A 72,089-nucleotide genomic window follows, 5' to 3' on the forward strand; every position below is an offset into this window, starting at 1 on the left:
AACTTTGAGTAATGTGTGTCTACTTACTATCCCCAACTTGGGGAAATTGAGCACTAGGAAAGATAGGAAATACACTTGTAGTCTATTGCTCAGGCGAGGATCAGCTGTAGCTGAGAGGCCAAAGTTAAGTGACATGGCTATGCCCTGCCCTTCGTTCCCCCTAACTTCCTAATTGGAGGAAGGAGGTTTGGAGATAAGGGTATATATATATGCAGGATGGAGTTGGTTTACAGCTAGACTGGAAAAGCTCTGTCTCTGGGGACATAATGGTATCTTTTTCGACTCTTGGCCAAACTAAGGGCAGTGGGATTTATGATGTGCTGTTTAAAGTTTGAAATTACCCCGGGGATCCCCAGGGTTAATTTCTTTAATGATGGTTTCCAACTGGCCTAATAGATTACGAAAACCTGACTGATTACCTGGCTAGAGAGGCCATGAAAAGCCTGGGAAATTCTACTTTGAGCTCTCCCAAAGTCAAGATTCCTCCCACAGATCTTGGTAGCTCCAGCTGGAGACAGTGGAGACAGTGCGGTCTCTGTGTAATAAGGACCCTGGGGAGCTCAGGCTTCGGCTCTCTTGGAACCCCAGTGTTTACACTCTCCTTTTCTTGCGGCACCATGTCCTTCGCCTTAAATAAAAGTCTTACGTGAGTGTCCTCCGTGGAGTCTGGTGAGTCCTTTCAAATATATGAACGTGGGAAATCTTTGCAGCAGGGCAGTGTGTATAAATTTTACATAAAAAACCTTACAGAATATGAAATGTTAAAATATTTTATACAATATGTTAAGTGTCTATAACATATTAAATGTAAGAATATATACAAATATTATATAATTATATATAAGTATACAATAGAAACATTCTAGAAGCAAATTTCACAGCTGTAGAGAAAGTGTGTGCTGCTTTCAAGGCACTTCACTTAGCCTGACTTCTTATCAAAGCAGGGGGCTCAGTCTCAAACAGAGGAACAAACTAAAAGTCAAGTGATACCCTCTCCTCACAACAGGAGACAGTACTACCCCTATCTCTATGGAACTGGCACTTAAAGCAGGCATTTCAACAGAGATAGAGGAAAAGTACACACCCAGAAAGTTACCTCGTTGCAATTTTCTATGGTCCTGCTTCCCTTCCACCTTCTTAAAACACCTTCTAGCTTTAACACAACTTCAAAGATGCCATTCAGGGTCCAGGTAAAGAGCAATTGGGTAAGGGAGATTGCACCTACACCATTTTGTGGGAAATACTGGGACTGATTAAAATTTTGTTTAAAGATGAGTACACAGAAATCTTAAAGAAAAGATCTGTACGGAGGCATCCACGCACCCAGGCTTAGAAATCAGCTCACCTACAAAAATGGGGAAAAAAAACCTATATATATATATATATATATATATATATATATACACATATATGTGCATATACGCATACACACACACCTAGACATACATATACACATACATACGTACATATGTAATAGAGCAGGGAAACAACTTTTTGGCAACACTAAATGATAAAAAAGGAGATTTCTAAATGGAAAAAAAAGGTGACTTAAGAATTATTTTTCAGACAATCCATTATTTATATTATATTAAATAGCTATAGAAAGTAATAAAAATGCAAAACCTCTGAACAATAATATGACTCGAAAAAACCTGCAGTTAGTAGTTATTAGACACCAAAAAATATTAAAACCTCAGGAAGTGTATCAGTCGAAAACACTTCCGGAAGAGAAAAATCTATTTTAAGACAGCTCCCAGCTGAGAGATGAACTGGCATTTAAAGTTATGAATAAACAAATTATGTCATGAACGAATAAAGTTTAATTCGCTGTGATAATTGGGATTACAAACTAAAAGGCAAACTATTAATTCTTGAAGGAAAAGGTGCATAATAAAACATTTTAAAAAGAACTTCCAGGGCTTCCCTGGTGGCGCAGTGGTTGAGAGTCCGCCTGCCGATGCAGGGTACACGGGTTCGTGCCCCAGTCCAGGAAGATCCCACATGCTGCGGAGCGGCTGAGCCATGGCCACTGAGCCTGCGCGTCCGGAGCCTGTGCTCCGCAACGGGAGAGACCACAGCAGTGAGAGGTCCGATTACCGAAAAAAAAAGAACTTCCAAATTATGATGAAACTTCCAAATTTCATCATATCCATGACAACATCAAATCTAAGAGACACCACTATTTCATGTCCTGCTAAGAAACAGTCAATTAAACATATTACTTTCTTGTCATTTAGAATTTTCATTTTATATCTCTTTTTAAAGAGCTTTTAAAGACTTTGCATTTATCATGTAGCATTTTCTGATTACATAAAAAGGGAAACTATAAGTTAAATAAATTAAGCTATTTTTAGAATATCTTCACATTTTGAGCCAGAATCTCTTGAATCACTTTTTGATGCAGAGTCGTAGATGTCTGAGGTTTTCCAGGCAGATAGTTCCCTGCACCACTGGGAGACGTGATGATGATGAAGCATTTTAAGAGAGTTTCTCTGCTGTCTCCAGGGTCTTCTTCCAAGCTATTGACACTTATTCTGTAAAATTTGATGCTGGCATGCTCTTGATCTTACCAGGAGGTACCAATGAAAGATTTTCAGACAACAACCAGAACTCTTATCCTCTCCTCAAATGGTCTTTAAGTGGCTTGTTGACTGAAACATCAAGAAGTTGTATGCCCGTGCCAAATGCCTGCATGTGCAAGCAAAGACAACTTCATTACTGCCAGGAGGCAGCAGCTATATTAACATGCCATTGCTTAACACACCCCAATTTCAGAGATGGTAATGTGAAAACATATGAGTCCTAGAAGAGATGAAATACAGCATAGCAGACCTAGATAAAATTCTCAGAGCTTATTAAGAAAAACGAGGAGTTGGCAGGAAATATAATAACCTAAGTTCCTCATCTTTCAATGAAAGAAGTCAATGACCATATTTTAATTTTTGAGGTTTAAACATTTATAAATAAGGTTCTAAGTTTGCTTTTAAAAATGTAGAAGTAACTACTAGCAGTGAAACAGACTAGACATGAAAGTTGAATAAATCTAAAATATGACAAGAAACTTTCAAACTGGTTCAAAATATCAAACCAACATCAACTTTCTCAAAAAAGTTTTTACACAAAGGATGAGCCAAACTACAATAATAAATTCAATAAAAATATGCAAATAACAACAGGAAGAGCACAGATCTCATTTTCCAACCAAGTGTATAAAAACTAGAAATTAACAAAAGTATGAATAAAATCCTCAATGACACTACTCTTGACTCGAAACAGAATTAGAAAAAATAACAATGATAATGCTATATTTTAAAGTCTTTGGGGACTGGCCTGGAGTCTACTTACTTTAAGGAATTTTTCTACTAGTTATAAACATGTTCATTAACAAACAAGGAAGAAAACAAATACATTTGAAGAAGATGGAAAAAGAACAAAACAAACTTTAGAAAAACAGAACATAATAAATTTTAATAAAGTAAAAATTAGAAGCTGCTCATTAACCTATTTTTTAAAAAACCAGGAGACACCATTCATACACAAAATCAAAAATGAGAAAGAAAACAACTATAGTAAAAGAGGAAATAAGTAAAAGGATTATGAGCATGATTCACGAATTCCTGTGCAAATAAATTTGAAAATCTGGATGGTTAATTTTTTAGCAAAATATTGAATATAAATGATCAAGAGTGAATCAAGAAGAAGAGGAGAGGAGGAAGAAACAAAGACTGTTGTAGGGAAAAAAGTACTCCTCAAAAAAGTGCCAAGCCTAGGCAATTTTATTTGTGAGTTCTTTCAAAGCTTCAGGGAACACATAAAGCTGACGTTTTTAAAATCTTTCCGGGGCATCGCGGCCAATGGGAGCTGGCAGCTTGACGCACACCACATCCGTATGGGATTGTTAGGGACATGGGTTGATAAATCCCAGCAGGATTAAATGCATTACCAGCATTGTCAGCAGGTTTCAGTTATCTTTCTTGGCAGAGACAGGATGGTGCTTGAAGCAAGTAAAATAGCAAGTGAGGACAGAAGTTCTGCAGATCTGTTAGGAAGTTTACTGTGATTCCATTTGAGCAAAATATCACCTTCTCACTAAATTCGTATTTGAATTGAAAATGTACTGCTTTTATAGCTTTATACTTTCATTGTAAATTTGTTTTGGTTTTCATATAAAAACTATAAGAAGTTTATACTTTATGTTCATATGCATTTAAATTACAGTAAAGTGAAAAAAAGGTCAACACTGATCTGTGAGAGGTTTTTTTTGCCTTTAAAGGAGGGATATATATTACTCAGTATTAGAAAGTCTGCTCTCGGCTTTAGAGAAGGAAAACCACTCTCTTTCCTTTGGGTTTGACTTTCTCTGCCCCTTCACCATACTAGAATGGTAAGAGTTCGCAGGAAAAATCAGGACTTAAGTAAAAGGAGAAGTTGCCAAGGAGGACCTGGGCTGTGTCTGGTCAAGGTTGGGCCTGTACAAGAGCAAAAAGGTTTCCCTGCAGCCCCACATAGTCTAACCCAGGTCACCAGCAACAGGGCTTCCACATGTGGATTCAGATGCAAAAAGCCTTAGAGTTATAAACAAAGTAACTCTGCGCTGAGTCTCCTCTGCATATAGACCTTGAAAACCTATGGCAGCAGGACACAGTTGGCCAAGCATTTGGGATCTGGGTCTAAGCCATCTTTCCCTCTATAACCAACAGCCACATCCTGCTTCCCCTCAGGATTAGGCACATTGCTGGATAGAAGTTTGACCCTAGGATCAGTGACAGAGCTGGAATCAGGTCACTGTAGGCCAACTTGTGGTCCAACCAAAGGCTAGTCAGCTCATTAGTTGTAGGTCAAAACTGCTTAGAAGAGAATCTAAAAATAGGAAGGGACTTTAGAAATCACTTAGTCCAACTTCTATACCAATGATGGAATCTCTTCTAAAACATACTGCTGATACAATCTCTCCTTAACACTTCAGTGATTGAGAATTTACTACTACTCTCTACTACTCTTCAGGAAGGCCTTCTCCATTATTGGAAAGTATCATTTGTTAGGAGAGTCTTCCTTATAAGGAAAGAATAACCATCACCCTATAACTTGTTCTTTAGAACAGGAAAGAAGTCTACTTCTTTTTCCACATGACACTTGTTCTCCCCAGATTACACACTTGATCCAAGAGCACCTAAGATGATAGGATATGGTTTCTAGACCTCTCACCTTCCAGTTACTCTCCTATTAAAATAGCAGCGCCCACAAAATACAGTTGTCCCTTGGTATCTGCGGGGGATTTGTTCCAGGACCCACTGCGGACCAAAATCTGAGGATGCTCATGTCCCAGAGCCGGCCCTCCATATCTGCAGTTATGCATCCGAGGATTCAACCAACCGGTGATTGTACAGGACTGTATTTATTGAAAAAAAATATGCACATAAGTGGACCCGTACAGGTCAAACCCGTGTTGAGGGGTCAACTGTAGTCCAGTGCATCCACATCAGAACTTCACATTTCAGTCCCAGCTCCTTCCCTCTCTCTACTTAATTTGTAAATTAAGATGAGTAAACCTTCCTTTGGGCAATAAATGCTTTCCTGAAAAGGAGGGTGAAAAAGCAACTGTAAATGAGAAAATCAATCTCCATGAATTAGTGGGATCTGCTATTTAATATATCCCGTAGGCAATACCTTCACAAGTAATACTGTTGCAATTTTATGTGTTTAATAAGTATGTTTTATATGCTATATTTCCTAAAAGTGAGGTCTTCCTATAGCTGATTTTCTTTACCTTAAAATGAATTGCCATAATAAAGTAATCTTTCTGTTTCACATTACTCTGATGGAACGCCTATGATAAGGTAAAGTTTTGCTATTCTCAGAAGTCAAGATCTACTGAAAAAGAGACAGTTTTAAAAGTTCTTTTGAAATTACGTTTTGAAATTAAAAATACTCTGCATTCCATCTCATATAACAAAGTGGCAACACAAGGTAAGTGTTTAATAGTTATTTTATTTATAAATTTCCACCAACTCTTGCCATTCATATTGTTCTGGATATCACAGATGGATTATGTAATAGTATTATCTTATATTTATCTGTATGAAATTTAGGGGAAAGAAGAGATGTACAGACTGCATGAAAACGACAACTTAAAGCTCACATTTACAGTGTAGTGCTCTATAAACACACAGGTCTATTAGCTGAAGCCAACACTTGTCCCATCACCATCCACCATATGGCCTTGGGCAAGTCATTTCTGTTTTCTCATTTTTAAATTATCTATCACCTGACTTCCTACCTCATAGACTCAACTGGATGCATGCAAAAATACCTCAAAAAATACCATGCAGTTTAAGGGTGCAATATGGTTACTATAAAGTGCTTTATTTATTACTGGCCTTCCTCTTTTTAGAGTAATACTATTCATATTTCAGTAAAAGTCATTTGTTTGCAAAGTGACTCTTTTAAAAGAACTCTTCGGCAATAGTCTTACTGACAACCTGGCATGATTCTGAAGCCAGTGTCTCAACCTTTAGGAACAGAGTATGATATAAAGATATAAAATAGTCATAAGTTCTATTTAATAACTAATAAAAGTGGCTTATTAGTTCTCCAAAATAGAGTAATTCAAGAGTCATGTGGTCAAACTGAGGAGAAAAAACCCACCATAGCTCGTTTAAGTGATGTAAAATACAAGTGATAACTGTGGGGACTGGAAACCCACTTTCACCTAAATGGAAGCTTATTTGTGTAGAAAAACATCAAAAGACAACCACTAAAAATAAGATTTCCCACAAATTCCTAAAAATTAAAATTCTGAGATTTTTCTTGAAAGATTTGCTTCTTTGGCAAAACATTTAGCACAGACTACACTACTCTCAAATCAATGTTGTGGCCAGTTATTAAGGTCCTTCAACCACATTTTTAGAGTCTCATTGCTTTTTAATTACAAAATGACTATCTCCATGGTCTCAAAATTCAAGGGTCAACCTAGGTGATATTTATAACGATAAAAAAGGGAAGACTATGGCATGCAGAGCAGAACTACACAATTCTGAAAATCTGGCAAACTGATCTCTATTTGTATATTTATAGGGTACAGCTAACATGATTATTACAAGTTTTCTGGAATGGAGGAACAAGGAAAATAATCTGCAAATATATCTTGACCTACTAAGTACCAGGCCATTAATGCAGTCTCCATACTATTATTCTTACGTCAGTTCCTTAGAACTTTTTAGCCTTTGGGTACTCTAAGCTTTGGTTGGAATTATTTAGGGAGCGGTTAGATATATGCAAAGAGTTTTATGCTTTAGAAATGTTCTTGGTTTATCAAAGTGGAAAGATAAATATCACACATGCTGAAAATGTGAAGATAAGGTTTATGAGAGCTGCCAACTATTTGGGTACCAGTTAGAAAGCATCTTCATCTGATTCAATATCACTCTTGGGTTTGGTAAGTCTCTCCAGTTCTTCTCCATCCTAAAAGGAAACATGAAATCAGTAATTAATTAGGACAAAACTAGAAATGTCCCATTTTTAATGATTACTAAGGAGAAACCTTACTAACAAATCATGGATTTTATTTAATTAAACTATAATCTTGTTAAATGAAATTAAATAAATAAGTTCTTGGAAAGTTAACCGCAGGCATACAATGAGATAAAAAATTGGAATGCACTTCAGTACTTTTGAATTTCAAAGTTAACAAGAGCAAAGTAAGGAGCGGCCTCTGCTGGTCTTGGAGGGAAATGACTAAAGGCTGCAGAAATAGGTATAAACTAGGCCTTGTTACCTACATTGATTTTCTTCTACCTAAAAAAGTAGGGCAAGCAGTGTTATTAGACTGTTGGAAAAGAATACAGGATTTCTAAATCTATATTCTAACTGATATCAGAGCAGGCTTCTAATTTTTTCATCTTAAGAATCTGTTGTAAATATCATCACTTCAGAGGCATTACTGAGGGAAGCTTTGCCATGAACTGTATCTAATAAGAAATAGGTTAACTTTCCCGAAGAGTAAAATGTTCATTGTGTGAACTATCTCATACTTTGTGTTGTCATGAAAACTGTAAATTTAAACCTAGATAGAGGACTCCATTTCATGTTTTATTTAAATATATATCTCGTAACTTGAGCCTCCAAGAGATCACTATGCATTTGCAGCGATCCTTTTGGGAACCTTGGGAACCACCGTCTGAGCGAGATAAACAAGGTTGCCCTTCTGGCACACTCTGGTTGACGAAAAGCTACAGCGAAAAGAAAGAAGCCAGGCTTTTGACTTATATTTAACAAGACTTACTAATGTCAAAGATCAACTTTTCTTACGAATGAGGCTTGTTTCCCCAACTACAGTGGGGTGGAAAGAGTAATGAATGGGTTTGGTACCAGTTCTTTCACTTACTATCTGTAACCCAGTTAGCCTCTCTGAGTCTGTTTCCTCACTTGTGAAACTAGGAGACTAGACAAGATAACCTGTGATGCATCTTCTGGTTCTGTGACTGTAATAGTCTATGAAACAACTAATGCAGAAGGTCCTTGAGACTGTGATTTATACTTTTTCTCAACCCCTGACAGCATTATCATGAGCCCTTATACATAAGGAGTCCAACAAATGTTTGTTGAACGGTAAGTCACAGAGAGATCCAATACGCCCTGTGCCAAATCAGCACTGATCTATTTCTTTTCTTGTATAACTACACTTTGAATTTGGGAAGAACAGGCAAAAATGCGGCATCGTCACAAACTTACCCCACTGGAGCGCTCCCAAAGACTGCCGCTTAGATCTCGGATCCTTTCTTGCCTAGGTGCGTATTCCAGACCTTGAGGCTTGCTGGCATTATAAATAAATATGGAGAGAAGAACTGACGGGGCTTCTATGAAAAACTCCAGGGAGGGCCTGAAGTCAAAGACCAAGACAGACACCGTTGTGATGACGACAGTGGTGACCTGGGCCATCAAGACATGGAACATGTTATCCAGGAACTTCAGAATAAAGGCCACCGAGAGGCCCTGGAATGCAGTTACAAAAATAAGGGCTACTGAAAATGCATTGTGGCCATAAAAAAACCCACAGTTCTTAACCTGATCACGGTTACTGCTCTGAAGGCCCAGGGTCAGCCCATTAAAAAGAATGCCAAAGAAATAGAGTTTGCTGTTCTGTACAAAGATGCTTTCAGTGAGCTGGTTCCCTTCCTTCAGTATCTTTTCATTATAGATATTGGCCATCGAAGAAATAAAACACTGGACTATAATAAGAACATGGCCCAAGCCAAGACGGATATGACTGAAAACCCTGGCCGTGGTGTTCCACTGAGCTTCAGAAAAAGTCCACTCCTTTGCCGTGCAATTGTCTTTTCCGGAGCACTCACTTCTGAAGAGAAGACAGGAATTGGATGGGCTGAAGAAGGCATCGTGATGAAATCCATGTCCTGCCAGGTTATGCTGTGAGGTCTCAGTCCCAGAAGTGAGGGCCACAATAGACAAAAACAAAATCAGGAGGGAAGCCCACTGTATCCAGTTTAGATGCCTCCTGTTCAAAGATGAAAAAAGAGATTTTAATACTGGTCTTTTTTCCTCCTCCCCTATCAACTGTGTCTACTGAAAACTCAAATCACTTGAGTACTTGGTTGCATGAACCATACTGTTTTTGCCTGCATTCCCCACAATTCAAGTTCAAAGGAAACCCGTCAGGGTGTGTCTGCTTCTTGAACTTATTATTATTATTTTTTTTGGTACGCGGGCCTCTCACTGTTGTGGCCTCTCCCGTTGCGGAGCACAGGCTCCGGACGCGCAGGCTCAGCGGCCATGGCTCACGGGCCCAGCTGCTCTGCGGCATATGGGATCTTCCCGGACTGGGGCACGAACCCGCGTCCCCTGCATTGGCAGGTGGACTCTCAACCACTGCGCCACCAGGGAAGCCCTTGAACTTATTTATTTATTTATTTTTTGCAGTACGCGGGCCTCTCACCGCTGTGGCCTCTCCCGTTGCGGAGCACAGGCTCCGGACGCGCAGGCTCAGCGGCCATGGCTCACGGGCCCAGCCGCTCCGTGGCATGTGGGATCTTCCCGGACCGGGGCATGAACCCGCATCCCCTGCATCGGCAGGCGGACGCTCAACCACAGCGCCACCAGGGAAGCCCCTTGAACTTATTTTTTATCTGCTTTTATAGTAGCTGTCCCTTAAGGCCATTCAGTCATTTCTCCTCATTTTAAGTCTCCTGTTAACCTATAGGTTTAACTAAGCCTCCTTCCTACCTTGGGAACTGATCTTAGTTGTTTGGTACGATCACTTTTTAATCTCGCGATAAAATAAGTTATAGCAGGGATTCTCAATCTAGTTTCCATGAACCAGAAAAAATGTGACGAGCTTAGCATATCTGTGAATTCTTGCAGTGTGTGCCAAATCTTCTACATAGGTGACTTCCTGGTCTTCCCCACCCCCACCAGGTGATCCTTCAAAGATCCGTCAAATTTTCAAAGGTATTCATGACCCAGAAATGATTTAAGGAGGAAGCTAGTTCCCAGATTCATGGCCTGATCATAAAATATTATACAGCAAACTGTTTGATAAGGCAAGGAAAAAATATTTTCAGTGTTTCAGTTGATGAAGTCCTAACAATGCTTTATTTATTTCTTTATTTTTCCTAACAACAAACTTTTCAGATATGGAGGATGTGATGATTATTATTCCATTTTGCAAATTCATTCAGCTCAACAGACATTTAATAAGCAGCAACTATGTGCCAGGCATGCTGGGAAGAGAAAAAAGACTTGGTCTCCATCCTCAAAGAATTTACACTTTAATACGGAGTGAGCCATGGAACTAAATAATGACAATATAATGTGTGACATGTGATATACAGGACAATTGGGGTACACTGAGGAACAACACCTGAGTCTGGAAATAGAGTCAGGTAGTGCTTCGAAGAGGAAATGACACTTAGGCTGAAAGATGAGAAATAAATTGAAGTTTCTCATGTGAAAAGGGAGTTGGCAATATACCCAGGAAGAGGCAAGAGTCTATACAAAGGCTACAAGAAGGTACATTGACTAAGGAAAGAGGGGTATGGGACTCAGGTGGGGGCATCCAGGGAGGCTTTTGGGGGGAACACCTTCAAGTTTGAAGATCGATTAGTCAGGTGGAGAAGAGGCACACCAAGAACAGAGAGTAACATCAGCAAAGGCAGACATGTAAAGCAACAGGTGAGAACTGAAGTTGCAAGAATTTTGGAGCCTTTGTTGAGCACCTACTATGGGTCAGGCAGTTTCCGTTCTAGAGGAGGAAATGGTTCTCAGAGTTTAACTGACTTCTCTAAGGTCATGTATTTATGAAAGAGCAAGGAAGGAGTCTGAGCCATGGTTTTGTAAGTTCTCCTTCTGGACCAATGCACCTCTTAAGTATAATTCTGAGTTCCCAGGATGCCTGTACAGGATTATGTGTCTGATTTCACCAATGCTTCCATAGAGCTTCATGCTGTGAAACTGCTAACTGCACAGATAGCACAGGCAGCAGCACACCTGTGCTCCCTATATGTCTTCTTGTGTATACACTTTCATATAACCAGATCTAGCATGCAGTGATGAGACCAACATAGCCTTATAGTCCATGAGGTCAGAAACTGTCAGCTAGTCACATACATTTCTGAAGGTGCAGGTGGTACACGTTTAGTAGTAGAAAGCAAATGGAACAGAAACCGAAAAGACAGAGATGAAAAATGGGTGCTCAATTTATAAAAATCATTATATAACCAAGTACTGTAAGTCAAGATAAATGAGGCAATGATATACTCTACAGGTCCTTTAGAAGTTTTCAATTCTGATGGCTATAGATCTTCCACTAATATTGACATGGAGAAAAAAGAATCCAAGGAAATAAAGCCTTAAATAAGCTAACCGGTACCTACTGCAAATAATTACTCATTCAAGATAATGTTCTAGGAAGGTAAAAATTATTAAGGATTAGGGTGAAAATAGATTTTTAGCAAAGAAAATAAAACAATAAATCATCCTATAAAGTCAGCTGAGGATCTGCACTCTTATAAATGATGACTGATTAGGCACGAAAGAGTTTGAAAAAGTTTGCTCCTTACGGCTTAGGTGATTCAACAGTAGAAACTCACTTAACCGACCTCTCCACTGCCCCAGTAAAACATTCAGATTGATGCGCAGAGCTGAATGCCTCTGGCTGGAACGCTGCTGAACCTGAAGGCCTCTGCTCCCAAGTGAACTGTTTGCTCACAAAGAGTCTCTGTTCCAAAACGTGTTTTTGCCAGGTGACCTCATTATTGTAATTATATATTTTAATGATTACAGAAATCATAAATTATGAGTGAATGAAAAGGATTGCTGTTTTCATGAAAACTAAGTTGAATGCTTTGGGAGGACAAAAGGCAAATCTCAAGACAAAAAACCTGCCTTTGAATTAGGTACAGGTAAGTTAGTTTAAGCTTAGGGAATGAATAATAAAAATCCAGAAGAATCTACTTTAAAAATATACTTAAGGCTTGCTCCACTATAATGAAATTGAAACCAGAAACTACAGATGATGTGTAATGAATGTAGGTTCAAGCAAGAAAGAAGCCAAAGAACTCCAATCAGCAAACCCCACACGTATGCAAAGAAAAGGTTCCACTTTGAACCATGGTTCCACTTTGAACCATCAAAAGAATGATGAATCGACACTTACATACCTTAATTGTCTAAAGTATATATATATATTTTAAATGACATCCCTACTTTGAGTTTTCCTAGTAACTCAACAATTAGGTCCAAATTGTGTCAGATATGAGCATTTCTACCATATCTGGTGGTAAACCAAAGCAGAGCAAGAAAATATTTAAGTGGAAAGACATAACTTTTTACAAGAAACCATGCATCATAACTTTCTAAATAGCACAAAGAGTGACCAAGGGCAGATTTATCAAGGGAAATTATAAATATTTATCAAGTGAATGAATGGTTTTGGAGAAATGCTTGTTATTACTGAGTGGCACTTTTATTTTTTCTGCTGGTTCAGAAAGTAAAGTTCACCGTAACTTCTAAGACATCCAACATATGTTTCAAAATGTGTTTTTTAATAATTTTTTCCCTTCCCTTTGAAGAAATCACAGAAACTTATATACATTCTTTAGGTAAAAATAAGTGCTGGTCTTGATTTCGCTCTCTAATCTCCCAAATCTCGACGTTCAGGCTGACATTATTATTCCCTAAAGCCTAGCAAACAAGATTATACAACTTTGCCAAGCCTTAAGAGCAAACCAATAGGGCTTTGAGGCATGCCTGCCACATTTCCACTTTGAACCAGTAACTATACTTCAAGGAGAAAATCTATGCATTCACATGGGGTTTAGAATAAGACATTTGAATGATGATACTTTTCACTTTTTCTCACTTTCAAATTCTTACAAGTAAGTTTTACATTAGTCACTGGACTTATTTTTTTCTACCTGTATGGGAGAGGTTATTTGATAGCTCTGCTTGAGTCAAGTATAAGACAAGAGCTTTGATATCCTAAATGAGTTATTTATGGCAAACAAATTAAGAACTTGTGATAGAACTCAAGCTATTCTTAGGTCAAAATTTTATTGCCACGGGCAAAAGACCATCAAATGACTCATGAAGAGTAGATTAAATAGGGAAAAACTAACAAACAACATACACTATCACCAACAAAAAGATCAAAATAGAACAAAGTTGATTTTAAAATATAATAATAGGTAATACTTAAAAGGCATTCCCATAAAAGACATTATTAATTACCACATTTTAGCTTCACTATTTAGAGTAGCTTCAAGTGCTGATTTGTGAATTAGTCAAACTAAGACCCATTCTGGGAACTAAGCGCTTGTGGAAATAATAAAAATGGAGTGCTTTTATCGTTTCTTTAATCTAAAGAACTTCTAAGGATTCAGAACAGAGTGGTATTAACAACAAAGCAAACACATGCCTAAGAATCCATATTACTGCTTTGAATATTAAGAGGTAAAATATGTAAAAAAAAAAAGTTTGAACTGTAGTTCATAACATTGTTTGCCCCTCTGCCCTCAGCCTATCCACCTACACTCCCTCTTCTACAGCCAAAGGGAGCTGCCTGAGGGCTGCAAAATGCTTAGTGGCTCTGGGTTCCAGGCACAGACTCAGCCTAACTGCACCTATCTCATGGGGTCATTGTGGGGTTAAGTCGAAATAGGGTAGAAAGGCCCTGAGGAGACCTTAGTGTTTTCTAGTCACTGGTGGAGAGCATCCCCGCGCAGCTGCCCACATGGCAGTCGGGCCACCCTGGGCAGGGCTTTTCCAAGTGCCCCTCACCTTGGCCCACAGCCCTGCTCATGCTCTGGGGTCATTAAAAAAAACAAACAACTCTGGGCATAGCTAGAGCTACTAGCCAATTTCAAGTCAGGAAATACCTTTAAACTTCTCTTTGGTAAATTCAGTTACTAATTTAATTTTGACATAATACTTATGTATTATATAATAACTTAAGTATAATACCATGTGTACTCATAAACTGTCACTTCACAGGAAAAAAAAATTTTTTTACTTGAAAAAAAAGTGAAAAAAAAAGCCCCAAACAAAACAAAAAAAATACATGTTTTTGAGACCATCGCTCCCCTATTAATAGTATTTTATTGTGTGTCAGAGCCAACAATTATTCCTTTATGGAAGTGCATCCCTAATTTTATCACAGGAATCAATATAAAAATATGATTGCTTACATATGTTTTCTCAGAAGCCAACTTTTATCCTACAAAGTGACTTTCGTGCTGATTTTAAAGACTTTAAAACGTTTTTTTGGATTAGCATTCTTTAACTTGCTAGTTGAATTGAATTATTCTCACAATTCATAAATAAAATGAAGAAAGTGATAGCAAAAGCAAATTTCAGTGACTCTAACATTTAAATTGGATGAAATGCTATGTTCATTTTTTTCCCATCTCTTACATTAACTATTAAATTGAATGTTTCCTCAGGGTAAAAGAAAACCTTTCAAGAATTTCATATAATTTATGTACTGGATGCATCATGGGATTCAACAAATAACTACTGAGTGCCTATGGACCAAGCCCTTCATCCTTCTGTACACATCAATTATGAAAACACACTATGACACAGCACATTGAGAAACAAATTAAGAAGAGAATGTGAATGTAAAATTAAAATAAAAACAATCACAACAAATATAACAGAGAGTTAATTTTATTTTCATCATCATCATCATTAAATAACAAATTAAACTGGAGTTAAGTACCCAGATCCTGTATCACCTTAGGACATTCTGGCCTTTGCTTTGCAGCAGAGCCTATCTAAACTAAAAATGTTTATTTTATTCAAACGTTCTCCTGGAGATGAATTAGTGATAGCACTTGGAAAGTTTAATAAGTTCACTCTTATTAATTGGAATTTTAACTAGATTCCTCATGCAAATCCTCTGCCAGTTAGAGCTTAAATCACGTAGTCACCTCAAGGAGTTTAATAAGGAATTTGCCACTTTTTATCACCTCCAAACTCCAAATAACAAATATATTAATCTTAGGAACTTGCTGGTTCCCTATTAGTGTACAGAGAATCTGCAAAAAAAAAAAAGCTATTGAATTCTTTGTTGAAAACCTGGCACTAAAAATTAAAATAATTAAAACCCAATCATCTCTTGTCTTTTGAGATGCTAAGAAAATACATTTCAAACATTGAATCGCAGAGGATTTAGACAGGCTAACACTGCAGCTGCTTTCCAGATGGGTTAAACAACTTGCCCAACACACAAAGCAAATTAGGAATAAAATCCCGGCCTTGGGATTCAGAGGGTATATCATCTGAAACAAGGCGGTACCATTTTAAAGTATGATATATGCTTTCACAACAAGTTACTTACTTCAGCACTATCCTGAATAGAAGAGCTGTTGTTATAATGCTAAAATTTGAGAAGATAACAGCCATGGCCTAGAAAGAAAGAGAAGATAGAGTTACAATCCAAGCAAAGCACTGACCTCAGAAATCTCCCAGCTTGGTGCAAGTTCACCTGACAAAAAAAGCTTTTTGGTCAAAATCCAGAGGGGTTATTAGGGCAGCTACTTCACTAGAGGATTAAATTCTATTTTTATTGCTTGTTAAACTTACATAGATATGATCAAATTATTGTACAGGCTTTGAAAATGTGCTGAAATTCAGCAAATGCCTGTGTAATAATCTTTATGTGCAGATCTGGAAATACGTATAAACTCTATAAGTTTAGGTCCAGAAATAATGGTTACAATGATTATAAAGCATACTTTTTCAAGCTCTCAGAGACTTTTAACACTGATTCTGTGGGTAGAGAGAAAGCAAGTACTGTTAGGCCCATTTATACATTAAGAAGATGGAGGTATAGGTTTTTAAGCGTTTTTAATGCTCTAGGAATTAAATCAATTTATACCTGGTTGAACTGTAGTGATTCAATACCAGTGATTCACTACCAAACTTATATTTGACAGTCCTTTGGATTTATTCACATTGTTCTAAACACTTAGAAAGGTGTTAGCCAGATTTTATTAAGGTTTGTTTTTGTGAATTTAGTCAAATTTCACATATGAAAATATTAATCTGAACATATATACATTTTGGCCCAGAAAATATGAAATTTATCACTGCCCCCATAATTGGATCTGACAATATTAATAATTTCTAAAAACAAATCCTACTGCCTTCCCCCTTGCTGTCACTTTAAATTGACCAAGCCTAAAGAGTATCCACAATCTTATGCAACCAGCAAACACGACTAATATGCAGCTGAATTAAAGAAATAAGAGTAAAATCCAATAACAACTAGCAAAAATTCCAAGAATACAATATTGCTCTTTTCCTACTGACTTTTATGGGAACCATTATTTTAAGGTTTTCTTTGCAGATGAATGCTTGTGAACCCCTGGTTAGGAGACAAGTAAGAGGAGATAAGAAAAGTACGTGGCTGGTTAAGAGTGGGGAAGTGGCGGCTCTGATCAATCACTTACAGCGCTGCTGCTGGCCTGGGGAATTGTGTCCACTTTGTCCAGGCAATAGTATAGAACAAATAAAATATCACAGCTCTTTGCCCCCAAACTTCCATGCATCTCTATTTAATTCTTTCCAACGAGGTGTGGACATAGCACTACACAGAATATGTATGCCAAGTAATTTATTTTGTAATATCTGTGGTTGTACACAATCAGGAAGGAAGAGCAAAGCAAGAAGCTGTAAGAACAGGAAGTTGCACTCCTGCTTTGGTACTAGGGGTTTAGCAAAGGGATATAAATTTAGAGATAGTCTGTTGGATGCAAATAAAACACAACAAATATACACTTCTTGAATGTGAATAATTATGTTGTCGGGAGGAATTCTCAGATCTGAAAAACAAAGTGAAAGAATTTAGGAGAGGACACATTTTAAATGGAATGAACTTTTACTAATAAAATGGATCACAGAGCTGAAAGCAACTTCATGTGATCCCCTGGCCTAGGCCCTTACCTTTGGGCCGGTATGGTAACACTATTCTATTTTACAGAGCGGTTTGGCCTTGCCTGGTTCTAATCTTTTAAATTGTGCAAAAGAATCAAACTCCTGTTTTCTACCTCAGTGCCCTCTCGACCCCTCCTTTTCACCCCACTTTCATACTGATTTGGATATACTTAAGAGGCTTCAAATAGAGGACTAGTGTCAACAGAAATTCTATTTATGATCAAAATGCCTGAACTTGCTCTTTAAAGAAAATTAAAACACATTTTCTTAAATGTGGCAATAGAAACCTTCGTTTTATAAAATGAAAATATAGAGGGGAAAATATACACGTGATCCAAACTGAGTAACAGGTAAAAGCAGAAGAGACCAAACTTTAATTCTGATTACTAACAGCTCTCTAAACTGGCGTAGGGGATGCCAGGGGAGATGAGAAGTATACCTAGTATTATCAGTTATGGATAGCAGTTAGATTGGGAGGATATAATCTCTACCCTTAAAGAACTTGGTTAAATGACAGGACTAACAGAAAACGAAAATCATACCAAAAGAATACATATACACCACATTAAAACAAGTGTAAGAAAGAGCGGTACACTGAGTGTATAATTTTCTGAGTTAATCATGGGAGTCTGCTTGGAGGTCCTGGATGTTGAGATTAATATTAGAGGTGGGTGACCACAGGATGGCTCAGAAAATAGGCAGACTGGTTAAGGTTACACAGAGAGAGATGGCTCTAGATTCAGTGGTCAGGAAGCAGCTCCCACAGATCAGTCAGCACAGTTTAATAGTTATCTTTCACAGCGGAAGAGTCTTGCAAGTGGATTGGTAAGTCAGTGCTCAGATGATTCTGCTAAAACCTCAGGAAGGCCAGTGAGGCAATGAGAAACTAACAGTGCCAAGGAAAACGATTAAAAAAAAAAAAGAGAAAGGTTAGTTCCAGGATTCATTTCTCTGTCTTTTCAATGCTGTCTTCTTTGTCATTATTTACTTACAGGCTGAAGATAGGAAAGGACATAGAAGACAATCAAATTATCCAGGAAATAAAGAAAGGCAGGAATGGACCACTTCATGAAATTAGAGAATTCCTTCCAGGAACCACATCTCAAGTTTCTATTTTGATGATCTTCTAAAGAAAGAAATACAGCAATAAATATATGAGCTTGGTGAGAATGCACATATTTTTAGAGAAAGTAAATTGTATTTAATTTCTGATATAATTCTTTAAACGAGACTTAATGAACATGCTTTCATAAGTGACTATTAGCCTTGAGAAATCAAGGACTACACAGGATTCCATTATGGTCTTTCTTCACCCCACCACCGTGCTCATCTCTGACAACAGCAACACTTTAGGAATACTGATTTTCTTAGTTCCTGCTAACTTGAGACAGACGTATTACTGAAGAAGGCAACTCAGGACACACTTATGTTTTCTCTTACTACTCTGAGCATAAAGCCAAGAGAGATCAACAAGTTAAAATAAGTGGAACAAAAAATGTAGCGTTCATGCTGGGATTTTTTTTCCTGGGGCCGGGACGGCGGTGCTGTGGTGGGTGAGGGAATCAGGAAAGGGAGATAACTAAGTGAAAGTTTATATACAGGGGAGTAGAGAAAATTAACCTTTGCTCATCCTAGTATGAGTTATTCTCCTATCTCTAGGTTTACAAAAACTTAAGAAGGTACTATAACGGAGAATGTAAAATAAAATGAAAAGATAGAAAACAATTTAAGTCTAACCCCTGTAAATACTTCATGAATTTCATGAGATTAAGAAATGTATTCCACTAACTAGAAACTCTGCAAAGACTGAAACCTCTGAGAATGAAAAGACAACTTCTTGGGCAAGCCCTTTAATAGTGTAAATTCTATGTCTACCTCATGTGGGAAGGTGGATCAAAGTAGTAGAGAGAGCTAAGGTTCAATAACTGGAGAATTAATAGCCACAAAAGGGTACATACTTTTGATCTGAGGAAGGATTAGTACCCTTATTTGATACTATTTGCACCCTTATTTGATACTTATTTGATAGCTGATGAAACTGGAGCTCAGAAAAGTAAAATAATCTGCCCTAGAATACAGTCTCTCTGACTCCAAAGCGCTATGCTGTCCCCCTAAAGGCAATGGGGATTGTTTTGCAGTATGCTACATATCACGTCAGACAGTAGTGATTTAGATAATCCTGAATTTGAACAAAAACTAACTCGCTGTGTGACCCACCACAGGAACAAGTCAAGAGGCAGCACAGTGGACGGGACGCTAGGACATGTGGGTTGGAGTCCAGGCTTTGCCCCCTCCTACCCAGCACCACATTAACACTTACTACTTACTCTCTGAGTCTGCTCCTCACCTGCAAAACATGAGTAATCATATTTCTATTTGTATCTTAGTATCCTCATATATAAAATTAATGGGCTAGACTAACTGATATGAAATGTTCCTTTCAGTTCTAAAATTTTTTGATTCTGTGATTTTTAACCAGTATATAATACCATTTCAAGACTCACCTTTCTTTAGAACCCAGAATGACACAAGCACACAGAAAACCAGCTTCACCAGTTCTGAGCACACATTCACAGTAGTTGGAAGATAATCATATTTGTTCTCTGAAATGTAACAGAAATGTTTTTTAATTATAAATTTTGCTCTATATAATGCTTACATACAGTAAATAATTTAGAGCTGTTTCTAAACTTAAAAGTTGGACTTTAAGACTGGTTATATTGGGCTTCCCTGTTGGCACAGTGGTTGAGAGTCCGCCTGCCGATGCAGGGGACACGGGTTCGTGCCCTGGTCCGGGAAGATCCCACATGCTGCGGAGCGGCTGGGCCAGTGAGCCATGGCCGCTGAACCTGTGCGCCCGGAGCCTGTGCTCCGCAATGGGAGAGGCCACAACAGTGAGAGGCCCGCGTACCGCAAAAGACTGGTTATATTAAACTTCATCCAGTTGGTTTTGGCTCTTTTGGATTTTTGAATCAATTCACCTAATGTGAATTCACCTTACCTCATTGAGCGTTTTATTATCCTTGAAATTGAGAGAGATGCTTCTCATGTTTTCCTTCGAGTTCCTGAAAAATGTGTTGAGGAGGCTAGGGCTACAGGCGAAGAAAGCTTTGTGGCATTAGAGATCACCTTCTAAGTTGATCATTAACTAACAATCAGGGCCTGACTAATCAAACAGCTATCAATCTAGGTGGCTGAATTATTACCCAGCTCATGATTCCTCTTGTGTGACTTGTCTGCCTTGCTTAAATCAAGGTACACTCTGTCTGTGATATTCCCTGAACTCAGTTTTCCTATCTGTTTCATATCATGGTACACATGGAAAACAATATTTGTTAGGCACTCTGGGACAAACGGTATGTTGTGGTAACAGAAGGAAGCGGCTTGAGGCAAGAGGCAACTGGCCCAGGGCTCTTCGGTGGACAAACACACTGACACATCCAAACCCACTGACCAATCAGGAAGCTATATCCCAACCTACAAGTCAATCTAATTAGGAAATGAGGTTTGGTTAGTATATCTTGACTTAGCTGTTATTTCTCTCCTTTTTCTAAAATGCTTACAAACAACTTGCTCTATGATTTTGCCAAGGACAAACATAAATTTTATTAGTTACTATTTTGAGGAATGCATTTTCTCAAAAATATTTGCTTGTTTCCCTTGGTTGTCATATGAAAAAACTGGCCAAGTACAAAGGAAAAAAGCCAAGTACAAAGGAAAAAAGCCAACTCAACATTCTTGCTCCCCAGAACACTCTTTCTTCCTCTTTTCTGTGGTTTTCCCTGACCTTCACAACCTATGCATAATCAATCCTTTATTCATCTCTGATCCTGTAGCACTAGTGTAAACAGATAGGGTAGGGGGTCCCCGGAGAAAGAGAACCAGGCGTGGCTTTCTGGACATAAGAGAAGCCATTTTGGGCCGAAGCCATCTTGTGACTTAAGCCTGGCCATAATGCTTGTCCTTGAACAGGTCTCAGTAATTAAGGATCTTAAGGGAACAAAAGAATGCAGGAACAAACTGTTATCCAGCAAGAGAAGTGACAATAGCAAAGATAATGTATCAGTTGTAAAGACTCCCAGTTCAGTTTCAATGGTAAAGATGAGCCTGCATTGCTCAACCACCAGATCAACTAGAACTGGATGATGATGTTGACCTTTTCTGACCCTCCTGACTTCAATCAACTAAAGCTGGATTCTGTCAACCACCCAAGCCCCTTCATAAAATGCATGTACCCTTTAGCTTAAAATTTCCCCAATTTTGCTGTTTGGGAAGACACTGCTTTGGGAACAATCCCTGGTGTCCTCCTTACTTGCTACAAGTAATAATAAACCCTTCCTTCTCCCGATCTTTGGCTTGGTTGTGTCTTTTGGCTCAACACCTACCAAGAGGTGAACCCTGCTTTCGGGTAACACTACCTATAAACCTCTATAACAGTACTTGTAACATTGTATTATAGTTATTTTTTATGTTGTATGTCTTACCCTTAAAATGTAAGCTTTGGGGCTTCCCTGGTGGCGCAGTGGTTAAGAATCCGCCTGCCAATGCAGGCAACACGGGTTCGAGCTCTGGTCCGGGAAGATCCCGCATGCCGCGGAGCAACTAAGCCCATGCGCCACAACTACTGAGCCCACGCACCTAGAGCCCGTGCTCCACAACAAGAGAAGCCACCACAATGAGAAACCCGTGCACCGCAACGAAGAGTAGCCCCCGCTCGCTGCAACTAGAGAAAGCCCGCGCGCAGCAACGAAGACCCAACACAGCCAAAAATAAAAACAAACAAACAAATTAAATAAATAAATTTTAAAAAGTAAGCTTCTTACAAGACAGGGATCATGTCTTGTAAGACATCCTAAACCTGGCAGTTAAGTGTTCTGCACTTAGTAGGCACTTAATTGGCTGTTAAACTTTCTCCATTATTCAAAGCTCAGTTAAAAACATCTCTTCCTCCCTCTTCTGAGCTCAAAGTTATACTGAAATCACATTTCCATTATCCTCCAACAATACTTTGCTTTACTTTCTAGCACGATACACGTGAGCAAACATGCACGCACACAAATGGGGGGGGCTTCATATCACAACTTTCAAACTCTTGTCACTGCTCTTTAACTCATTCTAGCTTTTCATCATTTTTGTTTTTCTCCTTGCATTTCTCTCATGGTTGATCCCGTATCGTATCACAGCATCATGTGTGACCTCTCTCCACTCTTCTGCCCACACTTCAACCTTATCTACGCCACATTCATCCTTATTGGTTTCCCTTCACTCCCAGAGAGAGGAGCCATGGCCCCACTGTTTACCCATTCTCCCCATTAAAACCTTCCATTCTCTTCAGGGGCTTTGCTCTAATAATTATTTCCTCGGGCTTCAGTATATCTCCTTTATCTTTCAATTAACTGGCTTCCTCTCCTCTCCTACAAATATGTTCAAAACTCCCAACCAAAAAAAAAAAAATATAAGATCCTCCCTCTCCAGCTACCATACCTCCTCCTAATCTCCATAAAAGTGTCAATATTCATTATCTCCACTGTACCCACTTTCCACTCAGATCTTGCCCCCAAGCAGTTTGGTTTCTAATCCCACCACAGTACTCCAACTACCTAGTTCCTGAGATTACCAAACATCTTCTAATTACTAATTCCCAAGAGTGGGTTTTAATCCTTATCTTATCCTGATGTTGCAATTTCCTCCCAAACTCCCTTCTATAAGTCACGTGCATTTAGTTCTCTCACCTCTCTAATTCCTTCTTAATATCCTCTGAGTGTCAGCACTCCTGTTAAATGCTGGCATTCCTTGGCTCTTTGTTATTTTCTCATTCTGTGTGGTTACCCTGAATGAGCCCTCCGCTCCTCGAGTTTTAAATGTCAATTTAATATAAATGTTTCCAAATCTGTATTCTGGAACATCTAATGCTCACTAAACATGTCCATATGAATGACTATCTCCTATTTATTCACTTAATTGATATTTCCTTGACATGTGTGAAGTGCTAAACACTGCAGGATACAGCAGTAAACAAGGACACAGCTCCTGGCCTCATGGAAGGTACAAGAGCTAAAACTGTTAATTTCTCTGAGCTCTGTCCAACTGCTCTTCCTTCCTTAGTCTCCATCTCAGTTGAGAACATCATTGATCTACTCAGCATCCAAACCAGAAACCTCTGAACTATCCAATACTTCATCTCCTTTAATCTCCACATTCCACACATTCTCCAGGTCTTATCTTTTCTATGTTTAGAATATTTCTTGAATCTATCCTCTCTTCTCAATTCCTAATTCAAAAGCCTTGGTTAGTTTTCATCATCTGTGGCTTGAATTTGTAATAACCCCCTAACTGGCTACTTCTCTTCCCCTTTAATCCATTCTCCATCCAGCTACCATAACAGTCTTTCTCATCTTAACCTGCCGTTTATATTCCTCCAAGTATTCCTTGTCCCCCAGACTCTAGGGCCTAGAGAATAAAGTCCCAGATGCTTAGCATGACATATAAAGTCCTCAGCGCTCTGATCATTACTGCCCTCTCTGGCTAAGCACTCCTTCCCCCCTCGTCCAAGTCCTTAAAACTTTTTGCTCAGTAATTCTGAACTACACATTCTCACAATCCATCCTGCTTTTTTAATACATCTGTTCGTTTTTACAGGCTGTTGCTTCTGTTTTGAATACCTCTGCCCACCTTGTCTTCTTGTGGATCAACTGTCACCTTATCAGGGAAGTGTTCCCTGACTGCTTCACAGTCCACATCATGCTCTCCCAGACAGAATATATCACTTTCTATGTAAAACTACCTCTGTATCTTTGGTATAGAACTGCACTTATTATACTGTATTTTCATGATGCATTTACATGTATTTCTCTTCTAATAAACTGTGAATTCTTGAGAATAAAGTCTATATCTTGTGCACTTTGAACTCTGCTAGTAATATCTAGCCCAGCCCCTGGCAGAGAAATGTTAACTGAAAAAGAGACTTATGTACACATCTGACTCCCCAGGCAGACCATTAACGATCATGATGTCATGATTTTACGTGTACTCAATAACTAGTGAGAGGTTCTCAACACAGTTTTGTGGAATTAAACTGTTTAAATACAAATTCTTACATTAAGAATAACAAAAGATTTCCTGAGTATGTATTTATCAAAGCTAATAACCTGTACTGCTCCATTGATTATGTAGTTAAAATAGTACCTCACAAACCCCAAGTGACCAAATGTATCTCCTATTTCAAAATAAGTTATAATATATATTGCTATAGGCCCAGAAACACCTGTTGATTAAACCAACAGTCAGATGTTATGATCTGTTCTGCAAAGGTTTTGATCCTGTACTTAACTGACACAAATTTCACTCAGCATCAAAAATTTTTCTTGGTAAGGAATGACAGTTTAAAGAACCAAATTTAAACATGGTTTATCACTGACATGAAGCAGAATACTTTAAAGGGTATTATCCCCATTTTATATACAAGGGAAACTAAAGACAAGAAAGATAAAGTGTGATTAGATGGCAGTGCTCCATACATATTCCAAATCTTAACTTACCTTCATTGGCTGAATATTTTACAAGTAGGATTCGACTGGAGCTTAAAGCAATGAATATGGCCCCCAGCAGGAATGTATACATTGCTGAAGAGGAGCTTAACACGGGATGACCACAATAATTGCTTTCCATTCCACTGTTTTTTAATTGCCTTAAAGAGAAGAACAAGTTCATGAGCAACCCTGCTGGCAGATTAAGCATAATGCAAATACCACTGATTTGTGAAGAACAGAAAAGGAATTTTTTAGATGTCTGGTTATGCCTATACCCAAAGCAAAAAAGTTGGGGAGTACAAGGGAAACTATGGGGAAAGGAAAGAGTCAAAATTTGATAGGAGGGGGAACTCTAGAGATTGAAAAGGCAAGAGCCAGCTCAGAAGTGCTGCTAAAGGTAGGACATTTTAGGACTGCAGGATTCTGCAGAAAAGCAATTCTTTAACTTTCATTCTTATGAGCAACTTTGCTCTAGAAGATAATTTCATACTTGTATTTTTCTCCTCAGTAGCAGTTTTTCCATAGGAGGAAGAAAAAGAGCTTGATGGGAAAGATTTCGTTACAATAATGACCGAAATAGAAATATCTGAAACACTGTGTTAATTTATACTGAACTACTGTTGGAAGTAGAAGACGACTTAGAAATCAATGGCTCTAAGGCCCTCTTTTGATATGTTAAGGCCATTAAACTCCAGGTCGGGTAACTACCCAAAGCAACCCAGAGTAAGGATAGTGCACAGTGCCTGGGGGATTGGTGAGAGATGGGCTGGAAATACCAATGCCCCCAGCCCAAGGTGGGCGTAAACCTACCAAGGCCAAAGAGACACCTCCCCTTCTCGGGAAGAGCAGCTTTCCCTCCACGATCTAGGAACGCCTTCTTGTCACACATGCGCAGGAGGCATCTCGTCTGGGGCACCCTCCCCTCAAACGCACGCGCACTTCCTTGTCCCGGGGGGCGCGGTTACCTCGGTCCCTTGGAAGAGCTTCTAGTGGAAGAGCGTACATCCTAAAGCTAAGACAGTAACTGTCTAGGTCCGCAGCAGCAGCAGCAGCAGCGGTAGCTTTTAGGATCCATACGCAGAGAATCTATGGGAGGAAAAGAAAGGCGAATAAGCCTTTGGACCCGACCCTCCTATTCCGGAACAAAAAGCACAATAACTACCCGACTGAGCAAAAGCGGACCTGGCGCCCATTGCGCAGGCGCGCTCAGTGTTACGCTTCCGGAGGGAGGGGAGAAGCGACCCGATCCCGCCCCAGCGCGGCCTTTGTCGCGTCACGTGCCCGGAGGCTCCTGTGTCACGTGAGGCCCAGGTGGCGGCGGAGCTACGGCGAGAGGGCGAGAGTAAGAAGCGGAAGCCGGAAGGGGCGCGAGTGAAGGCTGGCAGAGAAGACTCCTCCCGAGAGGGCAAGGGGTGCGCGTGCGCCCTCTTCTTCCAGCGCAGCCCCGCCGCCCTCGCTCGCGGCCAGGTGACAGCTGGGCCTGGCCTGCTGCGCGCTGCCTGGGGCGCGAGGAGCGCGCGCCCTGCCCTTGCGCGCCGCGCCGGCCGCCCCTCCCCCTCGTCCCGTCCCTCCCGTCGCGTCCCGTCCCCTTGGGTGCTGCCGGCCGGTGCTGAGGCGAGTCGGCGGCAGCGGGGACATTTTCTGACTCCCGACCACTGTCCCGGCTGCCCTTTCCTCTCCGACGCGGGGCCGGCCGCTACTCCGGCCCCAGGATGCAGAATGTGATTAACACGGTGAAGGGAAAGGCACTGGAAGTGGCTGAGTACCTGACCCCGGTCCTCAAGGTAAGCCGGGCTTGCCGGGGGTTGTCAGGCTCACGCTTGGCTCTGCAGGGACCGAGGACCGGACGCCGGGGGAGTCACGGTGTTGTCCGGTGGGGAGCGGTGTAGGGTGGTACGCGGGAAAAGGTGCAACCCCCTCCCGCGGTCCTATCCAGCTGTTCTCTAGGGTAAACTTGGAGCGACGCTCTGTGCGTACTTCACCCGCCAGAACTCAGCTCGTCTGGGTACATCGGGTTGGAGAGTAGTCCGCGGCTAAGTGGGTTTTAGAACATTAAATCCTAACCTCGGAAGTCTTTTGAACTTTTTAAATAAGGATTTTGCTTAAAGAAATGAATCTGTTTGGTACTAAAATGACATGTTACTTTTTTTAAGTCTTGTGATTAGGAGTTTGAAATAGTAAGTTGTGAATGAGGTCGCAGCTTATTAGATTTCAGTGGAACAAGGTGAAATTTGCAACATTATTTCTTTCAGTACCGTTGAACCCAGTTTACAGGCAAAACCCCCTTTCCCAAGTTTTAAAATAGCTGAAACTAGTTCATCTTGGACGTCAGTGATAATACGGAGCAGCTTGACCCTTCTAGATACATAATTTTTTTTTACATTGGCAATAACAGCATTTTTAAACTAAAAATTGTGACACATTAGCTATTACAGCAGTGACTGACTTTCTTATTTTCAAAGATAAATTAATAGAATTGCATTCGAGTTTTTCTTTTATAACCCTTTATGGTAAGTTTTTTGTTATTGTATCTTTATTTTTCCTTTCTGAAAAGCGAGCAATGATAGTAAATGAATAGCGATTTCTTGCTTAAGTGTTTTTTTTCTTTAAGCTTTTATTAAAATTTTACAAATCTTAGTGTAGGATGAAATATCCATGGAAATGGTTGTTCCTGTCTATTCAAGAAGTTACTCTGGTGTTCTAAGAAGATTTTACTTTGCTCCCTTTCCATGACAAAGCGAAATCTTAGTCCTGCAGTTTTTAAATACTTATTTCTAAGAATGGTTTTAAAATGATGTCTTGTTGGGCCAAGTTAAAAAAAAAAAGTTTATAAATGAGAACTCCAACACTTGCTACGCTTACATTTGTTTACTGTGAAACCCATCATAATTAAGATTGTTCAGTCAACTTTGAAAATTTTTTTTGACATTTGAATCGAATGATTCTTCTGCATATTATGTCATCTTATCAGAAACGTCTAATTTACTAGGCATACAGCATTTAAATAATACATAATTATTAAAACTTTTTAGTTTCAGGGAGAGAGGAGCAAGAGAAAAAAACCTCCCACATAAAATATAAAACTGCTATTTTGAACTTATAGGATTATGTATTGAGAAAGCATTCTACTTGTTCACCAAACTGAAAGGATGTGTTAGCTTGTTTATGTATTTTTAGTAATAAAGAAAGCAGAATTAATGACCCTTGCCTTGATCTTCCCTGTGCAAACTGTTGGTTTACAGAGTGAATTCTTGTAGTTTCCTACTAGACATGGGAAGGCAAGGAGAAAAAGCTAAATCCCTGGGAAATAGATGATGATTTATCCCAACGAGTAAAAATTAAGAAAAATCATGGTTTGGAAGGCACATGTACAGTAAAAGCCAGAGTCCTTACAATGAACTTCAAGCCTATACTTGTTTGGTAGAGGGTCCTTTCTCACCTACTACTGGATTTTAAGCAAAAGCCCTTGTTCACTTTTGCTTAAAAGCCAGTCTGACCTTCTGTGTTAATCCATCAAGCACTCTCTTGCCTTGGGTTTTGCATTTGCTCTTCCCTCTGCCTGAAATGCTCTTCCTCCAGACAGCCTTGTGGCTGGTTCCTTTCCTTAAGGTCTCTACTCTATAGTCACCCATCAGTGTAGTCTTTTTTCTCTTACCATCCTAGTTTAAATAACCATCTCTCTCCCTCCACCCCTGACCAGTTTCCTCTCTGCCCCATTTTTCTTTTTGATATTGATGACCATTTGGCTTTTCTCCCTGAACTAGAGTTTAAACTTCTTATGAGGACAAGGAGGGGTATGGTCTATTTTATTCACTCTATGTCCCTATTACCTTAAATAGTGCTTGGCATATAGTAGTTATTTGGTATGTTTTGAATCAGTAATGTTCATAAGTGAATCTTCATTTTTGTAGATTTCTACCACAAAACCTTATGTATAACTTAAACTTTAGAAAAATTTGGTAAGTTGCATCCTTGCTTTAGAGGAGAGAATATTGTATAATATCTTGGTGGAGATGAGAATAATGGGAAAGTATTAAGTGATTTAGGACTTCTAGATTTGGTTTCTAATATTACTCAAATGAGACATTGGCTGAATTGTAATATGTTTAAACATCTTTAAGACGTTTTTCTGTTCTGTAAAATAATGATATTTCGTCATTTCACAAAATTATTTTGAGGTTTAATGTTTGTATAAATCTCTTTTTTTTTTTTTTGCGGTACGCGGGCCTCTCACTGCTGTGGCCTCTCCCGTGCGGAGCACAGGCTCTGGACGCGCAGGCTGAGCAGCCATGGCTCACCGGCCCAGCAGCTCCGCGGCATGTGGGATCTTCCTGGACCTGGACCGGGGCACAAACCCGTGTCCCCTGCATCGGCAGGCGGACTCTTAACCACTGCGCCACCAGGGTAGCCCCTGTATAAATCTTGGAATGTTTTTCCAAAGAGCTTTGCTCTAATATAGCACTGATCACATTATATTGTGATTATTTTCATGTCAGTTTCCTGTTATACTTACATATTCCTTGAGGTCAGGTACCAGTGACAGATTGTTTTTTTGCACACGCTCCATTCCCTAGATGGGTACCAAGCACATAGTTGCCCACAAACATTTTTCAGTTGAAAGTGAGAGAGAGTGTAATACTGTTATTCTTTTTACTTTCTATAGGAATCAAAGTTTAAGGAAACAGGTGTTATCACCCCAGAAGAGGTGAGTATTGAAGATATCAGTATAAAGCTGTTATTTTCTACAGTTACATAAAACTGGGTGGCTTTTGTGTTTTATAAGAGAACATCTTGAAATTTAATCTTGATTTGAGTAAAATTAGATCCTGTTGACTATATTAGCAATTTTGTAATTGTAATTACAATAATAGCAGTTTCTATTTCCCATAAAAGAAAATGTAACTTCCCTCTCAGTTTGCCATTTCTCATATTTTTCTGTAATTTCTTTTTATTTAGAAATGAGGGTGGGAGAGGAAATGGAAAAGATTCCTATAGTGACTTATCCTTCACTAATATTTGTATTATATTGAGCTGTGCAGTGGGCTCTGGCGTTTGTTGTCTTGCTTCTTTCTACCCCAAACATGAGTTTTTATGGCTTTCCATTTGGAAACTTTGTCTCAATGCTTGGATATTAAGTTTTCTATCAGTATTTAGCTTAAATATTTTATTGCTACATATTTAACATTGATTTTTTTTTCCCACCATTCTTTCACTTTTTCTACTAACCAGACAATGATGAATCTGCTTAATGCTGAAACAAATGGCTCTTTTATAGGCCAGTTGTGTTTTATATACTTTTAATACAGAATTATGTTTTGAGGAATCATTTTACTTGTTCACTAAATCTGTATAATAAAAGTATTGTCTTTCCTTTAGGTAGTTTATTTTGTTGTCTTTAGAGAAATACATTCTGGTCTAAAAATCCTTTTGGACTCCAGTTTTATGAATAGTTATGGTTACAGCAGACTTATTTTTTAGTCTTAATGAATGGTAAATAATTTATTTAAGCTTCACCTTTAACTCTCATTAAAAGTACCAGTCAATGGCAATGGAACTTTATTGAAATGAGGCATGTTGTATGATCTGGTTGTAAATTCCAAGACCTCAAGCCAGGGAATTAACTGATCTTTTAGTTTTCACTTGTGATGGAATCTCTTCAGTTCCAAATCCTTGTAAGTTCAAAGGATGGTGTGCTTAACTGAAAATTTTATCTAAAATTTTATCTAAAATTTTATCTAAAATTGTCTTCATGTTTAGTGAAGACACAGAATAGTATGGATAAAACCTAGAAGACCTGCCTTCTAGACCCATTTCTCTAATTTCTCCTATTCTGATTTAGGCAAATCAATTAATCTAGGCACAGGCCTCATGTTTCCTCATCTTTAAAATGAGGGATTTTGACTCGACATTCTCTAAAGAACCCAGTCTGCCTTAGGCATCATGAGTTTAATACCTTGAATGCCAAATAAAACTAAATTTTGAGCTTAATCATTAATGTTCTTGAAACTCAGTATCTAAAATAAAGAGCAGAGATGAAAGTGTGCTGTTTTTCTTGTACTCTTCGACTTTATCTCCTCTATGTGAAAATGGCTAATTGGTAAATAGGTAGTTGGATTTAGAGATACAAGTCTGTGGTCATTGAATAGAATTAAGCAAACCATTTTAAAACAGCTACTAATCCTACAATGAATAACTCTTACACTTAATTGTATCATGAAGTGATTTATGAATTTCCTCATTTTTAAACAAATGCAAGGCAAAAACTAGCTCAGCTGGGTACCAACCACATAATGCTGAATTGAGATAGAGTGCAATTATGGGATTTAATTAGATTAGAATGAGTCTAGAGGAAGAAAACCAGAAGACAAAATGCTTTGGATCTGTACTGAGTTGATCTGTTCATTTGTTTTCTCTTACTGTTTCTGGGCTTCTGGCTGTCAGCCTCTAACTACCTTTTTGTTTTCATTGAGAGGTGTGGAAGTATTGTGTTTAAAAATAAGGACAGGCATTATCTAATATGGTACTGTCTGACTAAAAATACTTTAATGTACAACATGTGTATGACTTGAGTAAATAGAGTACTAGTAATAGAGGATAGCTTGAAGAATAAAGTTGTTCATCAGAATGTTAATATTGATTCTACCTTGTTAAATTTATTCAGTCTTATCCAATATTTAATCACTAAGAGAAAGCTACTGTAAGCAGTATTGAGAATTTAGAAACTTGAATCTTTCTTTTGAACATAGGAAGCATGTAATAATAATAATGGCCACTGATAATGAGAGCAGATATACACATGTACTGAATATCATTAGTAGCATAGCAATTCTATGTTCTTTTATATTTTTCCTTATCTTCTAGTGTTTTTGTTATTTTTTCGATGGATGCCAGCAGAGGTGCTGGGGAATAAAATATTAGAGTCTTGTGATCTCAAGGCAGTATCATTAAAGAATTTTTAAGGTTTTAATTCTTTGTTTTGCTTGCACTTTGTTTAATTAATACTTTTTTGGTGATGATGAATTAGTTCCCAATAGCCGTAGAGTTATGCAGCATCTGGTTGCAAAGACCCAAAATGCTTAAAACCTGGGGGAGCGGGTGTTGATTTCATTTGGGTTTTTGTCTTTACCTAATCCCTTTAAGTAGTAAAGAAATTATTCAAATAAAAGAACAGAAACATTTTGTAAAGTTACTGTTGGGAGTATGCTGCTGAATCTTATCTTGTTAATCTATCTTCTTAAAAGAAGTTACTGTCAGAACTCTTATTTTATAGAGTTTTATTCTCTCAAATTAAAGCAGAATATCATACATAGACATACTTTTCTCAGAAAGACATTAGAAGGTTAAAGATAATATAATTTTTTGCTGTATAATAAACCCATGAACAATACATGATTTTAAGTTAGAGCTGTTGTGAAATAGTAATTGGGGACGTATGTGTGCATATAGCTTGAGTTGGGACACTGCAGTTGTGTTTAACAGACTTTCATTTTCTGCTCTCAAGAATAAGCAGGACTTCTGTCTTACGATAAGATCAGTCCATGCTCATGTATAATGGAAATTCTCAGAAGATTAAACTCTTTATTCCTGAGTCTGTTTTTCATTTCTGAAGAAAAACAAAAATTTGTACAATGTTCAGCCTGCCCAGAAAGTCCAAGATGTGTTAGAGGATTCAATTTTTTAATTGTCTTGGTGTTTTCTGATTCAATCCAAAAGCTTCTAACTTTTTCCCCATTGTTTGGCAGTACATTTCTCACTTTTATTAATGATTCCTTTAATATTGTGAAAAAGCTTTCAAAATAAGATGTTACTTAATTTTTTTTTAAAATGAGGGAGAAAAACTGTGTGCACTGTGATGTAATAAACTATTCTTACATCATAGACCTGTAGTTATTTAGTAATTTTTTCAAAGATCTTCATTGACTTTTCAACCAGTAGCAAGAATCGCTCTACATTTCATTCACCCATAAAGTGGTGTTTGGCATTTTAAAATCCTGTTGTGTTACCCTTATTCATTTCATGGTACTGTATGCTTTTGGCATTATCTAAATCCAGTGATTACAATTGAATAAAAAAATTAACAGCACTCAATATTTTTTCTTCCAAAATTAATATACATTTTCATGGATGTTAAAAATTTTGTAGTTTTAATAAATATTCAAAAATAAATCTTTAGGCTGGTAGAGCAAGTTGGTGCTGTTTGCATTTTAATTGATTATTTTGAATCAAGTTTATACAGGATGATTCCTTTGGTATTTTGCCACCTTATATTCAATGATGTTCAATTTTTCTTTTTTCCTTTTTTCATATTTCTTCTAAATCTTCAATAGTTTGTAGCAGCTGGAGATCACTTAGTCCACCACTGTCCAACATGGCAATGGTAAGTACTCTTGAGTGAGGAATAGAAAGTTTATAAAAGGTGTGACTTCATAATTTTGGCAGTTTACAAAATAGATTAGTGCATGAAAATTAGAATGACCTGTTTAACCCTCCTCTAGTAGATTTTTCTATTAAATAGTGCTCCAGTGTTGCTAAAGTAAAATAAATGAAGAAAAACTGAGCATTATGCCTGTTTTGTTTTGCTCTGTTAGCACGAAAGATGGAGATTTTTGAGATAAATGCCTTACTTCCTTTACCAGTATTCTGTTTCTTTATAGTGTCTAAGTCTGTTCTTGTGGTGGGTCTTTAAAAAATAATTTTCAAAAGTTTAATAACTTTGATTAGCTTTTTTTTCTGTTCATAAGAGTAATATTTAACATCTTTATTGGAGTATAATTGCTTTACAGTGTTGTGTTAGTTTCTGCTGTGTAACAGAGTGAATTAGCTGTATGTATACATATATCCCCATATCCCCTCCCTCTTGCATCTCCATCCCACCCTCCCTATCCCACCCCTCTAGGTGGTCACGAAGCACCGAGCTGATCTCCCTGTGCTACACAGCTGCTTCCCACTGGCTATCTATTTTACATTTGGTAGTGTATATATGTCAGTGCTACTCTCTCAGTTCGTCCCAGCTTACCCTTCCCCCTCCCCATTTCCTCAAGTCCATTCTCTACATCTGCATCTTTATTCCTGTCCTGTCCCTAGGTTCATGAGGACCTTTTTTTTTTTTTAGATTCCATATATATGTGTTAGCATATGGTATTTGTTTTTCTCTTTCTGACTGACTTCACTCTGTATGACAGACTCTAGGTCCATCTACCTCACTACAAATAGCTCAATTTCATTTCTTTTTATGGCTGAGTAATATTCCATGGTATATATGTGCCACATCTTCTTTATCCATTCATCCGATGATGGACACTTAGGTTGTTTCCATCTCCGGGCTATTGTAAATAGAGCTGCAGTGAACATTGTGATACATGACTCTTTTTGAATTATGGTTTTCTCAGGATATATGTCCAGTAGTGGGATTGCTGGGTCATATGGTAGTTGTATTTTTAGTTTTTTAAGGAACCTGATTAGCTTATTTTTCAAATTCAAATGTATTGATTTTTTTTTTTTTGTGGTACGTGGGCCTCTCACTGTTGTGGCCTCTCCCGTTGCGGAGCACAGGCTCCGGACGCACAGGCTCAGTGGCCATGGCTCACGGGCCTAGCTGCTCCGTGGCATGTGGGACCTTCCCGGACCGGGGCACGAACCTGTGTCCCCTGCATCGGCAGGCGGACTCTCAACCACTGTGCCACCAGGGAAGCCCTGAATTTTTTTATGACATTAATAACTGCAGAATTTTGCAGAATCTTATGGTTCTTTACCATAAGACCTTCTTTAAGGTTCAAAAGTTTCTCCCCTTTTTAGGAATGAGCTCAAAAGTTGAGAGATTCATGATACCAAATAAGGTCTTAATTGGAAATCTACTTGTAACAGACTTTTCAAATTTTTATTTTCCTCATTAACTTTTCTTTTAATTATAAAGTAATTTAAGCAACTAGCAGTTCTTGTAATGTGTTTTTTAAATATCTGAATAATAACAGAATGTTTTAAAACAACTTCAGTTTCATTACTTTGAATACTTACGATAAAAGCATCTGGCAGTAGCTGCAAAATTGATCCCAATACTGGCAGACTATTTTAATTAGGCTAGAATTGTTTGGAATTATCATCTTGTTTGTATATGAGTGGTTCAACTTGTTACATCCTTTTTTTTCCCTCAGTGACACTTTTTCAATTGTAGTTGAAAGGTAGAGTTTTGATTTGGGAGCAGGGGTTCTAGAATTAACAAGATTCTAATTGATAATGTTTTCCTTAATATCTAAAGAGCTTAAATAATTAAACTATTTAAAATCACAGTTAGAATTCTCTTTCATCTGTGGCCTCTTCTATTACCCTTAATTTTTTTTTTTTAACAAGTCCTTGCCCCTCTGTGAGTTTCATGATTCTGTCTGTCCCCTATTTGGGGACCGTGGGCCTTTTGGGATCTGTAAAATAATAAAGTGGGTTCCTGGACTGTTTTCAATATTTCAAAAAGTCAAAGAGAAACTGCATTTGTGTCACCGAGCCTTTGGCCAATGCCCAACCTACCCTTAATTTTTATGCTTAACACGTATCCAGAATAGTTCTTACTGCTTTTGATCAATTGCTCTTTATCTTGTAGAACATTGTTTTTTATGTACCAAGGAAGGCCGAAATGTCAGGTTCATTTATTTTTATGTCCTTGTCTTTCCTATGTGTATTTCTGTTCCATATTTTAAATTATGTTCATATTATAGAAGCGTTCTGATTTTAGACTTTTTTCCTCCCTAAATTGTTAAAACTATATTTAGCTATGTTGTGGTCTACAATATATTTGTATATTTCAAGTCATATAGATATATAAAATTTAAGGTAATAGTCATTCTATGGAAAAAGAACTAAAGGATTTTCTTCAATACACGTGTGATAGATATACATTTTCTTTATTCAGATTTCTTTGTTGAAGCCCGTAGTTGTCTAGTTAGTTTAGTTGTATAATCTGTAGTATTGTTATAGGGGTTGGTATATATAGACAGGATCTTCTTTTAGCAGGTAGTAGTTTATAGTTCCATTTCATAAATTGTGATGGTTTAAATAATTTTATTGTAACTTAGAACTCAATTATATCACACTCCAATGTCTGTACTTCGGCTAAATTGTTGGGACCAAAGGAGCAATTCATTTTAAATCAGTGCTAGAAGCAGACCATTTCTATGCTATATGTTCATGTTTACAGGTGCCATCGTGACTGTATTATATCATCTTCCCACAGAACTTCAGGCATTACCATGATGTTGTTGAATTTGACACTTGGAAATGGTCTAAAGATACTAGAAGCCTGCCAGATGGTTTTAGGACATTTCCTGGCTTTATCTTATGCTCAAATCTATGGTTTGAACTTTAGACTGAAGCTTAAGACGGCAGCAGAACTCAAAATTTATGCTCATTTATATTTTTGACAGATACCACATGCCACTCTAGCTCTGACCAATTCCCCTAGGTGACCCACAGAAGAATGTTTGAACAAATTTCTGAGTGAGATATTCCACAGTAGCCCCCCCAAAATCAAATAGCTGGCTCTGACCCACAGAGGGAGCAGTGTTCAAGAGCAGGAGCCCTAGAGTCACTTGGCTCCATCCTGGCTCCTCTACCTTCTGGTTTTGTGACTGTGGGCAACCCGACTTCTTTAAGCTTTTGTTTACTTATAAAATGGGAGTATAAATATTACTCAGTATTTAGATATCTGCGGATTATATAAAAATACTGCATGTTAGAGTTCTAGGTCCTATACTTAATATGCACTCAATAAAAGGATTTTTTGTTTGTTACAACCATTATTCTCAACATTATCATCTTGTGATTCAAAGCATCTTTTATCTCTTAGTTCCAATTTTAATACAGTGGTAGGAATGTGAATCTTGTGAACCACCTACTTTGTTATGTAATGTCATGGAGCTATTTTTCTGCCTCTTCTTGGTCTTCAGATGAGCAGTACTTTAAGATTAAAAATCTGAATGAGATTATATTTGGTTAGAGGCAAACACAATAGTTGCATAATATAGTTCTGTATTATTCTACCTTTTTGTCTAATATTTAATCCAAATTCTTTTGGTCTGTCTGCATCTCTTGGTACATTTCACTTACAATAAATATTGCTGTGCTCTTCATTGCCGTGACGTATGTCACTTATGGCATCCTTCCCAAACCAATCCTAAAATAATTTTCTCAGGGGTGTGGATTGTGTAGTGTTGAGATTAACATGTGATACCTTCTGTCTTTGTCTTTTAAAATATTTTTTGTATTTTGGTGCTTTTCACTCTTTTTAAAGGGCTACAGGAGAGGAATTGAAAGTGAAGGCTTACCTACCATCAGGCAAACAATTTTTGGTCACCAAAAATGGTAAGAATTATGTTGTATGTATTAGTTAATTTTGCGCAAAGAGTTAACATTTTTTAAAAAACCTTAGCACTTGCTGATCTTAATTCATGCTTAAAGCGGTACTTGCAGCTTCCCTCATACAGAAATTTGGAAATTTAATGAAACTCTGGATTTTCTATGGGTAGAGTATTTTTTCCATACTTGATTTTATCTCCTTCCTTTTTGTTATTTCTTTTTGCCAAAAAAGTCTCGTTTTAAGATATGAAGGAAAAGAGCTTTAAGCAAGATGGACTTTTTTCTCATTGAGCTTTTTAAGCAGACTTCATAATCATAATCTTTTTAGCTATTTTAATCATCTTTAGACTTAAATTTTTCATGGAAAGTATAACTTATACTATCTTTGATATCTAAAATCTCAAAGCGAGAGGTTTTATTGTCCGTTGTGTCATTGAAAGATTGCCTATAGGCACAAAAATGTTTCTGAAACAGGTATTTATGAAGTTAATGAAGTTATTTATGAAGCTAATTTGAAAACAACATCAAAACGTTGTTACAGTCCCTATCTAATCACATAACAATACATTGATTTCTATTCTAATTTGCTCATTATAGGAAAGGGAAAACATGTACAAAACATCAATTTTTTATTTCCTACAGTATATGTTTTGATAGGATTGGACATTTATATCTTGCTTGTTTTAAAAAAAAATCAGGAGATTAATAGCATTTTGTTGACCCCATGTCGTAATGTTGTTACCTTATAATTTTTCAATTTTAGGCTTATATGAATTATAATACCTGTTATTCGATACATTTGCTATATGAAAAACTTGGCACCAATTTGTATAAGAGAGTAAAGTTTAGCAGGTTAGTGAACTTTAACTGGTTTATCCATTATGAATAGCTGGAGCTTAAATATGAATTATGAAATACATGTTGAAAGTTATTTTAGGATTGCAAACCAGAGGTCACCTCTACCGCCTCCGAGTGTGACAGGTGGTGCCTCCATGTCCTGAGAGTAAAGCTGTTAAAATAGTATATTATTCATTAGCCTGAGGTTGAACGATGTCATCTCTGACTTCAGCTTTGTTGATCTTCACAGACCATCAGGGTAGAGAATATATAGAACACTCCCAGTAGAGCCTTTGTATTTGTCTTCTAACAAAGCTATTTAGGGAAAGATAAGTGTGGTCAAATAATTTTGTGGGTTGAATGTAACTCTTAAATTAAGTACTCCTATTAGAAGTAAAATATAATATTTACCTAATATTTTGGTGGCAGAAATATATTTTATGGAATAAAGTTTCTCTTTTTTTAATGGATTTATAGGAAGCAGATTATGTCCTAGTAACTGTTTTTGCCATTTTTTTTACAGTGCCATGCTACAAGCGGTGCAAACAGATGGAATATTCAGATGAATTGGAAGCTATCATTGAAGAAGATGATGGTGATGGGGGATGGGTAGATACTTATCATAATACAGGTAAGAGGAGATTAGAATGGCATGTATTTAGTTTAAATTGTTTTAAACTCCTTTACAATCTTTTATAACAGCCTTCATTTTTAAAAAAAGGCTACATAAAGGCATATTATGACTTAGTTTTAATAAAGAAAATACGTTCTGAGTTTAAATCTAGGATACTAAAAACAAGTTTTCTCCCTCTAACTCCTAGAGAATAGGAGGTATATCAAATGTAGTGGTAGAGCAGGGTTTCCCAGTCTTAGTACTATAAACATTTTGGGCAGGATAGTTCTTTGTCATAGCATTTTCTGTGCATTGCAGAATGTTTAGCAGTATCTCTGGGCTCTACCCACTAGATGCCTGTCACATCCTCCCAGTTATGACAACCAGAAAAGCCTCTAGACATTGCCAGGTATTCTGCGAGGGGCAAAATTGCTACTCTCAGTTGATACTCACTGCAGTAGTCAGAGGGCTAAATAATCTGCACAGGAAAAAGTACCTCATTAAGTCTGTTTCTCCTCTTCTCTGAGTAAAGGATACTGCCATCATTTCCTTATGATGATATAGAAACAGATTTAGGAATTGAGCTCCTTGATTTGAAGCTCTTTTGTTCCTTAATGAGTTGAATGTTGTCATGTCAAGGCCTAGAGAAAATAGATTGAACAACTTCTTAAAATAATTTCAAAAATCATCCTCTCTTCTCCACTGAGTAGTGCTGTTGGACATTTTCTTTTTCTTTTTTCCCCTGGATCTTTCCAGAATCTTTTAGCTGCTCTGCTTTAGTCTTCACATGACTGGGAAATATGAGTAGCACATCTGTAGGAAATTGCCTGTTGACTGAATAGAGCCATTGGTTATAGCACTGTATTTCTGATATCAAGTTAGTGAGTTTCTCAAGTTGTCTAGTTGTATTTTATTCCATAACCCCTACCCCAAAATCCAGGTACATATTTACAGAGGCATTCATCACAGAGATAAGCAGGTGCCGGAATGATTGGATTGACAGAAATCTATTACAGAAATTCTACAACTAAAGAAATGTTTGCCATGTTGACAGAAGACAAGTAGCATCATTTTCTTACATAGAAAGCAACATAGTATTATACTTCATTTGATGTGGTGTACATAAATTCTAAGTAATGTTTATGAGAGATACCCTTAGAATTTTAGGTTTAAACTATATTCTGATTGGCTTAAAGCAGTGCTTCCAGCTGACTCATGAGGCTAGGTGCCTGGTTCTTTATTCACCTCAGTTCCCTTTGCTTCATTACTGCTTTTCTTCTCTCAGGTTTCTTTTATTTCTGTTAGCCCTTGTGTTAGTCATGATTCTCCAGAGAAACCATGGATATAAATACAGACAGGTTTGTTTTGAGGAATTGGCATATGTGATTGTGGAAGCCAACAGTTCTGAAATGTACAGGTCAGGCTGGCCAGCAGCCTGAAGACTCAAGGAACAGTTGATTGCTGCAGCTGGAGCCAAAGGCAGTCTGGAGGCAGAATTAATTCTTCTTCTTGAGCACTCAGTCTTTTTCTCTTAAGGCCTTCGACTGATTGAATGAGGCTCACCCACATCATGGAGGGTAATCTGCTTTACTCTAAGTATACTGATTTAAATGTTAAGCACATCTAAAAAATACCTTCACAGCAACATCTAGACTGCTGTTTGATCAAACTATGGGACACAATAACCTACCCAAGTTGAGTTGACATATGAAATTAACCATCACAGCCTTATAGAGTATTACCTTCATTAGAATCATTTGAGCTGTCTTTTTCTTTGCCAGGATGTCCTACTTTTAGGAGAATCTGGTTTAATGGGGTACTACTACATTATATTTAAACAGATTGAAGAGATTTATTTTCTTTTGTTTCTATGTAGTAGATTCAGTGAATTGTTTTGTAATAGCAATTTATTACGTTAATATTTGGGCTTTACTGTTATAAAATAATCATACCTATCATAAAATAATTTCTAAAAAAACTACTGTGAAGTAAAAGTTTTATGCTAGAGCTGTGGATTGTGACATTTTCCATTTGTGAAAATGAGTCATTCTTTGGTTTGGATATATTGAACAGATATATCAAAGCTTTAGAAGATTAACAAGGGAGCAAAGCATATTTTGTATTTAGGGTTTTTTTTTCTTTAATATTTCCCATCCTTGTTGAACTATTTAATTGAGAACACTGATGGGTATTTTGAATTAGAAATATTGTTTAACTGACTTATGATGCTGCCATCTGCTTAATGTCCCTTTCATTGAGATAAGTAGGTTCCAAGGTAGTTGCTTAATGAGGTGCACTGGACAGAGCATTGAACCAAAAAGGTATGGGTTGAGTCCCAGATTATTCATGTAACTGTCTGTGAGATTCATGCAAATTACTTTCTTTTTCTGGAGACTTCATTTCTTTATAGGGAGAAATCATTACCTTACAGAATAGTGTTTGTAAGGATTATATAAGATATAGAAACAGTAAAATAAAAAGTCCTATATAAATCTGATATGATATTACTACCTCTGAATGTCCAGGATTTCTGAAGCAAATAGCATATATTTTTTAAATTTTTAAAAATTAATTTATTTTATTTATTTTATTTTTGGCTGTGTTGGGTCTTTGTTGCTGCACGTGGGCTTTCTCTAGTTACGGCAAGCAGGGGCTACTCTTTGTTGCAGTGCATGGGCTTCTCATTGCGGTGGCTGCTCTCGTTGCACAGCAGGGGCTCTAGGCACGAGGGCTTCAATAGTTGTGGCATGTGGGCTCAGTAGTTGTGGCTCACAGGCTTAGTTGCTCCGCGGCATGTGGGATTTTCCCGGACCAGGGCTCGAACCCGTATCCCCTGCATTGGCAAGCAGATTCTTAGCCACTGCGCCACAAGGGAAGCCCCTAAATAGCATATTTAGTATAACCAGTATCTTGTTGAAAAAATTTCAGTGCAGGTTTAAATATAAATACTGGGTTGGCCAAAAAGAGCATTTGGTTTTTAAATAAAAATAAAAGACACCTTTTTCATTTTCACCAAGAACTTTCCTGAACAACGTATTCACCTTTCTGTTCCACTACCTTCTGCCATTTTTCAGGCAACTTCATAATTGCATCTTCCCAAAACTTTATATCTTTTTTTTTTTTTGCGGTACGCGGGCCTCTCACCGTTGTGGCCTCTCAGGCTGCAGAGCACAGGCTCCGGACGCACAGGCTCAGCAGCCATGGCTCACGGGCGCAGCCGCTCCGTGGCATGTGGGATCCTCCCGGACCGGGGCACGAACCCATGTCCCCCGCATCGGCAGGCGGACTCCCAACCACGGCGCCACCAGGGAAGCTCAAAACTTTATATCTTTTTGAGCAAAGAACTGTTCCAGGTGCCTTTTACAGTCTTCCAGGGAATTTAAATTTTTTCCATTAAGAGAATTTTGTAAAGACTGAAATCATTGGAAATTCGAAGGTGCAATGTCTGGTGAATATGGCAGATGAATCAGAACTTCCCAGCCAAGCTGTGACAGTGTTTGCCTGATCATCAAAGAAACATGTGGTCTTGTATTATCCTGATGGAAGATTATGTGTTTTCTGTTGACTAATTCTGGATGCTTTTCACTGAGTGCTGCTTTCAGTTCGTCTAATTGGGAGCATTACTTGTTGGAATTAATCGTTTGGTTTTCCAGAAGGCGCTCATAATAGAGGACTCCCTTCCAATCCCACTATATACACAACATCACCTTCTTTGGATGAAGACCGGCTTTTGGTGTGGTTGGTGGCGGTTCATTTTGCTTGCCCCACAGTCTTTGCCATTCCACGTTATTGTACAGTATCCACTTTTCACTGCCCGTCACTGCTTGTTTTAAAAACGGAACATTTTCATTATGTTTCAGTACAGAATCGCATGCGGAAATACAGTCAAGAAGGTTTTTTCCAGGGACTTCGCAGTGGTTAAGAATCCACCTACCATTGCAGGGGACTTGGGTTCGATCCCTGGTCCAGGAAGATCCCACATGACGTGGAGCAACTAAGCCTGTGCGCCGCAACTACGGAGCCTGCACTCCAGAGCCTACGTGCCACGAATTTGAAACCCGTGTGCTCTAGGGCCCCCATGCTGCAACTACTGAAGCCAGTGCACCTAGAGCCCATGCTCCACAACAAGAGAAGCCAACACAGTGAGAAGCCCGCACACTGCAAGAAAGAGTAGCCTCTGCTCGCCGCAACTAGAGAAAAAAAAAAAGCCTGCACACAGCAACAAAGACCCAATGCAGCCAAAAAAAAAAAAAAAAAAAAAAAAAGGTTTTTTCTGCTTATCTTATGTGGAACCCAAACATCAAAGTGATTAACATAACCAAGCTGGTGCAAATGATTTTCAACGCTTGATTTGGATATTTTGCGTATGTTGGCTATCTCCCATGTGGTGTAACGTTGATTGTTCTTAATTAATGTCTCAAATTGATCAGTATCAACCTCAACTGGTCTACCTGACCGTGGAGCATTGTCCAGAGAGAAATCTCCAGCACGAAACTTCACAAACCACTTTAGACATGTTCGATCAGTCACAGCACCTTCTCCATACACTACACAAATCATTTTTTTGCATTTCTGTTATGTTTTTACCTTTCTTGAAATAATAAAGCATAATATGCCGAAAATGTTGTTTTTCTCCCATCCTCAACAGTAAAATGGCTACACAAAAATTCACCAATTTTGATGTTTTTTTTTTAAATGCATGCTGATATGACAGCTGTCACGTACAATCTAAAAAAATTGTTTGGAATGAAGTTAGATAACTAAATGCTATTAGAGCCATCTTACGGAAAACACCGAATGAACCTTTTGACCAACCCTGTATGATTCCTGTAATCTCTTAATCTGTTCATTTTATGAGGATGAATATTTATTTAGATAGACTCACACAAGGAAAGTAAATAAGTGAAGAATAGTAAATGAGGAATGATAGAGTAGGATAATTTATGGTAAAATATTAAATTGGTATTTAAAATTTTTAATTTTATTTTTAATATGAAAGGACCCTTTGGGATTATTTATTCCTATTAGAGTTCATTTGTGAAAGTGCTGCTAACATTGCCTCCTCGTTTCAGAGAACTTTGAGAATTTAGGTAATAAGTATTTTTATATTTCTTAAATCAGGTAAATGGAGGATGTTTACAACTTAATTTTAGTTATATTCTGCTGAATTTTAAACAGGTATTGCAGGAATAACCGAAGCAGTTAAGGAGATTACACTGGAAAGCAAGGTACTGGTTGTTTACTTATGTTTCTAAATTCAGTGACCTAGTTATTTGCATGTATATTTATTTTGAGATTATTCATATCATTTTTATGCAAACTCTAATTATTTATTATCAAGCTCTTTTAAATTCCAGCTATTTTATTCCCTCTCATTTTTCTACATCAACATACCAAAACACTGCTGTTTCCTAGTGCTTCTCTTTTCTTTAATCTGTCAAATGGTTAAGAACATTTTTTGAGATTGTAACTGGTTAAAATCTACAAATTTTTTTACTAATTGGGAAGATTTCTAGGCCATTTTAAAAGAAACGGCTTTTTAAGTATAAGTACAAAATGGTCTTCAAGTGGAGGTTTTGAGGGGATTTATTTACTTGCTGATCAGTAGCTGCTGATGGTATCGTGTTTAAATTTGTAGTTTAAACATTAAGTAATTTACTCATTTCTTCTGTAGTTTCTTAATTTACTGCTAATTTGAAGGATTCTTGCTTTTTTGTTTTATTTTTTTTGAAAATTTAAAGGAAACTTTAGTTTATGTCATCCAAAATCATGCCATTTTGGATGAGTGGAAGCTAAATGGGTTTCATTGTACAGTTTATTTGAAGGAAGGGTAAAAATATATAATTGGGTAGAAATTTTCTGCTTGAAAGTTTTCAGTTAATTTAGACTATCTGTATTACATTAGCTTTTCCATTTCTAGAGAAAGAATGATTACAGTTGTCTTCATATTTTTGATATAGTTGTTTGAAATAATATAGAAAAAAATACGAAATGCCTTCACCCTTATCTTTTCTTAACTATTTTGTTCACAGTCAGATCTCTTAGAAGATAGAATATTTGGACAGAATAATTGTGTTCCTTTTGTCCTTATGAAACATTCAACTACAACAGTTCCTAGTTTAAGATAGTTTTCTTTATGTGTTTTTGTCATTTGGATCTTTTGGGATTTGTTACCTGGGGCTTAACAGAAGGTGTTAGAAACCAAAACAATACTTTTTTTCCCTGTGTACAATTTTATGCTTGCTAGGGATTTAAGGTTCAGTTCAGCCTGAGAATTCATCCTTTTGAAGTTTTACTTTTTGGAGAATTTGAATGATAAAGGAAAAATTACATAAATGGCTTTGCTGCTTCAGAAGCTCCTGTTTACTCCAGCCATTAGTATGTATGCTTCAGACTTTGGGAATGATAAACGGCAGAGGAGTGTGGATAGCATTATTTGATAGGTTTATGGTAATTCTTTTAAGAATTTTTAATAAATGCAATAATGGTTAATATGGTACTTTGTATCCCACTTAACATTCTTATGTCCTAGTAAAGGTTGACTATTTAGAATTAATTTACAACTAGAATATATCTTCCCTGTCACTTCCTGTTTAATATAGAATTTACATGATTATTTATAATTTAGTGCTTAGAATACTTGCTATCCAGAGTAAAATTATAAATTAGGTGAAACTAAATGTCCAATTTTTTTACCTACTACATTGACTTCAGATTTTTAGAATATTAATTTCGTGAAAATGATAATTGTATGTTAGGCTTGGCTTTGATTAGCATTATTTCATTCTAGTGCAAATGTAGTTAAGAACTGAAATCTTATGTGTTCTAGTAACTGTAATTGCTTAATTCAGTCAGGAATGTTAACAAATTAGAGAATATGATATTTATAATAATAAATTTAACTTATAAATGTATTGTGATTTATAGATATATAGCTTTTTCTCCTTTAAGTATGCAAGTTAACTTTGAATTGGTTTTCTAATACTAATGAATTGCTTAACTAGAAGTATTGTTTTGTTGGAAGTGCAGCTGGCAACTTTTTTAGATGACTTGGTGCTTCTATGATACTTTTATATTTTTCAGTCACAGCACTTAGCACATCACTCTTAAAGATTGGCTTATGGGTTTGTCATCTGATGGAGGAGTTTCTTGAGCATAAGAACTATCTTATCACTCTTATTTTTACAGTGGTTAGTTAGCACTGCCGGCATGTGGGTGCTCAGTATTTGAACTAATGAACGTATTTAAGTGACTTTAAATATAATCAATTTCAAAGGACAGTATAAAACTCCAGGATTGCTCAGCATTATGTGAGGAGGAGGAAGAGGAAGATGAAGGAGAAGCTGCAGATATGGAAGGTATTGTGTTCTGGATTTGCTTTACTCACAATAGAATATTGCTTTTAGAATTGGTGTAATTGATGTGAGTTAAGAATTCTACTCCATTGAGTTCTAAATTTAACATTTAACAGCCTAGAGAGGATTTGTTTAGTTTAAATTTAATCAGCACAGAACTTATCTTGGTCTTAGACTCTTCTACTTCACCCAGAGCATAGCTGTGATAGCATTATTTCTGCTGAGATCAGTACTGATCATAAATCTTTAATGCTGGGTACAGCCGTAAGACACAGATTCTTAAGCTAATTCTTAAATTCTTTCAGAACAGAACAAAATTTGTTCTGGCATTTAGTATTTTCTTTTTCCTTTTTGATAACATCTTACTACTAAAACCTTATGATAGTGATTCTTAATGGGGCCTTTTGAACTACATGGAATCCCTCCACTGCTCCCTGAAAATCTGAAGTGCCTTCCTAGGATTGCTAGCTGAGACTCACTGCATTAGTGAATCATTGTTACAAGAGATTGAAACCCACTGTACTAACATAACACGGTAATACGGGTCTAAAAGTATACAGCTTTGATTCTGTTAACCATTTCCTCCTTTTTTTTCCTCTCTTGATTTTTTTTTTTTTTTTGCATTACATGGGCCTCTCACTGTTGTGGCCTCTCCCGTTGCGGAGCACAGGCTCCGGACGCGCAGGCTCAGCGGCCCTGGCTCATGGACCCAGCCTCTCCGCGGCATGTGGGATCTTCCCAGACCGGGGCACGAACCCATGTCCCAAACCCGTGTCCCCTGCATCGGCAGGCAGACTCTCAACCACTGCGCCACCAGGGAAGCCCCTCCCTTGATTTTTTGACACAGGATTTTCTTCCTCTTTCCTTGACTGTTTCTTGTAAAAAGTCATCTTGCTGGGCTCTTTTACTTCTGCTTCACTGTTAAATGTTACTATTTCATGGGGTTTCACTTTTTTTTTTTTTCTGCTCACTCCCAGGTAGATTTTTATCTACTCTTATGACTTCTGTAATTGAATACTGTGGTCTGGCACAGAATTGTTTACAACAGGAAAAATGGTATATAAATTACATTAGATTCTCTATGAGAGTTTAAATATGAATATGTGTATGTATAGAGAGAGGGTTAGTTGGAAAAAGGAAGAGGATTTAAAAAAGACAGGGCAGATATTTTGGAGGCTGTAAGGTGGCTAAATCCCCCCAATACATAGGATTTAGTGAGAGAGAATGCAAATGTAGAAGGTAGTGTCAGTAGAGTTGAAGCACCATAATGGCAAGTGGTGTTCGATGATGAGGAGGTGACAGCATAGCCTAATCAACCAGCGTAGCCTTTACTTAAAAGTACCTTTTTTAGTTTTGTTTCCTAAATTACTTTGAGTTTCTGTGAAACCTAGCTGTATATCTGTTCCTGAATTCTAGTAAGAGTCTTGTCCTTATTTCCACTGTGTACTTCTATTCTTTGAGGAAATCCAAATGAGTTACTTGTAACCGAAATTGCTCACAGCATCCTCATATACCATTTCTGTGCTCAAGACATCCATGTCTAAACCCCCAACCCAGATCTCCTGAATTTCATATCTACTTGTTTAGTTTCATTTCTACGTGGATGTCTCATAATTGTCAGAACCACCTTCTGTACAAATACTCTTTCTGGGTTCCATTTGTCTCTGAATGGCACACAGTTGTCCCGGTTGGAGTGGGGAACCTTATGAATAAAATACTGTTTTTAGAGTACAAGCTGTGGGACTGCCTTAAATATCTGGCAGCCTTTTAGTATGTTTGTTACATTTCCCTTGGATAGAGTTAAAGAAACAATTGCTATATATGGAATTTTGCTTAAAAACAGTGTTGTTGGTATCTAATATAACAGTTAATTTTCATCCATCATTCATCAAATATTTATCAAGCAATACAGTATCTATATATCAGATACTGTATTTGGTGCTGGAGACAAAGCAGTAGACATGATCTCACGGAGCTAATATTTGATTTAGGGGACACAGACAAAAAACAGTAGATAAGCAAAATATATACTGTCTTAGATGGTTATAAGTGTTAGGGAGAAAAATAAAGGTGGGAGGGGATAGGGAGTCTTGTAGTACGATGAGTGTTGTAATTTTTAAATAGGTTAGTCAAGGAAGAACCTCATTGAGGATATACCTTTTAAGTAAAGTCTGGCAGGAAGTGAGCGGACAAGCTGTTTGGATATCTGAGGAAGAGTGCAAAGGCCCTGAAGTGGGAGCATGTGTGGCTTGTATAAAATACTGCAAGGAGGCTCCTATGTCTAGAGAGGAGAGAGGGGAGAGTAATAAGGCATGGAATCAGAGAGGTAACCCGGGGACCAGATCTTGTAGGGCCCTGGCTTTAACTCAGAGTGAGACAAGAAGCCATTGGAGGGTTTTTCTAAGTAGAGGAACAGCTGAGAACGAGATTTAACATCTCAACAGAATCACTGTGACTTCAGTGTTGAGAATAGAGTGAAGGGATAGGGACAACAGTTGGGTGGCTACTTTGATAATCTAGGCAAGAAATGACTGTGGCATGGCCTCGAGTAGGAATTGGAAGTGATGAGAAGCTGCAGATTCTGGACATATTTTGAGGGTAGGGCCAAAAAAGGATTTGTTGCTGGATTGGATGTGACATGAGGGAGAGAGAGTACTCAAGTGTGACTCCAAGGTTTTTGACCCAAATGTCTGGAAAGATGTCATTATTGAGATGGGGAAAACTGTAGGAGTGAATGGCTTTGGAGGGGGAGTCAGGAGCTCAGTTTTTGACATGTGATATTTGCTGTGCTCCTTAGTCACTCATTGTAGTCCTAAGTAAACAATTAGGTATCCATGTTTGCAGTCAGGGAATAAATTTAAGAGTCATCAGCATTTAAAGCCCTTGGGACTAGATGAAATCATCAAGGGAGTAAGTGTGGATAAAGAAGAGACAAGGTCCAAAAACTGAGCCTGTAGTTACTATAGATGATGAAGGGGAACCAGCATAGGAGATAGTGAAGGAGAAGCTAGTGAGGTGGGAGGAAAGCCAGGAAAATGTAGTATCTTAAAGGCTGAGGAAAGAAAACGTTCCAAGGAAGAGGGAATAAATCATGCCAGATGTTCCTGAGAGGTCAATTAAGATGAAAACTGGGAATTGACCACTGGATTCAGCCAAGTGGAAGTCAGTGATGACTTTAACGAGCACATTTTATGCAATTCTATAAATAGCCTTGTGCACCCTATGGAGTCACCTAGGGCTCTGCAGTATTATTGTGCCAGTTGGTATTAGTAATAGACTGTTGTAGCACAGGCCAAGCCTTAAGCCTGCTAACTTTCTCTGGCTTTGTCAGGTAAAGTGTCTGCTGCTTTAGAAGTATAGAATTAGCTCCCTCATGTTTATTCAATATCTTCAGTCAGAACAAAAGCAAAAACCCAGGTTTTGAATGATACTCTGAAGTAATATGTAATTTGGTTTAGGAAATTACTTCGAACTTGATTAATCTTTTGTTGCTTTTTTAAACAGAATATGAAGAGAGTGGATTGTTGGAAACAGATGAGGTTTGTAAATCAAGTTTTCTCTTTAGTTAATTTTTAATGAGTAAACTTGGGGATTAGTGTTCTTAATATCTTGATCTATCAAATGAGTTTTTAATATGTGTACATTGTTTACAGTATATAACATTTTAGCTTTAAATTTTGTTATATCTGCTGTTGAATAAAAAATATATGGGATGGGAAAAATAGATTTTCTAAAACAAGACATTCATAGTGATTTTAATGGTTGTAAATTTTTCTCCACTATTACCAGGCTACTCTAGATACAAGGAAACTAGTAGAAGCTTGTAAAGCTAAAACTGATGCTGGAGGTGAAGATGCTATTTTGCAAACCAGAACTTATGACCTTTACATCACTTATGATAAATACTACCAGACACCACGACTATGGTTGTTCGGCTATGATGAGGTAAAAATAAAGAAAGACATTTTAATGTAAATATTTTAAATTTTTGTGTTGAATTCTTTTGTCATTAGGCCCATGGATATATACTTTTGCCTTTTAAATTTTACAAATCATTTGTTTTATAATTTTGTGATTTATGTTGAGTTTGATTCTTATTTTGAAGAAACTGAATTATCCATTGTAACACCACCACTGCTAAGAATTAAACAGAAATAATCTGTTACATTTATTTCTTGGTCCCTGAGCTTATTTATCCCTTCAAAATGTGAGGAAAATTGAAGTTGGTTTGTTGTATTAAATTTTGTTTGAGATTATATCTATTGGATATATAGGCATTTGTAGAATGATCATATTGCATGTAGTTTTTTTCCTTAAGAATTTCACTTAATTGAATTAAAGGATAACTGAAATAAAAGTAACTTGTTTAACCTGTCATTCCAATGACTATAAATGGGAAACAAGAAAATAAAACAAAATCGGCCTAAAAGATGTTAGAAAGTTATAAAATGTTTTGATAGCCATGAACCTGCCTTTTTGTAGGATCTTTTCTGTATTAGATGGTGGCTGATGTCACATAACCTTGATGGACAGACTCTCTCCTCCCTCCCTCCCTACTTGGTGTAAATAAATCCTTGGCCCAAAATAATCTGGTGATTCTAAATAGTATAGAATTCAGAACTGCAAGTGATGTGGGAGGTGGGGATAAGTATAAACCCTGAAGTTTAGGCCTAAAAGTTTTTAAACAGTAATTTCAAATGAAGCACTTTTTATGGTTTTAGCAACGGCAGCCTTTAACAGTTGAGCACATGTATGAAGACATCAGTCAAGATCATGTGAAGAAAACAGTGACCATTGAAAATCACCCTCATCTTCCACCACCTCCTATGTGTTCAGTTCACCCATGCAGGTGTGTCTGTGTGTGTGTGTGTGTGTATTTGTGTGCATGTGTGTGTGTGTATACTTCATGGATTTACTACTTGGGAGTCTGTATAAACATGGTGCCCGAACAGAAAAAATTTACTTAATAAATAAAATTCTCTTTTATCTTCCTTAGGAATGTTTTTGTGCTTAAATAATATATAAGACAAGGAAAAAAAACCTTACCAATTTCCTTTAAGTTTAAATTCATTAAGAATAATTTTTGTCCTTTGTGTATGTTTAGTTATAGTATAGATCTTTGTGATTTCACTCCTGTTATTAGCTCCAAGAATACTTTGGAAGATCCTTTTTAGATTAAAAAATACTAATCATTTAGACATGGTTTGCTCTATTGTGATATATCTTTCTGCGAATGTGCAATGTAAAGTTAACTTTGTGCTTTTTCTAGGTGACCATTTATCTCTTTTTATTGGTTAGTGAAGGGAGATGTGTGTAGAATTTCTATTCCTTTACTTTTCAATTAAGAGGTTTTCAGCCCTACCAAATCAAGTACATTTTATAATTTGGGATTTCTTTGTATTAATGTGTTTTCACAGGGCCAAATAAGTGAAACTGAATCTATATATATGATCTGCTTAGAATTTTCCTTAAAAAAAAATTACATGCTAAATTCTTTCAGTTATTTCTAATGGGTAACTTCTACAAATCATTGAGCAATTTTGGTAACAGTATTTTTCAGATGAAAACGCTGATATTCCATTGAATAATTAGAGGCAACAGTCTTGTTTTAAAAAATCCTTTAATATTTTCTTCTCATTTTTAACAACCTTTTTATTCCAAAAATCTATCCCATAGGAAGTCTAGTTCATTTTTCAAGTTTATTTATATTAAGAGTGTTAATAATGCTAACTATGAAAAGTATTTCAAGAGTCATTGGTTTAAAACTAAAACTATCTAAAATTACCTAATCTAAAAGGTTTTCATTTTTGAGAGTTATTTTTTTGGATCCTCTTATGGCTTGAGAGTTTAGGACAGAGCTTATCAAACTGAGGCAGGTCTCTTTCTGAAGTATAAACTTTACTCAATGGGAAAAAGAGATAAATAATTTAACTGGTGATGTTAAACATTTTAGTAAATGACTGTATTATGGAATATAATGTAAATAAGGCAAAAAAAAGCTGGGACCCTGTAAAATGAGACTGCAAGGGCATTTTAGGCCTTGCCGTTGGCTGCCTCAGATTATGTCTTCATATTCTCAGGGCCAATACATTTATTCTCATCTTCTAAGTTGACTGCCTCTTTCATGAAGGTTGTACTCATAAAAATTGAAGTGGTGTTATTTAAGCCAGGATATGTGTAAAAGTTCATTTCTTTTGTACAGTGCCCTTTTCTCAATTATATGCTCAGGCAATTACTTTGATGCCACCTTTTTCTATAGCATAGGAGATTCACCAGTTGGCCACAAAAAAATTTGTGGAAAACTTCAGATAAATATCCTTCTTTATATAAAGCCAAAAAAATTTTTCTAAATAGAATCAGATAATTTTAATCTGAAAAAAAATATATATAAACCTCTTAACTCTGACCAGTTGGCTTTTCTTTAACTCAGTTTTGGTTTACTCTCTGTTAAACATTGAAACAGTCAAAATCACAGCCTTATAAATATCTTTGTGTTTTTTTTGACCAGCTGTTAACCATGTAGCTTTTTTGAATTTGCCTGTTTAGGTTCTTTTTTGTTTCTCAGAGCAGAGAGCCCTTGCTCTGTATTTATGCCCTGGCATGATTTCCCTTTCTCTGATTTTCTGCCCTACCTCCCTTCCACCCCCATTATAGGAAAGCTAACTAGTCCCATTGTGTTCATTTGTGACTACCGTGGCTACAATAAAACTGTCTGCATGACTCAACAATCTGGCTTGTTGGGGAGTAGGGAGGAGAATATTTTACAATAGTACTATTATATATTAAAATTAATTCACAGGCGGTAATAACATAGGTGTAATAATGTAGGTTTCTTCGCAAACAAAAGCTTGCTTTTCCTACTTTGATCCAATTGATCTATACTAATAAGATGTGTTCTTTTGCTTTTAGGCATGCTGAGGTGATGAAGAAAATCATTGAGACTGTTGCAGAAGGAGGGGGAGAACTTGGTGTTCATATGTATCCTTACCTGTGTATGCGACTAGAGGAAAATTGCTTCTGGGATTTTTTTTCCCCCTTTTTGGGAAATTTAGTATAAACTTTAAGGCACAGTAGTATAACTTATTTTAGCCCCACACATCTGGAAGTCTTAGTGGGAGTCCTTAATTTATTTAGAAAATGTTACATTGTGATAGTTCTGGCCTTGTTCAGTTGATAAGCACATGTCCCTGTGTGCACCAGTTAGCTCTGCCTTGTTACAGAGCTTCAGAGCAATATGTACTTCTAGGTGGCATCTTGCCAGTGCTTTTGTTTGTTGAGGCAGTGGCTGAGAGTATGCACAACTGTGAACTCTTTATGGAAAAGAAACTCAAAGTGCTTAATCTGTTGATGAAAGATGAATAACCTGTGAATTTAGAGGATAACACATGAATATCTTTTCAAGTATATTTCTGATTTAACATATTATCAAAAACGTACTTTTCTATCAGGTAAAAGTAAAGTTGGGTTTTGTCAGTCTGAGGTCTCTGAAGCAAAGAAAGAATTCAGATTAAATAAATAGGTTAATTAAAAAGTAAAGCACCTGAAATCTATTTCAGGTTGTCTTCAAATGTAGTATTTTCATTTTTCTCCAGATAAGAGCACCTCTTTATTTCTCTGGGGTTAGCAAGAGGAATTAAGTAAACTACTGGATCCTGAAATACACGTACCCATAGCATGGATTCATCAAAAGCAGTCAAGAGTCAATGATTTAAATACCAAATAGCTTGAATTAGTTTGATGCTAGATTGACATTCGACTTGGTGGTTCCTGCCACTCAGTGTTAGATGTAGACTGAGGGGTCACCACTGTGTTGGAACTACAGATAAACTAAGCATTGCTAATAGAATGTGTGCCTCAGAGAAACATTGGGCTGATTTGATACTGAAACAAACCAAGAACTTTTGGTCCAAACCAGAATTACTCTTAAAATTCTATTATGCATAATTTGAGCATTTATCTCTGTTTTGGAAGCTGTGTAGCAACTTGGAAGACTCTATATATAATTCATAATTGTCATCAATTCCCCTGAGAAAAATTAATCTCTTAATGTTTCTAAGTACAGTGGAACATAGAAAAAAATTCAGGAATTTATTAAAGACAGTCCAGTATAGCAGATTTATTAAAGACTATTCCAGTATAGTATATGGCAAGTACATATACTAACCAAGAATCATTCCTTATGGAGGGTTTTTACTTATTTTTTGTTCTTTTACTTCAGTATTTTTATATTCTTTACACTGTCTCATTTTCTAACATACTCTAGCAAACTTGTAGGCAATAAAAAGACCATCTCCCAATCATTTAAACATGTACAACCTTGTCCTTATTTTTATATTAAAATATTTGGGCTAATATGAACTTGTACTCATTAAGAAGTCTTACATGCAAATATTAAATGCGGCCGGGTCAGTCATTCTTATAGAGAGCCTCATGCTGAATAGACACCAATTGCATGAATGAATTTTTTTAATATAATATACTTGATTTAAGATTTTGTCTTCTGTATTTTTTCTGAGGAGTTACTGCTTAATAAAATGGATATTTACAATGTTAGCTTAAATCATAGAAGTATTTACCAATCTGTTTTCCTTAGCTAAAGACCTTTAGGTATCTTCTAATTTTCTTGAAATTTGTACAAGCTGTCATTCCAACAATAGAATATGACTACACAAGACACTTCACAATGTAACAAAGAGAGCATAGAATCTATCCTAATTATTGATTCTGATTTTTAAAGAATTAACCCATAGATGTGACCATTGACCATATTCACCGATATGTACAATTTCTCTAATAAAGAGAATTATATGTTTATGCATTAAATAAAAGTTCCTCTACCAGCCTTATTTGTTTAATAAAATGAGTGTAAAGAGACCGTTTTTCTTGCTTCTTATCAAAAGATGATAATTCTTCAAGTGTAGAAGTATCTCGTACAGAATGAAGGTAAGAGTATTTTTGGTTCACACTTATGAGGAAGGTATTTAAATGTGTAATAATGTGAGAGCTGGGGCTAGAAAATACTTCATGCTAGACTCACCTTCCCTTCTTCTTTCTGTTCCTTTTGTTTCCCCTCTCTGACCATCTCCCTAAGTCTCCTATCTGCTAGTAGTTAATATTGATGAAGTACTTACTGTGTGCCAGGAAATGCGTTAAGTGCTGTTACTTATTTTCTTTCTGGATTGTTTTACTAAGTTTGTATCACCAAAGTTATTTTTTTATTAAAGATTCAGGAATATTTTTCCTATGGTGATTGCCTGATAGAATATTAGAATTTAAAGGGATCCCTTTGTTGTATCACATCAGTTTATAGATATGGGTCTGGGAGTTCAGAAAGGTTAAGTGAGGTTCTACTCAGGGACACCCGCTGAGAGCCGAGGAGTAGAACCCAGGCCCTTTGAGGATTCCTCTTACATTCTCTTCGTACCCCACATTGCCCCCTCGTCCCCTTTCTTTCCATCTTGCACATAGTGGGAGTGGCTAACCCGGCCTCTAAGGAACCTTCGTTTCTTGGTTGGTTTTTGTATTCCTCATCATTCAAGAATACTTGCCTTACCTTCAATGCCCCTTCATTTTTACCCCTTTTCCAATTGTAACCCAATTTTTGTGTTTTAAGGAGCTCTCCATAATGAAAATCTTGATAGAATTAAGGTGGTGTTTGATACGGCATAATAGAGAGATGTAAACATGGGTGTCATCTTAGAATACACATCAGATATCCTGCTTGCTCATGTAGGCAGCAAGCTACTCTTCTGGCTTTATTTGAATTAATCTTCCCAACTGATTTTACTGAAATATCCTATTTTTGAATACCTGTAATCTAAATGATATGTAGTAATAGATGTTATCACATTGTCAACATTTTTCTCCCAGTTAAGCCTTATTTATAGTACAGATACCTTCAAATCATTTTTTTTTAAGCTGGCAGTCATATTTATCTCAATCACCACTAGGTGGCATAAATCAGAAGATCTTTTTTTCCAATTGAAATCTTTACATGGGTGCCTAATGCATAAAACAAAAGTGGATTTTTTTAACATCTTTATTGGAATATAATTGCTTTACAATATTGTGTTAGTTTCTGCTGTATAACAAAGTGAATCAGCTGTATGTATACAGACATACCCATATCCCCTCCCTCCCAACCTTCTTATCCCACCCCTCTAGGTGGTCACAAAGCACTGAGCTGATCTCCTTGTGCGATGCAGCTGCTTCCCAGTATCTATCTGTTTTACATTTGATAGTGTATATATGTCAGTGCTACTCTCTCACTTCATCCCAACTTACCCTTCCTCCTCCCCGTGTCCTCAAGTCCATTCTCTACATCTGCGTCTTTATTCCTGTCCTGGGTTTGTCAGAACCTTTTTTTTTTTTTTAAGATTCCATATATATGTGTTAGCATACGGTATTTGTTTTTCTCTTTCTGACTTACTTCACTCTGTATTACAGACTCTAGGTCCATCCACCTCATTACAAATAACTCAATTTTGTTCCATTTTATGGCCGAGTAATATTCCATTGTATATATGTGCCACATCTTCTTTATCCATTCATCTGTCGATGGACACTTAGGTTGCTTCCATGTCCTGGCTTTTGTAAATAGTGCTGCAGTGAACATTGTGGTACATGACTCTAAAAGTGGATATGTTAATGGTATAAATGTGTTTTTATGAGTTCAGATTTCTAGCACTCATTAAGAAAAATGGGGTTGGTTTGATAAAGTTGTTTTAACGAACTTAGAATTGGGTTTCAGATTACGCATGGCAATCTTACAAGTCTTTGCACCTAGTTTATTTTTTATATTAGCTTTGTGGCATTTTTAAACATTCAATTTGCATAAGTAGTAGCAAATGGTAATGGTTTTTTCTTTTGTTTTATAACTTTTTATTTTGAAATAATATTAGATTTACAGAAAAATTGCAAGTCCTATACACCCTTCATCTGGCTTCCTCTAATGTTAATATTTTATATAACCATGATACATTTATCAAAACTAAGAAATTAACATTGATACAAAACTACAGATTTTTTTTGAGCTGTTTGTGCATTTTATTTTTGTTCTTGCCTCTTTTTTTATTGAAGTATAGTTGATTTACAATATTAGTTTCAGGTATACAACATAGTGATTCAGTATTTTTATAGGTTATACGCCAATTAAAGTTGTTATATTGGCCATATTCCCTGTTCTGTACAGTATATCCTTGTAGCTTATTTATTTCATACATAGTAGTTTGTGCCTCTAAATCACCTAACCCTGACTTGCCCCTCCTCCCTCCCCTCTCTCCACTGGTAACCACTAGTTGGTTCTCTATATCTGTGAGTCTCTTTCTGTTTTGTTATATTCGTTCTTTTTAAAAATTTTTTAGATTCCACATATAAGTGATATCATATAGTATTTGTCTTTTCACTGACTTATTTCACTTAGCATAATATCCTCCAGGTCCATCTGTGTTGTTGCAAATGACAAAATTTCTTTTTTATGGCTGAGTAGTATTCCAGTGTGTATATATACTATATCTTCTTTACCTGTTCATCTGTTGAGGGACACTTAGGTTGCTTCCGTATTTGGCTATTGTAAATAATGCTGCTATGAACATTGGGGTGCATGTATCTTTTTGAGTTATTTTCATTTTCTTTGGATATATACTCAGGAGTGGAATTGCTGAGTCATATGGTAGCTCTATTTTTAGTTTTTTGGGAAACCTCCATACTGTTTTCCACAGTGACTGCACTAGTTTACATACCAGCCAGCAGTGTGAGAGAGTTCCCTTTTCTCCACATCCTTGCCAACATTTGTTGTGTTTTTTGTTTTTTTTTTTGCGGTACGCGGGCCTCACTGTTGTGGCCTCTCCCGCTGCAGAGCACAGGCTCCGGATGCGCAGGCTCAGCGGCCATGGCTCACGGGCCCAGCCGCTCCGTGGCATGTGAGATCTTCCCAGACCAGGGCACGAACCCGTGTCCCCTGCATCGGCAGGTGGACTCTCAACCACTGCGCCACCAGGGAAGCCCTGTTGTGTTCTTCTTGGTGATAGCCATCCTGACAGGTGTGAGGTGATGTCTCATTGTAGTTTTGGTTTACATTTCCCTGATGATTAGTGATATTGAACATCTTTTCATGTGCCTGTTGGCCATCTGCATTTCCTCTTTGGAAAAATGTCTATTCTGTTCTTCTACCCAGTTTTAAATTGGGTTGTTTGTTTTTTTGATGTTTAGTTGTATGGGCTATTTGTATCTGTTGGATATTAACCCCTTATCAGTCATATCATTTGCAAATATTTTCTCCCATTTAGTAGGTTGTCTTTTCATTTTGTCAATGGTTTCCTTTGTGGTACATCATTTTAGAGAGGAATCTGGTAGTACCTGGTCACATTAAGTATGTCTCCTCAGATTCAATTATCTTGCTGAAGTGGCTAACAGAACTCAGGGAAACACAACATTTATCAGTTATTAAAGGACATGAAGGATACAGATGAACAGCTAGATGAAGGGTGAGGTCTAGGAAGGTCCTGGGTCCAGAAGCTTCTGTTGCTGCGCAGTGCGGGGACATCACCCTCTCAGAGTGGATGTGTTCGCCAAACTGAAAGCTCTCCAAACACCATACTATTGGGATTTTATAGAGGATTCCTCACATAGGCATGATTGATGATTAACTGTTTCTAGCCCTTCTTCCCTCTCTGGAGGATGGGGAGGTGGGGCTGAAAATTCTAAGCTTCTAATCACGGCTTTGTCTTTCTGGTTATGAGCCCCGATTAAAGTGTCCACCTAGAATTACCTTGACAGAACAAAAGATGTTCTTTTTTTTAACTTTATTTACTTTATTTTTTAAAATATATTTTATTTTTTAAAATATATTTATTTTATTTATTTAGTTTTGGCTGCAATGGGTCTTCATTGCTGCGTGCGGGCTTTCTCTAGTTGTGGCGAGTGGGGGCTACTCTTCGTTGAAGTGTGCAGGCTGTCATCGCGGTGGCTTCTTTTTGTTGGGGAGCACGGGCTATAGGCACACGGGCTTCAGTAGTTGTGACACACGGGCTCAGTAGTTGTGGCCTGCAGGCTCTAGAGCGCAGACTCAGTAGCTGGGGTGCACAGGCTTAGTTGCTCCGCGGCATGTGGCATCTTCCCGGACCAGGGCTCGAACCCATGTCCCCTGCATTGGCAGGAGGATTCTTAACCACTGCACCACCAGGGAAGTCCAAAGATATTCTTAGTGCTCTTATCACTTAGGAATTTTTAAGGATCTTAGGAGCCCTGTATTAGGAACTGGAGACAGAGACCAACATATATATTTATTATTATATTACAGGGAACCTATAGAATGTTCATTGCTGTTTTGTTTATGGTGACAGGAGTTGGAAGCAATCTGGGGATTAATCATTGGTAGGGATACCAGGTACTGTACAGCAATTGGATACATAATAGATACACATGAAACAACATGGATAGATCTTAAACATATTGTAAGTTTTAAAAGTTAGTTATTTCCTTTGTAGTTTCCTGTTTTCCATTTTTATTTGGTTATCCTATTTGACATCTCAAACATAACATGTCTAAGCCAAAACTCCTGATTTTATATTCACTGCCAAACAGCAACTACCACAACTGAACTGCTAACAATAAAAAACCACTCACTTCTTCCAATTTTCCACACTTGACGTCACTACCAGCACCCCAGTTACTGAGCCAAAATTCCTGGAGTCATACTCTTTCTCTCTGTCCACCCCTCTCCCACTAATACATATCACATCTCTTAGTGGCAAGTCCTGTCCTCTCTACTTCCGTGACACATCCTGGTGCCTGGGGTTCTGTGTATTGAACCAGCAACTCACAAGATTTTAATGAAGGAGGTTGATTCATGGATCACACTTTGAGAAATTCTTGAGAAACACTCTCTTGCCCGTAGTTGAGGAGTAAACTTCCTTTTTGATAACTTTTGGGGCTTCTTAAGGAAAAATTAGAGGAGGATATTTTGGGGGAGCTTTTTAAAATAAAAATCATTTTTGTGATTCCATTGTTAATAGTGAATCAGCTGGTCTCAGAAAGTAATACCTTTTCAGATTTGTCTCCCAGTACAGCTGATAGCATGAAGTTTATATTTAGGGAAGAGGAAGTAGCTAAGAGCTGTCTCTAGAGCCAATATTGAATTCCCAGTTCCCTTTAATTGTGTGACCTTGGTTCTGAACCTCCAGATACCTCACCTACAAAGAGAGGCTAACATTTTCTAGCCATAGAATTGTTAGGAGGGTTGAAGATGATGATGCATGTAAAGCACTTAGCACAGTGCTTGACATTCATGCTGTAGCTAGTGTGATGACGATAATGATTACAATTGCTGCCACTCTAGAACTTCTGGTTTTGAGGTCAGAATTATCACATCCAGCAGAGGGCAGTGGAATAGCACAAGATTAAGCATTTAAGCATTCTGGATATGGCAGAGTTATCAAAAACTGCTGCTCCCACTTTCTCTTTGCGTTTTTTATCTTAATGGGGGAAGGAGGTGGATGATATTGGTCAACATCCTTTATGTTTGAGATCCTCACCCCTTCATTTATTGAAGAACAGTGATATCCAGTTTACCCAGTGTTTGCTTGCAGTTATTTGCTGTTTCAATCACCTGACATTTTCCCTGAGCTATGTCCTTCATATCTACTTTTCTAAAATGAGAATGGATTAATTTTTTTGTTTTATTGATGTATAATTGATAAAATTTTAATGTACTTAGAGTATACAATGTGATGGTTTGATATATGAATAATTTGTAAAGGATTCTCACAACACACCCATCATCTCACATATTTACTTTTTTTTTTTCCTTTTTTTGGTGAGGATGCTTAAGATTTATTTTCTTGCCTAAATTTCAACTGTACAATGCACTGTTATCAACTGTAGTCACCGTGCTATCCTTAGATCCTCATACCTTATTCATTTAATAACAAAGTTTATATAACCTTTCACCAACCTCTCCCCTTTTCTCCCAGCCCCTGGAAACCACCATTCTACTCTTTATTTCTATGAGTTTGCCTTTTTTTTTTTTTTTAAAGATTCCACATATAAAGGATAACCTGAGGTATTTGTCTTCTATCTGGCTTATTTCTGGTGAAATGCCCTCCTGATTAATCCATGTTGTTGCAAATGACAGGGTTTCCTATTTTTTTAAAGGCTGAATAATATTGCAGTGTATATATTAACAGTAGTCGAGGAGAGACCATGATGCAGGTGAAACAGCTGTGAAAAGAGAAAGAGAAGAAAGGACACTTGGGGAGAAAGAGTCTCATCTTGCAGTGCAGCTCCAAGAAAGTGTCAGACAGATTAATGGGGATCCAGGAGCACAGATTGCCTATTAGAGAAGCACCCCATCTGCCAGGAATGTCCTGGTTCTACTGCTGTGTGCAGATCCCAAAGGTGTGGCAGGTGGAAGCCATCAGCTTATTACACTCCTTGCAGGAGGCTCTCTCCAGAAGGGAGATTTGAGTGGCATGCCTCCATGACAACCACAGTGAACACATTTTGAAAATGCTAAAGAAAATTGTTGTTGTTATGATTATTATTATTCCCCTTGATATTGCTGCTGCTACAACTACCACTACAGAGCCCAAATACGTTCATTCACTAAATAGAGGTCAAAAGCCTATGCTGGGTTAGATACCAGTGGACTCCAGAATTCCAATCCCCATATACCACATCCCCTTCAAAGAACATTTGGGTTGTTTTGAAATCTTGGCTATTGTGAATAATGCTGCAACAAATATGAGAGTACATATATCTCCTTGAGATAATGATTTTATTTCCTTTGGATATATCCCAAAGACATGGGATTGCTGGATCATACGGTAGTTCTATTTAATTTGTTGAGGAATCTCCATACTGTTTTCCATAGTGACTGTACCAGTTTACATTCCCTAACAATGTACAAGTGTTTCCTTTTCTCTGTATCTTCACCATCCTTTGTTTTCTCTGGTTTTTTCGATAATAGCCATCCTAACAGATGTGAGTTGATACTTCATTGTGGTTTTGATTTGCATTTCCCTGATGATTAGTGATGTTGAGCATCTTTTCATGTACCTGTTAGCGATATGGATGTCTTCTTTGGAAAAATATCTATTCAAGTACTTTGCTTATTTTTCAATTGGGTTGTGTTTTTGTTTTTGTTGTTTTTTGCTGTTGAATTTTCTATCAGTGGTGATAATGGGCATCCTTGTCTTGTTCCTGATCTTAGCTTTTTGCCACTGAGTATGATGTTAGCTGTGGGCTTATCCATAAATGGGTTTTATTATGTTGAGATACCTTCTATCTGTACCTAATTTGTTGAGAGTTTTTATCATGAAAGGATGTTGAATTTCACCAAATGCTTTTTCTGCAATATATATTGGGATGATCATGTGATTTTTATCCTTCATTTTGTTAATGCGATGTAACATTTATTGAATTGCATATGTTGAACCATCCTTGCATCCCAGGAATAAATCTCACTTGATCATGGTGTATGATTCCTTTAATGTATTGTTGAAATTGGTTTGCTAATATTTTGAGGATTTTTGCATCTATGTTCATTGGGGATATTGCCCTATAATATTCTTTTCTTGCAGTGTTCTTGTCTGGTTTTGATGTCAGGATATTGCTAACCTTATAAAGTAAGTTTGGAAGTGTTCCTTCCTCTTCAAATTTTTGGAAGACTTTGAGAAGGATTGGTATTAATTCTACTTTAAATGTTTGGTAGAATTCACTAGTGAAACCAGACAGTCCTGGATTTTTCTCTGTTGGGAGGTTTTGATTATTGATTCAGTCTCCTTACACATTATTGTTCTGTTCAGATTTTCTGTTTGTTCATGATTCAATGTTGATAGTTTATGTGTTTCTAGTAATTCATCCATTTCTTCTAGTTTATCTAATTTATTGGCATATAATCATTCATAGTAGTTTCCTATGATCCTTAGTATTTCTGTGTTATCAGTTGTAATGTCTCTTTTATTTCTGATTTTGTGTCTTCTCTCTTTTTTTCTTAGTCTAGCTAAAGTTTCTTTGATCTTTGCTATTGTCTTGCTAGTCTGTATTTTTTTTTTTTTCTGCTCTGGTCTTTGTTATTTCCTTCCTTTTGCTGAATTTGGGCTTAGTTCTTTTTCTAGTTTGTTGAGGTGTAAATTTAGGTTGTTTATTTGTGCCCTTCTTTTTAACGTAGCCATTTATCACTAAAAATTCCTTCTTATTATTGCTTTTCCTGCATCCCATAGTTTTTGGCATGCTGTGTTTTCATTTTTGTTTGTCCGGTGGTACTTTTAAACTTTTCTTCTGATTTTGTCTTTGACCCAATCGTTGTTCAAGAGTGTGTTGTTTAATTTCCATGTATTTGTGAGTTTTCCAGTTTCCTTGCCTGTTATTGATCTGGTTTTATTCCAAGTGGTTATAAAAAAATACTTGGAATGGTTTCAGTTTTCTTAAATTTGTTGACTTGTGATCTCTCCTGGGGAATGTGTTCCATGTGCACTTGAGCTGTTCCATGTGCACTTGTTCCATGTGCACTTCTGCTGTTGTGTAGAAAGTCCTGTATATGAACTTCCATTGATCTATAGTGTTCAAGTCAGCTGTTTCTGTATTGATTTTCTGGATGGATGTTCTATCCATTATTGTAAGCAGAATATTGAAGTTCCCTACTATTATTACATTGCTGTCAGTTTCTGCCTTCAGATCTGTCAGTATTTACTTTTGATACTCTGATGTTGAGTGTGTTATGTATTTATAATTTTTATATCTTCCAGTTGAATTGATTCTTTTTTTTTTTTTTTTTTTTTTGCGGTACACGGGCCTCTCACTGTTGTGGCCTCTCCTGTTGCGGAGCACAGGCTCCGACGCGCAGGCTCGGCGGCCATGGCTCACGGGCCCAGCCGCTCCGTGGCATGTGGGATCCTCCCGGACCGGGGCATGAACCCGTGTCCCCTGCATCGGCAGGCAGACTCTCAACCACTGCGCCATCAGGGAAGCCCTGAATTGATTCTTTTATCATTATATAATGACCTTTTTTGTCTCTTGAGACAGATTTAGACTTAGAGTATATTTTATCTGATATGAGTATAGTGAATCTGCTTTCTTTGGTTACCATTTGTATGAAATATCTTTTACCATTTCTTCACTTTCAGTCTACATGTATCTTTAATTTAAAAGCAAGTCTCTGCAGACAATATATAGATAGATCTTGGTGTTTTAAATTCATTTGGCCACTTTGTGCCTTTTGATTGGTGAGTTTAATATTTTAAGTTAAATTATTGATAAGTGATGACTTAACATTGCCATTTTGTTGTTTTCTGTTTGTCTTTCAGTTGTTTTGTCCCTCTGTTCCTCTCATGATTTTTTATAGTGATTTGCTTTGATTTATTTTGCATCTTTTGTGTATCTGTTATATGTTTTCTTGTTGGTTAGCTCAAGACTTGCATAAAATATCTTGTAGTTATAACCTTCTATTTTAAATTGATAACAAAACTTCAGTTTCGTACAAAGCCCTGTCCTTTTACTCTTCCCACCTCCAGCACTTTGTGTTCTTGTAGACATTTGGTTTCCTTTTATATTGTATACCCACAAACAAATGTTTAAGCTTTATATTAGGGTTAAAAATAATTTATACACCACCTTTACTGTGTTATAGACAGCTCTACATATGTCTATATATTTACCTTTGTGAGATTTGTGCTTTCACATGCTTTTGTGTTGCTATTTACTGTGTTATTTCATTTGAGCAAGTCACAGCCAGGACACCTCTGGGTGTGGGTCCAGCATGCATGTGCATTTGCTGCAGCAGTAGTGCAGCAGAAGTCTCAGGCACAGGCTCATGTGTAGCAGTTGCAGAGATAGGGTCCAGGACGAGTGCATGTTTGTGGAAGAAGGGTGTCTACTCTGGGAACTGGGATCCAGCAGTGTACATATGGCTCTGGCCCTGGAGAGGGGGCAGCATTGCACAGAGGCAGCTCTGGCCCTTGCGGGGAGGATGCAGCTGCTGCTTGGGGCCCAGCAGGGAGTAGGGGACAGCAGGGGTGACTCTAGGCAGCTCCATCAGCTGGGTTCAGCATAGGTGTGGACAGTGGGAGTCCTTGGCAAAAGCTAGAGTGTCCTCAGCAGTGATTAGGGCTGCTGAGGTCCTCTGGTTCTCTTTTTTCCCCATAGGGGATGGTCACACTCATCCCTCTTGGCAATAAGCTGTGACACACTGGGGGATGAGATGACACAGGTTTGCTTTCTACACTTTTCTATGTGCCATCCTTAGTTTTTGTGCTCCTCAGGATTTCTGAAGCTACTTTATTGTATTCTGGAGTTGTCCTAGAGTTATTTTCCTCAGTATGTAGTTGGGGGGACGAGCATTGGATCCTTCTACGCTGCTATTCTAATGACATTACCTGTTTTTAACTTTTGGATAAATTCCTAGGGGTAGAATTGTTGAATCATAAGGTAGATGTATATGTAGTTTCATTCAAAAACAGAAAATCCTGTCAAATCTTTTTCTAACATGAGATACTTTTTTTTTTTAACCCACTAAGATCCAGGAAGGTTTTTTATTCAGCAATAAATAACCATAACATGAGCCCACTGAAGCTCCACAACCCTTTGAGAAATGTACAAGTTCCCCCCTTTTTACAGATGAGAAAACTGAGGCTTAGTGAGGTGAAGCAACTTGTGTCCCACATCACGCAGATAATGAGCAACACAGCTAGAGTTTGAGTCAAAGTGTGTCAACCTCAGAATCTGCATTCTTTGTTGATGAGATGATCAGCAGGTCAGTCTAGAGGGTATAGAATGTTTGGGTTGGGAAAGAATGGGGGAAAAAAGTGAGAGAGATAACCCAAAGAATGAGCTTAGAGAGGGAGCAGGGGAAGCTGGAAGGTATAAGCAGATTTGCCACTGGGATTAAGATCATTCAAGGCTATTCTTTTCACCAGGGTCAGCTAGGGAAGCTCCCACCTATGCAAACACCAGAAGGGAATCTGGTGCTTGGCACTGCATAGCAGGTCAGAAGGCCTGGGAGGGCTCTCTTCATCTTCCTACCTCTTCAACAGGGAAATGTTGGCAAGGATATGGAGAAAAGGGTATCCTTTTGTGCTGGTGTTGGGAGTGTAAATTCATTCAGCCACCCTGGAAAACATTATGGAGGTTCCTTAAAACTAGAACTACCATATGATCCAGCAATCCCACCTCTTCAGTATATACATGAAGGAAAGGAAAACAGGGTCTTGAGATATATGCACTGCCATGTTCGTTGTAGCACTGCTCACAATAGCCAAAATATTTAAATAGCCCAAGTGTCAATGGATGAATCAATAAACGAGATGTGGTGCATATATACATGGCATATATATATATATGTATACGTATGTATGTGTGTGTATACATATGTATACACACAAACACACAGGAGTATTATTTGCCAAAAGAAAGAAGGACATCCTGCCGTTTGTGGCAACATGGATGGAATTTGAGGGCGTTATGCTAATTGAAGTAAGTCAGACAGAGAAAGAAAACTACTGTATTATATCATGTTATACATGGAATTTTACAAAGCTGACTCAGAGAAACAGAGACTAGGACTGTGGTTACCAGGGGTTGGGGAGTGGGAGAAAACCAAGATGTAGTACAAACTTCCAGTTACAAGATGAATAAGTTCTGGGAATCTAATGTACAGCATAGTGACTATAATTAATAATACAAAATCATATACTTGAAAGAGTAGATCTTAAATGTTCTCACCACAATGTTCTCACATTCCCATCATGAATGCGTGAGAGATCTAGTTGCTTCAAAACCTCACCAACATCGATGTTGTCAGTCTTTAATTTTAATTCTGGTGGCTTTAGTTTTGATCTTAAGGTTTTAATTTGCATTTCCCTGATGACTAATACTTGTTGAACATTTTTTTCTGCTTGCTTGCTGGCCATTTATATGTATTCTTTTGTGAAGTGTCCATTTAGGTATTTTGCCCGTATTTATTGGGCTATTAGTCTTTATTTTTCATTTGTAGTTCTTTATAAATCCTGCACTGGAACTTTGGCATATGTATGTTTTTCAGATATTTGCTTCTAGTCTATAGCTTGCCTATTCATTTTCTTAGTTTTGTCTTTTGAGGAATAGACTTTTTACATTTGATGAGGTCTAATTTTTCCATTTTTTTCTTTGCTTTCTATATCCTTTTTCAAAAACCTTTCTACCCTTAAACATGAACCTATTTGCTGTTTTTCCTCTAAAGACTCTATCATTTTGGTTATTGTGTTTAACTTTAGGTCTATGTATATGGATGAGGTATGGGTCCATGTTCACCTCCCATCCCCACCCCATCCCTTTTGTTTAAAGGACTTTCCTTTCTCCGTCAGGTTGTTTTGGCCTCTTCATTGAATATCAAATGATCTTAAAAATATGAGTCTATTTCTGGATTTTCTCTTCTGTATCTTTAATCTACTTGTCAACTCTTATGCCAATACACCTGGTCTTGATTGATATAGCTTTATAGAAGACTTGAAATCAGGTAGTGTATGTCCTCCAAATTTTTTCTTCTTTTTCCCAGATTGCTTTGGATATTCTAGGTCCTTTGAATTGTCATATAAAATTATAAATAAGCATGTCAGTTTCTACAAGAAAAATCCCGTTGGAATTTTTACTGGGGGTGTTGAATCTATAGATAAATTTGGAGGGAATTGACATCTTAACAAGATTGAATCTTCTACTCCATGAATATGGTAAAGCTCTTCATTTATTTAAATCTTCTTTTATGTATCTCAGCATTATTTTGTAGTTTCCAGTGTAGGTGTTTTGAACATCTGAAATTTATTAATGAATATTTTGGTTTTTACATAATTGTAAATGGTATTCTGCTATTTGATTCCTGCTAGTATGAATAAAAATACAATTGATTTTTTCATATTACTGATATTATTGTGTAACTTTATCACTTAACTAAATTGACTTATTTCTAGTAGTCATTTGGAGTTCTGTAGGATTTTCCATGTGAACAGTTATGTCATTTGCATATAGAAATAGTTTTGCTTTTGCTTTTTAAACTTTATGCTTTTATTTCTTTTTTCTGTTTTTATTACAATGATTAGGAGCTTCAGTACAATGTTGAATCAAAGCGATATGACTGTGCATCCTTTCCATGCTCCTGATCTTGTGGCAAAAGCATTTGTTATTTATCATTAGTTATGTTAGCTATAGGATATATGTCACCTTTGAGGAGACAGTTCTCCATGAGTCTCCTGTTGCTACATATCTTGCAAGCAGATATACTAAGCACTGTTTTGTTCCGGACTACCTTTTCAAGGATATTTGTATAGCAAAAAGCCTTGGAATATATAGTGTCTCCCTCCAGAGCAAAGGGTGGATCTGTTTACTGTCCAATATGATAATGTCTCCCTTTGGGGCAAATGTTGGGCAGGGTTGCTTGCAGCCCATTACAAGAGATTTGACTTCACTAAACTCAGTGTTTCTCTTCTGTAATGTAAGCTACTGTGTGTGCAGGTGGCACCTAGGCCTCATTGTGTCATCCTGTGAAATTGGGGCTTGAGAAAGTAGCACAAGAAAATGATAATACTCTAGCTACTGCTATTGTTATGAGAAATAAACTGTCCTTTACAGTGGACCTAGGAGATTTGTGTCTTCTGCCAGCATCCATGACAGGCTGATTTGTTAACTTGGAAGTAGAGAAAAACTGTTTACAGTTCTTGACAATGACCTCTGTCAAATTGTGGAAAGTCCCTTATATTCATAGTTTTATGAGTTTTTTTTTAAAGATCTGATTCTCAGGATGCTCTTTCTCTCTCAAATTGCAAATCATTTAATATAGTAAATTTAGAATTTTTGGTATACTTGGCTACCATGCCTGTTGCCTTGCTGAATGATGATTATCAATGTTCCACCACTACATTAACTTTTGCAAATTCAAATAACTTACTCTTTGTGACATTGAAGGGACTCTGAAAATAAAAAAAATATATGTATTCCAAGTAGGGCTTGCTTTTCCAATAAAAAAACTCAGACTTTTAAAATCATAAATGAGTTGAATTTTGTTAAATGCTTTATTTTTATCTATTGAAACTATCATATACTTTTCCCCCCTTTTTTGTGAATTACGTTGATTTTTGAATGTTAAACTAAACTTAATACACACTGTTTGGTTATAATGTATTATCTATTTTATATATAGCTGAATTTGATTTGCTAATATTTTGTGGACATTTTACATCTATGTCCATGAGGTATATTGGTCTGTAATTTTTCCCTCTACCTCCCTCCTTCTTCCTTTCTCTCTGTCTCTTTCTCTGCCTCTCTCTCTCTCTCTCTCTGTATCTTTATTTCTCCTTTTTTCTATATTTTATAATATTCTTGTCAGGTTTTGATATTTTGGACACACTGACCTCATAAAACTAGTTGGGAAAACTTCCTTTCTCTGCTATGAACCGATAAGATTTATGTAAGATTTTTTCCTTAAATATATGATAGAATACACTAGTGCAGTCATCTGGGTCTATAGTCTTCTTTCTGAGAAGATTTTGATAACAGATATAATTTCTTTAATGTATATAGGCAGGCCTATTCAGATTTTCTATGTCATTTTGTGTTTGTGTTTGTTAGTGGTATTTTTCAAAGAATTTGTCCATTCATCTAAGATGTCAAATTTTTATAAACTTATTCATTATATTTCCTTTATTGCCTTTTGAATGTATGTGTGATGTGTGGGGATAACTTCTTTTTTATTTCTTATATTGGAAATTTATGTTCTTTCTAGCTAGAACTTTATCGATTTTGTTGATCTTTTCAAAGAACTTACTTTTGTCTTTGATAACTTTCCCTGTTGTTTGCTTATTTAATTCCAAGGTATTTATAGCTTCTCGTTATTATTTTCTTCCTTCTACTACTTTAGGTTTATTTTGCTTTTCTTTTGTTAGTTTTTTGAGCTCTAAACTTAGTCTATTAATTTTGACCTTTCTTCTTTTCTAAAATAAGCATTTAAAACTATAAATTTTCCTCCAAGCACTGCTTTAGCTGCATTTACAAACTTTGATATATTTTCATTATCATTTCATTATCATTCTATTCAAAATAGTTTCTAATTCTTCTTATGATTTCTTCTTTGACCCATAGACTATTGAGAAGTCTGTTGTTTAATTTCCAAACTAGGGAGTTGTTCTAAATATCTTACTATTGATTTGTAATTCAGCACATACTCTGTACGTTTTCAGTAAATTTAAATTGATTGAGACTTGTTATATTCCAGCATTGGTCTACCTTAGAGAACACACCATATGCACTTGAAAAGAATATATATTGTACAGTTGCAGGATATACTATTGTATAAAAATCAGTTAGATTAAAGTGATTGATAATGTTATTCAGATCTGCCTTTACTAACAATTGCAAGTACATAACAAATATGTCATTCACTTCAGGCTATGTAGTATAAAAAGGAGGGAAGAGAGGGGGAAAAGCACCTTTTATCTATGAATTTGATATTTTAGAACTCTGACTTTATTATAATTTTACATTAAATCTTTCTCTGTATAATTACTAATTATTAGAGCTACTGGTTGTGATAATTATGGTTAATTACCCATACCTGCTAATAGAAACAACAAAAGGTCCATCTTAAAAATTACATAAAGGTAAGGGGTTGTTGGTGGACCGAGTGGGAAGAAAAATAGTTAAGAGCAGGAAGAATTAGATCAGAGCTATGATAGTTTCAGACATGATGTGACGTGCTATTCCATGAGTCTGTTGAGCTGTTGCAAGTTTGCTACACCATCCCTTTTCCAGTGAAGAAAAAGAATCCACCATCACTGAGTTCCCACAATGTGCAAAACATTGTTCAATGAACTTTACACATGAACATTCATTTTATTTAGTAGATATAATTATCACCATTTTTCAAATGAGATAACTAAGAAAGGTTAATTAAATTTTCAGGTTTATGTGGTTAGAGAGCATAGCAGAAGAAAATGCTTTGTGTTCATCAACATTTAGTGTAATGTTTTTCCTTCCTAGACATGAAAAGTTTGCTTCCCATCTCCCTGGTAATTAAGTGGGTCTGAGTAATAGTTCTTATCAATGAGATATGAGATGTAGCAGTGAAAAGTCCCTCAAATGTCTTCAGTCTCTCCCCTCCCCTCATACTCAGATGATGAAACTACGTATGGAGAAAGCCTGTTTAGTCACCACTGAAGGAGTGGTGCCCTATAGTTGCACTAAGCAGATACTTGAAAAGTGAGAAGCAAACTTTTGTTAAACACTGAGATGTGGGAATTGTTTGTTAGTATATTAAAAAATCTATTCTGAGTAAAATAAAGGGAGCTGTAATTTGAACCCAGATTTATTAAACTCTGAAAGCTATTGTTATTGTACTACCTCTTCTGTTTCCCCAAAGGCATAGGAATCAGTGTGGATACAGAAGGAGTGCATAGACATCTTTCATTAGCCAGAGGGGTTGAGCTGGATCTGTATATTAAGAACCTAGTGAGCACTAGTTGACTACTTTTTAGACTACAGAAATTGGGCTTTTTATCTGCTCTGTGTTACTTCTAATTACTAACCACACATCAACTGTACAGTGAAAAAAAATCATTCTTGCGTAGGTCTTTGTTTTTAATACAGGTCACCTGACCTGAGTAGATATGGCTGTTAATGGCTGTTACTGGACTCCCCAACACTGGTTTGCAAAATTTTGAGTGTAAGTATATATATGCATTTTTAGAAGCCTAGACACTAAAGAGCTGTGGTGTACAATATGGTAGCCACTAGCCACATATGACTATTTAAATTTAAATGAATTAAACAAATTAGAATTAAACTGAATTAGAAATTCAGTTCCTTAGTTGCACTAGCCACATTTCAAAAGCTTGATAGTCATTTCTGGCTAAGTAGCTTCCATATTGGACAATGCAGATTATGGAACATTTTCATCATCTCAGAAAGTTCAGGTAGACAGTGCTACTGTAGAACTTACATCCGTTT

The 72,089-nt window shown here is 37.1% G+C and overlaps 2 protein-coding genes across 7 annotated transcripts; one reads left to right on the forward strand and one right to left on the reverse strand.

The window, feature by feature from the left end:
* Positions 1-5,717: 5,717 nt before the first annotated feature.
* SLC35A5 (solute carrier family 35 member A5) lies at positions 5,718-26,082 on the reverse strand. Of its 6 annotated transcripts, XR_013828314.1 has the most exons (8): positions 25,788-25,922; positions 24,987-25,135; positions 19,953-20,051; positions 18,441-18,571; positions 15,851-15,918; positions 9,351-9,511; positions 8,731-8,878; positions 5,718-7,461 (listed from the first exon to the last, which is right to left on the reverse strand). XR_013828314.1 is itself a non-coding variant. In XM_079921342.1 (7 exons), the coding sequence occupies exons 2-7, from the start codon at positions 25,114-25,116 to the stop codon at positions 7,393-7,395; spliced, it is 1,281 nt and encodes a 426-aa protein (XP_079777468.1). In that variant the 5' UTR covers positions 25,117-25,135; positions 25,943-26,082; the 3' UTR covers positions 5,718-7,392. The 6 variants fall into 6 exon arrangements, 5 of the variants coding, with proteins under 5 accessions (XP_079777468.1, XP_079777469.1, XP_079777467.1 ...); XM_079921342.1 differs by lacking the exon at positions 25,788-25,922 and adding an exon at positions 25,943-26,082 and having other exon boundaries at positions 8,731-9,511; positions 18,441-18,574; XM_079921343.1 differs by having other exon boundaries at positions 8,731-9,511.
* Positions 26,083-26,628: 546 nt separating this feature from the next.
* On the forward strand, positions 26,629-54,998 carry ATG3 (autophagy related 3). Its single transcript, XM_079921345.1, has 12 exons — positions 26,629-26,761; positions 29,641-29,682; positions 33,305-33,354; positions 37,255-37,325; positions 38,680-38,787; positions 43,948-43,997; positions 46,046-46,127; positions 49,629-49,663; positions 49,914-50,069; positions 50,846-50,973; positions 53,034-53,102; positions 54,732-54,998. The coding sequence occupies exons 1-12, from the start codon at positions 26,690-26,692 to the stop codon at positions 54,811-54,813; spliced, it is 945 nt and encodes a 314-aa protein (XP_079777471.1). The 5' UTR covers positions 26,629-26,689; the 3' UTR covers positions 54,814-54,998.
* The last annotated feature ends 17,091 nt before the right edge of the window (positions 54,999-72,089 follow it).

Source organism: Stenella coeruleoalba, assembly GCF_951394435.1.
Source record: "Stenella coeruleoalba genome assembly, chromosome: 5".
Classification (NCBI taxonomy): domain Eukaryota; kingdom Metazoa; phylum Chordata; class Mammalia; order Artiodactyla; family Delphinidae; genus Stenella; species Stenella coeruleoalba.

Excerpts from the sequence above, each read along its gene's own strand:
- SLC35A5 (XM_079921340.1), bottom strand. The coding sequence starts at position 25,185 with ATGCTTAATCTGCCAGCAGGGTTGCTCATGAACTTGTTCTTCTCTTTA. Across the intron at positions 18,575-19,952 it reads ATTCTGGGTTCTAAAGAAAG|AAGATCATCAAAATAGAAAC; the intron begins GTGAGTCTTGAA and ends TTCTTTCTTTAG. Across the intron at positions 15,919-18,440 it reads TCCTTTCCTATCTTCAGCCT|GCCATGGCTGTTATCTTCTC; the intron begins GTAAGTAAATAA and ends CTTTCTTTCTAG.
- ATG3 (XM_079921345.1), top strand. The coding sequence starts at position 26,690 with ATGCAGAATGTGATTAACACGGTGAAGGGAAAGGCACTGGAAGTGGCT. Across the intron at positions 29,683-33,304 it reads GTGTTATCACCCCAGAAGAG|TTTGTAGCAGCTGGAGATCA; the intron begins GTGAGTATTGAA and ends AATCTTCAATAG. Across the intron at positions 49,664-49,913 it reads GATTGTTGGAAACAGATGAG|GCTACTCTAGATACAAGGAA; the intron begins GTTTGTAAATCA and ends CACTATTACCAG.